At 38.8% G+C, this 72089-nt stretch overlaps 1 protein-coding gene across 1 annotated transcript; it reads right to left on the reverse strand.

Annotated features, from left to right (window-relative positions):
* Positions 1-11924: 11924 nt before the first annotated feature.
* On the reverse strand, positions 11925-59060 carry mtg2 (mitochondrial ribosome-associated GTPase 2). The gene is made up of 6 exons (XM_059540231.1): positions 58907-59060; positions 51251-51398; positions 28588-28703; positions 28267-28485; positions 12836-12974; positions 11925-12727 (listed from the first exon to the last, which is right to left on the reverse strand). Exons 1-6 carry the CDS (start codon positions 58988-58990, stop codon positions 12363-12365), a joined length of 1071 nt encoding a protein of 356 aa, XP_059396214.1. The 5' UTR covers positions 58991-59060; the 3' UTR covers positions 11925-12362.
* Positions 59061-72089: the final 13029 nt, after the last annotated feature.

Consider the following 72089-nt stretch of genomic DNA (forward strand, 5'->3'; position numbering starts at 1 on the left):
TGGCTCATGTTTATAACAGTAATCTTGGGGGGTGGACTCATTTAAAATAATGTAATCATCAGGTTTTAGCCAGGTTTATGTCAAACAGAGTACATCTATATTATGATCAGTGATCATATTATTTACAAAAAGTGTTTTCGTAGAAAGGGATCTGATATTCAATAAGCCAAGCTTTATCATTTGTTTATCCATATTGCTTCTGTTTTTTATTTGTTGAACCTCAAATAAATTGTTAATCTTAACTTGGTTTGGACGTTTTTTGTATTTTCTAGTTCGGGGAACAGACACAGTCTCTATAGTGTGATATCTAGGTGAAAAAGTCTCTATGTGCTGAGAATTAACTGACCTCTGTGACGGGAGGCAGCTAGCAGACGGTCGGTTTAGCCAGTCTGTCTGCTTCCTGACCTGGGCCCCAGTTAGTCAAGTATTCTCGTAGGCCACGACTTCCCCCATCTATGGTTATGATCTATGCATATATTGGAAAATATAAATATTAAATCCCATATATAAGATTATATTGCCTAATGTATTAAATTATATTTTCCAATATACTGCAATATATTTTTGTTTCATAAGGGTAAGCAGTAAATGTCACTGATAATATGTGTGCTGTGTGGTAATTGTGGGATTGGGTAAAAAAAAAAAAATTCTATAAATTACTACTAGTATCAGTGACCATCACAATAATATTAATAATGTAGTTTATTTGTGTAAACAGCATGCATGCTTTTTTATCTAAGATATGAGGATAACGCATAAGAACCTGTTGCAAAGCGAGCCACTGCAAATAACTAGCCCACTCAGGCCCACATGGAAAGAACCTATATGTGGATATATGGGCATATATGAAACCTATATGCAGTGTATATGCACATATATGCTGCAAATATGCGTATATATGCCACATATAGGCAAAATTGAAGTGCATATATGTGCATATACAGGAAATATAGGTCTCCCGTATTGCTTCTTCATATCCACATATAAGCCCTATACATACAAGATATGTCTTCTATATAGCTAATGGCAGGATCTGGTCATTTTGTAGCTCATATCTCATTTTTGACTGTCATACATGATGCCTAGCTCATATTTTTTGTTTTGTACTATTTGATTGATCTTGAGTAAAAAAATAATGTACATTTCTACATTTTGGACTTTTATTTATGTTGCCTAGCAGCTATGGATTTTATTTTTACTATTATAGGTGAACATATAGGTGCATATATACGTGCATATTTGTACCTAAATAGGTATATGTATGCACGTATATGTATACATATATGTACACATATGTGTAAATATATGTGTTAGGGTGACCACCTGCTAATAAGCCCAAGGGGGGACAAGGGGTATGTTTCTGAGGGACAATGTGGGACACTGCCTTGCGCGGCGGTGCCCCCACCCCATGGGCAGACTAACTGATAGTGGTTTACCCATTTCTAGCACATACCACCTTACATGGTATATTCATAATGCCCTATTCCCCTAAACATGTGTAATTACTGATGTATGCTCATGACAGAATTGACAGATGCACTTCCACTTACAATTTACTTTAGCTATTTAATTTATTTTTCATTACAATTTATTCACTTTAAATAAATTATAATATGAAATTATAGGATTAAAATGAATTGTAGTTGCTCAACACCACAGGAACAGTTTTAAAAAAAAAGTCTAAACTCACAACTCCAGAGGTTCACGGAACAGAAGGGGGAGAAAGGATGGTGAACTTGCATGTTAGTAAAGGCAGGCGCATGAAAATAAAAACAGTTTGAAACAGGACACACCTTCTCTTTTTAGTTGATGATGGTGGTGCCTCACTTTCTCCATTTTCCGAATTGGAAAGCATGCATCTAAAAGTTCCTCCCCAGTGTGTCTGGTATGCATGTGCGTGCGCTGTCATAACAACAACGAAAAAGTTGACAACAACCTAGTCAGCAGTTCAACTGAGGGGTGGGTATGGCAACAGTAGCGTGCTGAACTGTCAAGTAATGTTCGTTTGGCTGCCTGGGGTTTGAGGATATAGAGCGACCAACTTTTTTTGAGCAAGCATTGATTATGCGTGACACAGTCTAAATTTGTGGGACGCATGAATTGGGCTTCAAACGCTGTGCGTGCACGCGCTACGCGGGACGGGTGGTCACCCTAATATGTGTGCATATATGTACATATATGTGTACATATATATGTGTGCATATATGTACATATAATATAGGAAACCGGCCAATTTTATATATGTCACATATATTAAAAACCTATATCAAAACCTATATTGAAACATATATGTTTATATAGGTTTTTTCCATGTGGGGGAACCTGGAACAAAGCTAAGACCAAGCAAGGCACAGATTTCCCATGAGTCTCTTCAAAATGAATTTTTTTTATGTCCCTCAGAGCACATAAACAATATACACTTTGGAAATGCCAGGTATGTAACGTCTATTTATATATTTTTCAACATGACACAATACCAGTATAAAGCTCTTGAACAGTAAGATTTTAAATGTTTTTGTGAAGAATTATCTTCTGCTCACCAAGCCTGCATTTATTTGATCCAAAATACATAGTTGCATTTGCTAAAGCAGAAATATTGTGAAATATTTTTAACATTTAATATAACTGTTTTCTATTTATTCCTGTGATCCAAGCTAAATTTTCAGCATAATTTCTCCAGTCTTACTCCAAGTGTAACAATATACATTATACCATTCAAAAGCTTGGAGTCAGTATATATAGAAATTACAACTTTTAATTAACACACAAGTCAAGTCTGCTTTATTGCTAATTCTTCTACATGTACAGTACATACATACAGATAATTGAAATTGCATTAATCTCAGACCCTTGGTATATACAGATAACACTAACAGTAGAGCATACAAATACAGATATATACCGATTAAATATAAAATACAACTATAAATATAAGGGCATGTTAAAAAATAAAAAATACAGTTAAGCAGCACAAGGCACATGGCAGACGGAGTGCAAACCATTAAAGTAAACAAGCAAATAAAATGATTGTAGGGCAAAAGAGCTTATTCAGGCTGATTTAAAGTGACAAAAAGCTCAGAGAGCAGTTCTTTATTTAATCTGACTGAAGAGGAAGTTGAATGAGGTAGTGAGCAGACCAATAATGCACAAAGTGACTGGTGCAGGTCAGAGTTTGTTAGTGGGAGGGAGGAGTAGGAACTGGGGATGTGGGAGCTGGGGTCGGGGGACAAGTTCGGGAGCGAGTTCAGCTTCCTGACAGCCTGATGGATGAAGCTGTCCTTCAGTCTGCTGGTCCTGGCCTGGAGACTCCACTGTCTCCTCCCTGATGACAGAAGACTTAAGAAGCTGTGTGACAGGTGGGTGGGATCACCTGAGATGCAGAGGTCTTTACGGGAGAGCCTACATAGTTTCACTTCTGTCACGCGACAGAGTAGATACAGGAAAAACTGAGCCATATTGGGTCAGACTGTCCAGAGTTGTCGATTACTGACATTTTTTGTGATCAAGTTTCCAGGTAAGAGACAGCTAACTGCAGGCCCACAAATACACGACCGCTTGTGAAAGTAAACATTTGTCTTATTGTTTTGCATAACTTTAATAAAGTGCTAAAGACCTGGAGAAGAGCCTGTCATACTTTTTAATGGCATATTAAAAGTAATTTTAACATCGACAAACATAGGTAACATTTATCAATCAATCAATCTGAGTCCATATGACGATAGCAGAGTCTGTCGAAGAAGAATATACAAGTTTTGGGACAAAAGAAAATTGTGTTCCTGATGTCCTCGGATTGTGGAAAAGAGCATTAACTTCTTTTGTTAGTGATGCACCGAAATGAAAATTCTGCGCCGAAACCGAAAATTTAGGATGCACTTGGCCGAAAACCGAAACTGAAGCCGAAAATGGCTTCTTTTAAAAACGTATATATATATTGCTTGGATTTAATGGATCTGAATTGAAAAATCACAATATAATAATCAAACTTTTATTAACAGTTACATAACAAAACATAAAATATTTTTAACAATAAATGTAAATAATAATTATTCTTCAAGTTTTATGTTCCATCAAATAAAATAGTTTTTTAAAAATTGTGCAAAAAAAATCCACAATTTTGGAGATTTTGCAGAACAAATGTTACATATTGCAACTTTGGTGTCCTCTCGTATAGGGTCGTCACTTTTGTGAAAAAAAAATCCTGTTCGATTTTTGAGACATAGGCAAAGTGTTCAATGAATCGTTAGTAAATTGCCTATATTTGGCGTTGATCCGTTTTTCAACGACAAATATAGGCAAATCCACCGACAACTAAACAGGCATTAGGGCGAACGTAAAGAGGGCGCTTGAGACGCGCACAAGTCAGCAATGTGGACTGCCATAACATCAATGAAAAACATTACTGAAGGCTACATTGATATTATGCACTAATAGGCTGTGTGTGTGTGTGTGTGTGTGTGTGTGTGTGTGTGTGTGTGTGTCAGAACCTGCAGTTGCTGTGTGACGCGCGTTCGCTGCGAGCGTATAGTGACGAGCTGGACGCGCTCCGAGAGAAGGCCGTTAAAATCGATTCCCTGTTTTCGTTTTCGAAACTTGTGTTGGTTGGTCCGATCGATTGTGCAGCTTTTGTGACAAGCTTTTTTTGATTGTGACAGCCCTTTGACATGCTTAATCTTTGATAGGCAGACACGTGATAACAGCTCGACCGTGAGTGAAACCTAAGCGCTTGCTCACGGATGGGAGGGGCGGGTGACATTCATTTTCGGTTTACGTTTTCGGCTGTTTTTTTTATTTCGGCCCGAAACCGATAATGCCATTTCGGCCGAAATTTCGGTGCACCCCTATCTTTTGTTGAGGAAAAAGAGAAAGATAAAAGGAATATATATATACAGTACAGACCAAAGGTTTGGACACACCTTCTCAAAGAGTTTTCTTTATTTTCATGACTATGAAAATTGTAGAGTCACACTGAAGGCATCAAAGGCTATTTGAGCAAGAAGGAGAGTGATGGGATGCTGCGCCAGATGACCTGGCCTCCACAGTCACCGGACCTGAACCCAATCCAGATGGTTTAGGGGTGAGCTGGACCGCAGACAGAAGGCAAAAGGGCCAACAAGTGCTAAGCATCTCTCGGGGAACTCCTTCAAGACTGTTGGAAGACCATTTCAGGTGACTACCTCTTGAAGCTCATCAAGAGAAAGCCAAGAGTGTGCAAAGCAGTAATCAAAGCAAAAGGTGGCTACTTGAAGAACCTACAATATGACATATTTTCAGTTGTTTCACACTTTTTTGTTATGTATATAATTGCACATGTGTTAATTCATAGTTTTGATGCCTTCAGTGTGAATCTACAATTTTCATAGTCATGAAAATAAAGAAAACTCTTTGAATGAGAAGGTGTGTCCAAACTTTTGGTCTGTACCGTGTATATATATATATATATATATATATATATAGAGAGAGAGAGAGAGAGAGAGAGAGAGAGATAACACTGTTTAACAATTCAACATATAATTATGATAATTGGAAGAAAATTTATTTAGCAATTAAACAATGACATTTTTAAAAAATAGCAAAAATAGCTCATTCAAATGAAACTACTACATAAAAACGCAAAAACTGAGCTAAACAAAACATTTCTGAAAAGTGGTTTGACCATATAAAACAATAAAACAAGAACTTTGTGGAAAACTGAAATCCCTCAAATGTAAGAAATCCTGTGGCCCTGACAACATAAAAACACGAGACCCTTAAAAACTGCTCACCTCAATTTTAGATTGCATTACTCAAACTTTTTCATTTTCGAGTTCCTGAACACAGGACTCATCTTTTCTGTGTTTAAAAGAGGATACAAAACGGACCCTAATAACTAAATCTTTGTAACCAGTAATTTGGGAAAAGTATTTTGCTCTATAATCAACTCTCGGATTTTATCTTAAAGCAGCACAAGATCATCAGCAAATCTCAGATTGGCTTCCTCCCTAAACATCAAACCACTGACCATATTCAATTTAGAAAATCATTCAATGTGGCATGGGGGTAAAATATTTAACTTAATTAAAAACATGTGTAACCAAAATAAATGTGCAGTAAAATATTGGACAGCAAAGGACAGACTTTTTTTTCCTCAACAGTGAGGAGTGAGACAGGGCTGCTGTCTTTATTTAACATATATATATATATATATATACATATATACACACACATACATACACACACACACACACATATATATATATATATATATATATATATATATATATATATATATATATACACATACATACACACACACACACACACACACACACATATATATATATATATGTTAAATAAAGACAGCAGCCCTGTCTCACTCCTCACTGTTGAGGAAAAAAAAGTCTGTCCTTTGCTGTCCAATATTTTACTGCACATTTATTTAATCCTGCAGCTGCTGAACTCAACCAGAAGTCACTGGAACTAGCATGATCAATAAACTAACATGATGAAAGTTTGTTTGCATGCATCGTTAAACATTTAAATCCAAAAGCATCAATGTTTTACTGTAATAAGTGATACATTGATCATAATTAAATAATTTATCTGGATTGAAAATTAGTCACACAGAAATAAAGCGTTATGAACAGTCTGCTTATTCAGTCGAGTCTGTTTCTGTTTATTTGTAGTCACATACATCACATTTAAAAAGAATGATCATTTCTATATTTTTATAAAAGCTCCCTAACAAAATTTTTTTATTATATTAGGCTAAACAGACCTAAACTCTCGAGACGAGACTTATGACAGATAAAATATGTTACTAAATAAATACACGATTGTGATAGAGATTAAGAAGCCGACATCTGATTTCTCCAGCGGTTATATTTACCATGTTTACTGTGGTAATGTTAATGCCTAGCATGCATGGTCTTTTGCATTGCTTATAAATATTTCTGCCTTGTATGGTGATTATAATCTGGATCAAGTTATTTCAAACATTCGCTGCTGACTGAAAGTGAGTTTTGAGCTCAATGTTTTAAAAAAAAAATTATGCTGGTGTTATGGCTGTTAGCTTTATGAAATGATTCGCAGGGCTGACGCTCTCCAGATACGGAGAAACTCTGCCTTTGTTCATAATCACTCCTCTAGCCCCAGCTGGCCCGCTTTGGCCCAAGGTTTTCGTCGGGCCAAAAAACCTGGGCTGTTGGCCCCGAGGAAGCCCCAAAGAGGCATGATCAAGCACTGGAAGTGACAGTGGACAACACGACTGACCCTGGCCTCACTAGCATGCCCGCTTTTGACCGACAGTGGAAACGCGGCTAATATTGCCACCAATGGGCCCAGACCGCAAACCTGGACAAACCAGAGTCAGTGTTTCAGAAGAAGGCCAGGTCTCAGGGAAACAAAAAGCAGTTCACAGATAAAGGACTGGTTCTACGGCATAGGCCTCATGAAAAACTGTATCCAATCAACTGTCAAAGCCAAATGAATGTTTAATTTACTCCGTTTCTCTTAACTTGTATGTTTTGGTTGTAATAGATTACCCTGGATCACGACTGCAGACAAATTAATTTGATATTTTACCATTGAATGGCCTGACTTTAATGTTACAGGTGAATTTCCACCATAGCACATACATTGTTCTCTTCGAGCCAGGAAACCCTCAGCAGTACAGTCACTGAACTTATCGATCTGAACAGCTTTCACTTAACAGTCATTCCTCCTTTCTGTAAAAAGCGCTTGTGATGAACTTTTAAATACTCCTCCTAGGCGATTCATGTAATTATCCCCAAATGGTCAACATTATCAACATATCAAAGTCGATTTTTATGTTTGATCATACAACAGACTATGAAATAATCTTTCCACAAGGTGGCGATGGCACATAATGCACTGGGCAGCCATTGCTGCTTGCAGCTTTACAGTATTTCTTCTTTGGTACTAGTCACAAGAAAGCTTTGATCATTCCAGGAACTGGTAACGATTACTGAAATTTTTGTATAAGTCACACTATAAGCATGCTTTCATCACTTAACAACACATGCTCTCGAAGTCAAGCGCAGAAAAGCTAATGTTCTTACATGTATGTCATGTTGCTCAAGCATCCAGTCGCAAAGTCAACTGAAGAAAAGCATCCAGTTCCCCAGCAAACCAATCAAATTCTTTTATTATTATTATCATTATGCTTATTATGTTAGGGCTGCTTTCCAGCGACATGCAAATACAAATTAACTTCAGTGTGCCTCACTTCAACTTCTCTCTGCAAGACGTGCCAGGACAGACAGAACGTTTATATGATTTTAAGCTTGGAGGTTTAAAATCGAGGTTTGGATTGAGGAAATGGTGTTCTGTTCCGCTTCTACAGGCCATGTTCACACCCAGTTGAGAAGAGATTCATCTGGGCTTCAGGACAGATTGGAAACAGAAGTTTCATCAGTAACATCAGCTGCCGGCACAGTATCACAGGAGACTTGAGGTTAAATGAGGAACAAATCCATAACATCTCAACATTCAATTTACCAAAAGCCCTTAGTCAAAGGTCATTTAAGAGGAACCTAGATTAAATCAACACCATTTGACACCAGCACAGAGACAAAATATATAAACTTAGTTAAATGTATTGCCTTTAAACCAGAAAATCTGAAACTATATAAACTTGCTCTGGCTACTGTGTATAGACCACCAGGGCCGTATACAGAATTTCTAAAAGAATTGGCAGATTTCCTCTCTCAGACCTTCTGGTTACAGTTGATAAGGCGCTAATCATGGGAGATTTTAATATTCACGTTGATAATACAAATGATACATTAGGACTTGCATTTACTGACCTAATAAATTATATTGGAGTCAAGCAAAATGTCACCGGGCCCACTCATCGTTTTAATCATACATTAGATTTAATTATATCGCATGGAATCAATCTTACTGATATAGATATCATACCTCAAAGCGATGATGTTACAGACCATTTCCTTGTATCGTGCATGCTGCGTATAACTGATATTAACTATATCAGCGTTACTAGTTAATTATAGACCAATCTCGAATCTCCCTTTTCTGTCGAAGATACTAGAAAAGGTGGTATCCTCACAATTATATTCCTTCTTAGAGAAAAATGGTATATGTGAGGATTTCCAGTCAGGATTTAGACCGTATCATAGTACTGAGACTGCTCTCCTTAGAGTTACAAATGATCTGCTCTTATCATCTGATCGTGGGTGTATCTCTCTATTAGTTTTATTGGATCTTAGTGCTGCGTATAACACAATTGACCACAACATTCTTTTGCATACACTTGAACACTTTGTTGGCATCAGTGGAAGTGCATTAGCATGGTTTAAATCGTACTTATATGACCGCCATCAGTTCGTAGCAGTGAATGAAGATGTATCCTATCGATCACAAGTGCAGTATGGAGTACCTCAAGGCTCAGTACTAGGGCCGCTACTCTTCACGCTTTATATGTTACCCTTGGGAGATATCATCAGGAAACATGGTGTTAGCTTTCACTGTTATGCTGATGATACTCAACTCTATATTTCTTCGCAGCCCGGTGAAACACACCAATTTGAAAAACTAATGGATTGCTTAGTCGATATAAAAAACTGGATGACAAGTAATTTCTTACTGCTAAATTCTGAAAAAACAGAGGTGTTAATTATAGGACCTAAAAACTCTGCTTGTAATAACCTAGAACACTGTCTAAGACTTGATGGTTGCTCTGTCAATTCTTCGTCATCAGTTAGGAACCTAGGTGTGCTACTTGATCGCAATCTTTCCTTAGAAAGCCACGTTTCTAGCATTTGTAAAACTGCATTTTTCCATCTCAAAAATATATCTAAATTACGGCCTATGCTCTCAATGTCAAATGCAGAAATGTTAATCCATGCTTTTATGACCTCAAGGTTAGATTATTGTAATGCTTTATTGGGTGGTTGTTCTGCACGCTTAGTAAACAAACTACAGCTAGTCCAAAATGCAGCAGCAAGAGTTCTTACTAGAACCAGGAAGTATGACCATATTAGCCCGGTCCTGTCAACACTGCACTGGCTCCCTATCAAGCATCGTATAGATTTTAAAATATTGCTTATTACCTATAAAGCCCTGAATGGTTTAGCACCTCAGTATTTGAATGAGCTCCTTTTACATTATAATCCTCTACGTCTGCTACGTTCTCAAAACTCAGGCAATTTGATAATACCTAGAATATCAAAATCAACTGCGGGCGGCAGATCCTTTTCCTATTTGGCGCCTAAACTCTGGAATAACCTACCTAACATTGTTCGGGAGGCAGACACACTCTTGCAGCTTAAATCTAGATTAAAGACCCATCTCTTTAACCTGGCATACACATAACATACTAATATGCTTTTATTATCCAATTCCGTTAAAGGATTTTTAGGCTGCATTAATTAGGTAAACCGGAACCGGAAACACTTCCCATAACAACCTATGTACTTGCTACATCATTAGAAGAATGGCATCTACGCTAATATTTGTCTGTTTCTCTCTTGTTCCGAGGTCACCGTGGCCACCAGATCCAGTCTGTGTCCAGATCAGAGGGTCACTGCAGTCACCCGGATCCAGTACTGATCCAGACCAGATGGTGGATCAGCACCTAGAAAGGACCTCTACATCCCTGAAAGACAGCGGAGACCAGGACAACTAGAGCCCCAGATACAGATCCCCTGTAAAGACCTTGTCTCAAAGGAGCACCAGGACAAGACCACAGGAAACAGATGATTCTTCTGCACAATCTGACTTTGCTGCAGCCTGGAATTGAACTACTGGTTTCGTCTGGTCAGAGGAGAACTGGCCCCCCAACTGAGCCTGGTTTCCCCCAAGGTTTTTTTCTCCATTCTGTCACCGATGGAGTTTCGGTTCCTTGCCGCTGTCGCCTCTGGCTTGCTTAGTTGGGGACACTTCATCTACAGCGATATCATTGACTTGATTGCAAATAAATGCACAGACACTATTTAATTGAACAGAGATGACATAACTGAATTCAATAATGAACTGCCTTTAACTATCATTTTTTCATTATTGACACTGTTTTCCTAATGAATGTTGTTCAGTTGCTTTGACGCAATGTATTTTGTTTAAAGCGCTATATAAATAAAGGTGACTTTGACTACCATCTGGGCAGAACTATTGTTCCAGCCACCAAAGACAGAGTCGCAAATAACCTGGTGGTTTAGCTCCTGAGTACCTAACTAGCCTTCTACCACGCTACAACCCATCACGCACCCTAAGGTCACAAAACGCTGGACTTTTGCTAGTTCCTAGGATAGCAAAGTCCACTAAAGGAGGTAGAGCTTTCTCACATTTGGCTCCCAAACTCTGGAATAGCCTTCCTGATAATGTTCGGGGTTCAGACACACTCTCTCTGTTTAAATCTAGATTAAAAACACATCTCTTTCGCCAAGCATTCGAATAATGTATCTCTTAAATTGTGAGTGTAGTTGCATCTGATCAAATGCACATTCTTATTCATTAGCTTGGGTTAAACTAATTAATTTTACTTTGTTGGATCAGCAGCTATAATAATGATGTCTCTATTTTGTAACTAGGATTTACACAAGCTCCAGTCTGGATCCAGAACACCTGAGTAGAGATGATGCTGACCCTCAGAGGACCCCAGATGATCCTAACCTTGAATCAACAAACAGAACTAACAATTATTGCTACAAGTGTGACTGCATCATATAATAATTATTAATTATTAATAATATTACTAATGTTCATCGTCTGGCTGACTATGTCTTGTATGAATTTTTAAAAAAATCCTGTCAAACGTGCACAAACTACTAGCTACTACTAAATATTGTAGAGACATAATTTTCTCTAAAGTTGCTTTGTAACGATTTGTATTGTAAAAAGCACTATACAAATAAACTTGAATTTAATATATAAACTGAACAATGTGTAATGATTACTTTCAAATCATATAAGTTTTAATAATTTATTAAGAAAAACTCAAATGCATTAATATAGATACTTAAATCAGCTTACTTTTTTGCACACTAACTGAAGCAACTGCACTGCAGAATAAACCACTTCTGAGAGACAAAAGCCAGATATGCAGAAGATCAGGGTCTATTTTGCAGTAATGACTGGCTGACTACACAACTGTACATTACCTCTTACGTCCTCCCTTTATGGGACCTTTGTGTAAAGTGCAAAAAGTCACTGCTTATCAGCTTCATGTCATCATGACAACAGCTGAATTACTGGATGTAAAGTAACTTGACATGTGATCCAAATAATAGCCTCATATTAGTCTGCATGTTGATTCTGTTCCTGTTACGGCCACTTTTGTGCACCAACAGAAACCAATGGAAGGGCTCAACTACATCAGTGGAAATGGAGTTTAAAAGGCTGCATCCTCATCTAGGAGTAGGGTAGCTGTCGTACATCTCTCTGAGGTGCAGGATCAGCTGCGCGGTGTTGTGTCCGGTCAGGGCAGACACAGGGATGACCGTCTGATGGACGCGGCTCCTTAGAGCCTCCAGATTCTTTCTGGCCTCCGGCAGGTCCATTTTGTTGGCCACAATGGCATGAGGTCTGTGGGACAGCTGAGGATTGTACTGGTCCAGCTCGAAGCACAGCTGCTGGAGCTGCTCCCAGGGCTCAGCAGACGACATGTCCAACACAAACAGCAGAACCCGGCAGCGCTCTATGTGCCTGAGGAAAGAGATGCCAAGGCCACGGTTCAGATGAGCGCCGGGAATCAGCCCGGGAATATCAGCCACTGCCATGGAAATGGGGAGAGAAAAACAAGGGCTTTAAAGGCCTGAGAAGTTAGAGCCTAATCAGTTCTCTTAACAAGACCAAGCAATGAACACACACATACACACACCTGCCAGCTGCTCATGGTCTCTGTATCTCACGATGCCCACATGAGGCTTGAGCGTGGTGAAAGGGTACGCCGCCACAGCCGGCCGTGCATTAGAGATCGTACGCAACAGAGACGACTTGCCTGCATTTGGAAAGCCAACCTGTTCAGAAACCAAACAACTTCAGTCAAGTTACTTGCTCACAGTCAGTTTAGTTCATTTATTTCCAAAGTGCTATACAGACATTAATTTAAAAAAAATGTAGTAAGGGAAAGTTCTCATCATAAAACAACGACACAAAACCATAAAACTCAACCTTCCACACTCGCAAAGGCTATAGAGGAAGTGCATTTTAAAAAGTGACTTTTAAAAGCCTAATGTAGGAGCAAATCTGATATGAAGTGGTAGGTTGTTCCATAACTTAGGGGAGCTACAGCAAAGGCCCTTTCACCCCTTCTCTTAAATTTCGTCCTCGTGAACAAGCAAAGGCCCTTTGTCTGCTGACCTTAAACACGTAAGGGCTTATAGACCTGAAGGAGCTCAGACAGAGATGACGGAGCTAATCCATTTAGGCTCTTATAAACAAACATTTAAAGTTTAAAATCAACTCTGACTTGAATGGCTAACCAAAGGCCAAAATGGGAGGGATGTGATCATATTTGCGGGTCCCAGACAAAAGTCTTTTTTTGTACTATTTGCAGCCGACTCAAAGATGTTTGGGAGACGCCAATATAGAGAGACTTACAATAGTCAAGTTTTGAGAACACAAAAGCATGGATAAACATCTTCAGATCAGAGGGTCACTGCAGTCAACCGGATCCAGTGCGTATCCAGACCAGATCAGCACCTAGAGAAGACCTCTACAGCCCTCTACTAGGGATGGGCGTTTTCCGCAAATATCACATTAGAATATTTGAGCTAAAAAAACTAATATTCTAATATTCGTTTATTTAAATGAAGTTTAATGAGACAGACGTTATTTTGTAGCAGAGCTACTGAAAGCGATTTTTCGTGCTGCAAATCCATTTATCCTTTGCTGAATTTTCCGCGTCTTCATGGAGATAGCGCGTCATTGTTGAAAGTGAAAAAGTGAAAGTGACGTGACATTCAGCCAAGTATGGTGACCCATACTCAGAATTTGTGCTCTGCATTTAACCCATCCGAAATGCACACACACAGAGCAGTGAACACACACACACACACTGTGAGCACACACCCAGAGCAGTGGGCAGCCATTTATGCTGCGGCGCCCGGGGAGCAGTTGGGGGTTCGATGCCTTGCTCAAGGGCACCTAAGTCGTGGTATTGAAGGTGGAGAGAGAACTGTACATGCACTCCCCCCACCCACAATTCCTGCCGGCCCGGGACTCGAACTCACAACCTTTCGATTGGGAGTCCGTCTCTCTAACCATTAGGCCACGACTTCCCTGACTTCCCTGCCATTGCTATTGCTTAGCAATGGCAGACGCCTCAGGGGCGCAACTGCCTGAGCGCTTTGGAAAGAAGGAGAAAGCGGCGCGCCTAGCGTTTTCCACGCGTTTTCAGGCTCGATATGTGAACGGCCCCTTATTCATTAATTATTTTTAGCTTGCATACATCTTCAAATATGCCGCGGAGAATCACAGAAAGTGACTCAATTAAGTTTTATTGAGAACTTTTTTCTTTTTGCGAAATTCAAATAACATTTTTATTTATCGAATAATTAGAGCAGAACGAATATCCGAATGTTCGACTATCCGTGCACACCCCTACCCTCTACATCTGCATTTTTTCATTTAAGACTTCTGGCCAAGGTGAAACCATTTTTTAACCCATCCAAATTTTATGCTGCAGCACCTGGGGAGCAGTTGGGGGTTTGGTGCCTTGCTCAAGGGCACCTCAGTCGTGGTATTGAGGGTTTAGAGTTAGTGTTTAACTGTTATGCTGATGATACTCAGGTCTACATTTCTTCGCGGCCCAGAGAAACATACCAATTTGAAAAATTTACGGAATATGTAGTCGATATAAAAACCTGGATGAGGATTAATTTCTTACTGCTAAATTCTGCGGCAGATCCTTTCCCTACTTGGCTCCCAAACTCTGGAATAACCTAACAATAATCTAACATTGTTCGGGAGGCAGAAACACTCTGTCCGTTTAAATCTAGATTAAAGACATCTCTTTAACCTGCCTTACACAACACGCTAACACATTTCTAATATTCAAATCTTTTAAAGGATTTTTAGGCTGCATTAATTAGGAAAACTGGAACCGGGAACACTTCCCATAACACCCGATGTACTTGCTACATTGTTAGAAGAATGGCATCTACGCTAATATTAGTCGGTTTCTCTCTTATTTCGAGGACACCGTAGCCACGACTTTCATTTGCTTGTGGATGTTTGTGTCGCAAGTGATATTGCATTGTACTTGCACTACTGCTTTATCTTAATACCGCGTAGCATTTTATGCAAGTAACTTCGTTGTCCTTTCTGTTGAAATGGGCCTACTTTTTGCTCGCTTCATTTGGCTTGCTCAGCTAAATATGTCTGTAGGCATGTGGTTGCGTGTGTCAACGCACCCAGTGAGTTCACACACACACGTCTGTAGGCATGTGGTTGCGTGTGTCAACAAGGGGGTGGTGGGGGTGATGCTAGCGCAGTGGATAAGACACATGTCTTTGGTGTGAGAGACCCGGGTTCGAATCCACTGTGAGACACCAATGTGTCCCTGAGCAAGACACTTAACCCCTAGTTGCTCCAGAGGTGTGCGACCTCTGACATATGTGGCAATTGTAAAATAAAAAGCATCATGCTTTTGTGATCTCTGATAAAAGCATCAGCTAAGTGAATAAATGTAATGTAAACAAGGAAATTTCAGTAATGGATTTCCAACACCGAAAAACCCTTGCTGTAACTGCTACAAGATTTATTTTCGAAGAAAAGTAAAATAACTCTGCAGTGTTTGGGTGCATCACATTTTTCAAAAACAACGGGAAATTTCACCCCGAAGGAAGCTGATTGAGTTGAGGTTCTTGTCACATGACCTGGTGCGCTTGCGTCATTCTGAAAACTTGAGATGTTTTTAAATAGATTTGGTGCAGACGGGCCTGGAAAAATCACGACCATTATGAGCGCGCATACCGCATTTGAAATAACGAACTTGAGCACAAAAAAAGACGTGATATGTGAACGACCCCTTCATCGGTTAAAATGTTTACTTTCGGTTAATGGTTAAACGGTCAATATGAGCATCCCTAACTGGCATATAAACATAACATACAAAATTAATTTTAAGTCACACAAAGTCAACATGTTGGTATTTCTTGCTCTGAATTTGCCATAAAATAAAAGTTTACTGATCTTTGAAAAGGTGTACCTGCGTTATTATCCCATTATCATTATATTAGTTGAAACTGGTCTTAGAACAACAATATTATCATTTATCGCGATAAATTCTTGGACAATTTATCGTCCAGCAAAATTTGTTATCGTGACAGGCCTAGTAATAACAGTTATAATTGATTTTTGTTTTTTTATTTTAATTTACAAATGACCTCAAACACGATACACAGCATTTCCTCTAGACTGGCAGGGTTTGTGAGCCCAGGAAAATACAGTATGCATTCAGCAAATTAATTTTGTGTTGGGTGATGGACCTTGTTGGGAAACCAAATACTACATTGCTGATCTGGAGCCATCTACATTCATGTCATCCATCTGCATTTGTACAAATGTCTTCAAGTTCCAGTGAGCGCAATCACCTGTTGGTCAGGTTTGGTGAGGCTTTCTCCAAACTAGCCAAACACAAACAAGACAACGATAAATGAAATATGTTAACAAGAAATGTGGGAACGATTCCTATTTCAAAGAGATTGCGTGCAGACGAGGAGTTCATGCACTTCATCTACAGCGATATCATTGACTTGATTGCAAATAAATGCACAGACACTATTTAAACTGAACAGAGATGACATCACTGAATTCAATGATGAACTGCCTTTAACTATCATTTTGCATTATTGACACTGTTTTCCTAATGAATGTTGATCAGTTGCTTTGACGCAATGTATTTTGTTTAAAGTGCTATATAAATAAAGGTGACTTGACTTGCTTAAAGTGGGATTTATACTTTCACCTGGCTCTGATTTGTGAGCCTCCACTGACTGCGCGTGCAGCTTCCCTAAACAGACAAGGCCTTCTTAAGTGAACCATCCCAACGGGTTTGTGTAGCATCTTCACAGGACATTTAAACTCTGTCAGTACTTCATAAATAGGACGAGGCAGTTTACTGTCAGTGATTTGTCATGTTGTGCAGCATCCAGTGTAGCATCACTGATTGATTATAATGAGTCTGCTTGCGTCCTGTCGAAAGGGTGTATTTAACATTTTTATTTAGGCTACTTTCTTGTTTAAATTTATTATTTCTTTGATTATTTAAGTGTTTTACAGGCTGTGTTTTCACTGACGAAAGTGCTAAAATAAACATGTTTGTTAATAGATGACTGAGCCTCATTTATTATTATTTGTGTTTCAAATATTACATTATACACACACACACACACACACACACACACACATATATATCAATGTCAAATATATATCATATATATATCAACATGTCAATGTCACCTTTATTTATATAGCGCTTTAAACAAAATACATTGCGTCAAAGCAACTGAACAACATTCATTAGGAAAACAGTGTCAATAATGCAAAAATGATAGTTAAAGGCAGTTCATCATTGGATTCAGTGATGTCATCTCTGTTCAGTTAAATAGTGTCTGTGCATTTATTTGCAATCAAGTCAACGATATCGCTGTAGATGAAGTGTCCCCAACTAAGCAAGCCAGAGGCGACAGCGGCAAGGAACCGAAACTCCATCGGTGACAGAATGGAGAAAAAAACCTTGGGAGAAACCAGGCTCAGTTGGGGGGCCAGTTCTCCTCTGACCAGACGAAACCAGTAGTTCAATTCCAGGCTGCAGCACAGTCAGATTGTGCAGAAGAATCATCTGTTTCCTGTGGTCTTGTCCTGGTGGTCCTCTGAGACAAGGTCTTTACACGGGATCTGTATCTGGGACTCTAGTTGTCCTGGTCTCCGCTGTCTTTCAGGGATGTAGAGGTCCTTTCTAGGTGCTGATCCACCATCTGGTCTGGATACGTACTGGATCCGGGTGACTGCAGTGACCCTCTGATCTGGACACAGACTGGATCTGGTGGCCACGGTGACCTCGGAACAAGAGAGAAACAGACAAATATTAGCGTAGATGCCATTCTTCTAATGATGTAGCAAGTACATAGGGTGTTATGGGAAGTGTTTCCGGTTCCGGTTTACCTAATTAATGCAGCCTAAAAATCCTTTAACGGATTTGGATAATAAAAGCATATTAGTATGTTAAGTGTATGCCAGGTTAAAGAGATGGGTCTTTAATCTAGATTTAAACTGCAAGAGTGTGTCTGCCTCCCGAACAATGTTAGGTAGGTTATTCCAGAGTTTGGGCGCCAAATAGGAAAAGGATCTGCCGCCTGCAGTTGATTTTGATATTCTAGGTATTATCAAATTGCCTGAGTTTTGAGAACGTAGCGGACGTAGAGGATTATAATGTAAAAGGAGCTCATTCAAATACTGAGGTGCTAAACCATTCAGGGCTTTATAAGTAATAAGCAATATTTTAAAATCTATGCGATGCTTGATAGGGAGCCAGTGCAGTGTTGACAGGACCGGGCTAATATGGTCATACTTCCTGGTTCTAGTAAGAACTCTTGCTGCTGCATTTTGGACTAGCTGTAGTTTGTTTACTAAGCGTGCAGAACAACCACCCAATAAAGCATTACAATAATCTAACCTTGAGGTCATAAATGCATGGATTAACATTTCTGCATTTGACATTGAAAGCATAGGCCGTAATTTAGATATATTTTTGAGATGGAAAAATGCAGTTTTACAAATGCTAGAAACGTGGCTTTCTAAGGAAAGATTGCGATCAAGTAGCACACCTAGGTTCCTAACTGATGACGAAGAATTGACAGAGCAACCATCAAGTCTTAGACAGTGTTCTAGGTTATTACAAGCAGAGTTTTTAGGTCCTATAATTAACACCTCTGTTTTTTCAGAATTTAGCAGTAAGAAATTACTCGTCATCCAGTTTTTTATATCGACTATGCAATCCATTAGTTTTTCAAATTGGTGTGTTTCACCGGGCTGCGAAGAAATATAGAGCTGAGTATCATCAGCATAACAGTGAAAGCTAACACCATGTTTCCTGATGTCTCCCAAGGGTAACATATAAAGCGTGAAGAGTAGTGGCCCTAGTACTGAGCCTTGAGGTACTCCATACTGCACTTGTGATCGATAGGATACATCTTCATTCACTGCTACGAACTGATGGCGGTCATATAAGTACGATTTAAACCATGCTAATGCACTTCCACTGATGCCAACAAAGTATTCAAGTCTATGCAAAAGAATGTTGTGGTCAATTGTGTCAAACGCAGCACTAAGATCCAATAAAACTAATAGAGAGATACACCCACGATCAGATGATAAGAGCAGATCATTTGTAACTCTAAGAAGAGCAGTCTCAGTACTATGATACGGTCTAAATCCTGACTGGAAATCCTCACATATACCATTTTTCTCTAAGAAGGAATATAATTGTGTGGATACCACCTTTTCTAGTATCTTGGACAGAAAAGGGAGATTCGAGATTGGTCTATAATTAACTAGTTCTTTGGGGTCAAGTTGTGGTTTTTTGATGAGAGGCTTAATAACAGCCAGTTTGAAGGTTTTGGGGACATGTCCTAATGACAATGAGGAATTAATAATAGTCAGAAGAGGATCTATGACTTCTGGAAGCACCTCTTTCAGGAGCTTAGATGGTATAGGGTCTAACATACATGTTTTTTGTGTTAGAAGTGATGGTTCTTCCATACTTGTAACAAGAAGTAGAATTTACAATTTTGGCTATATGAATTTTGCAAAGAACTAAATAATGATCTGAGATATCATCACTTGGCTGAATAATTTCAACACTATCAACATCAATTCCATGTGACAGTATTAAATCTAGAGTATGATTTCGACAATGAGTAGGTCTTGAAACGTGTTGTCTAACACCAATAGAGTTCAGAATGTCTATAAATGCTGATCCCAATGCATCGTTTTCATTATCAACATGGATATTAAAATCACCAACTATTAAAACTTTATCTGCAGCCAGAACTAACTCAGATGTAAAATCACCAAACTCTTTAATAAAGTCTGTATGGTGCCCTGGTGGCCTGTATACAGTAGCCAGTACAAAAAGGCCAGGGGATTTATCATTAACATTTGTTTCTTTGGATAATGTTATATGAAGTACCATTACTTCAAACGAGTTATACTTGTAGCCTGCCCTCTGAGAAATCCTGAAAACGTTGTTATAAATTGAAGCAACACCTCCACCTTTGCCTTTTAGACGTGGCTCATGTTTATAACAGTAATCTTGGGGGGTGGACTCATTTAAAATAATGTAATCATCAGGTTTTAGCCAGGTTTCTGTCAAACAGAGTACATCTATATTATGATCAGTGATCATATTATTTACAAAAAGTGTTTTCGTAGAAAGGGATCTGATATTCAATAAGCCAAGCTTTATCATTTGTTTATCCATATTGCTTCTGTTTTTTATTTGTTGAACCTCAATTAAATTGTTAATCTTAACTTGGTTTGGACGTTTTTTGTTTTTTCTAGTTCGGGGAACAGACACAGTCTCTATAGTGTGATATCTAGGTGAAAGAGTCTCTATGTGCTGAGAATTAACTGACCTCTGTGACGGGAGGCAGCTAGCAGACGGTCGGTTTAGCCAGTCTGTCTGCTTTTCCTGACCTTGGCCCCAGTTAGTCAAGTATAAACACTAAGACTATTTGCCATATTTCTAGAGAGAAGAGAGGCGCCACCCCAGGAGGGATGAAGACCATCTCTTTTCAACAGGTCAGGTCTGCCCCAAAAGCTCGTCCAATTGTCTATGAAACCTATGTTATTCTGTGGGCACCACTTAGACATCCAGCCATTGAGTGATGACAATCTGCTATGCATCTCATCACCACGGTAAGCAGGGAGGGGACCAGAGCATATTACAGTGTCTGACATCGTGCTTGCAAGTTCACACATCTCTTTAATGTTATTTTTAGTGATCTCCGACTGGCGAAGTCGAACATCATTAGCGCCGGCATGAATAACAATCTTACTGTATTTACGTTTAGCATTAGCCAGCACTTTTAAATTTGCCAAGATGTCAGGCGCTCTGGCTCCCGGTAAACATTTGACTATGGTGGCTGGTGTCTCTATATTCACGTTCCGTACAATAGAATCACCAATAACTAGAGCACTTTCATCAGGTTTCTCAGTGGGTGCATCACTGAGTGGGGAGAACCTGTTTAATGTTTTGATCGGAACAGAAGAGCGGTGTTTTGACCCACGACTACGCTGCCTCACCGTCACCCAGTTGCCCTGCTGCTGGGGCTCTGTTTCCGGAACCGAACAATGTACAGGAATCCCTGAGCTAGACGCATCCAAAGCCGTATCTAGAGCCCTAACATTCTTACTGTCCTCAATTAAAGTTTGGATGCGTGTCTCTAATTCTGAAATCTTCTCTGTCAGCCTAACTATTTCCCTACATTTATCACATGTGAATCCCTCATCAGCGACAGAGATAGATAAACTGTACATGTGGCAAGAGGTGCAAGAAACAATGATAGGAGAAGCCATTACTCACCGTGCTTGATGAAAATTCTTACTGCGGTTGTTTGATGAACTTGTGAAAAACTGGAGCGAGGGAGAGGAGAAAAGAAAACAGCGATAGGTTCGAATGAAAACGCTAATGACAAGCTAACGAGTGCTAACGCTTTGCAGGTGTACTGCACTCACGGAAATAAAATAAAAGTGAACGATCAAAGTTAATCTGATAAGATTGATCGATAATATCAGAAATATGGTGTGAATTAAGTTATATTTTACCACTTTAAAAAACAGAGAGTGATAGTAAGTAAGATCAAATAAAACAAGCAATGAGATGCAGCATATATATATATACATATATATATATATATATACACACACACACATACATATATATATATATATATATATGCATATACAGAATCGATATATAGAATCAACGTCATTTAAAAAAAAAAAAAAACTATTAAATCGAAAAAAACTTTTTTGCCCAGCCCTAAAAGGGACCGTTGAAAATCATTTGAAATTTGTGTCAGTACGTTATAAATAGAACACAGCAGTCTGTCTGGGATTTGTCTTCCAGTATAGACAGCATAATGGGTTCTATTGTATTTTTCATGCTGCGCTGCTCGTGTCCAGTGTAGACACTGTGTTAGAGAGAAGAATTTGTTCAGCCCCTTCCCTCATGAAGCTTCAAATATTCAGTTTTGATTTCTACAGAAGCTTCGAAGCCCAAAAAAAATGTATTTGGACCTGCCCTAAAACATTCCAGGAATATTCTCCTTATAGTCAACAGCTAGGTACTTCCGCCTACGTCATATCTAAACATGATCCAGAAGCGCAGGCATTTTCTCTGGGCCAAGGCTCATTTAAAATGGACTGTGGCAAAGTTGAAAACTGTTCTGTGGTCAGACTAATCAAATTTTGAAGTTCTTTTTGGAAAACTGGGACGCCATGTCATCCGGACTAAAGAGGACAAGGACAACCCAAGCTGTTATCAGCGCTCAGTTCAGAAGTCTGCATCTCTGATGGTATGGTGTTGCATGAGTGCGTGTGGCTTGGGCAGCTTACACATCTGGAAAGGCACCATCAATGCTGAAAGGTATATCCAAGTTCTAGAACAACATATGCTCTCATCCAGACGTCGTCTCTTTCAGGGAAGACCTTGCATTTCCCAACATGACAGTGCCAGACCACACACTGCATCAATTACAACATCATGGCTGTGTAGAAGAAGGATCCGGGTACTGAAATGGCCAGCCTGCAGTCCAGATCTTTCACCCATAGAAAACATTTGGCGCATCATAAAGAGGAAGATGCGACAAAGAAGACCTAAGACAGTTGAGCAAGTTAGACAAGAATGGGACAACATTCCTATTCCTAAACTTGAGCAACTTGTCTCCTCAGTCCTCAGACGTTTGCAGACTGTTATAAAAAGAAGAGGGGTTGCCACACAGTGGTAAGCATGGCCTTGTCCCAACTTTTTTGAGATTTGTTGATGCCATGAAATTCAAAATCAACTTATTTTTCCCTTAAAATTATACATTTTCTCAGTTTAAACATTTGATATGTCATTATGTTGTACTCTGAATAAAATATTGAAATTTGAAACTTCCACATCATTGCATTGTTTTTATTCACAATTTGTACAATGTCCCAACTTTTTTGGAATCGGGTTTGTACTTAAATAATGAAATATGTTTTTTACCTATAGCTAGGGCTGGGCGATAAATCGATTTTATCGATTAACTCGTCTGTGTAGTTTACATCGATTTGTTTTAATGAAAATTGGTTTTCTTTTTAACATCCACCGACGCTCCACTCAGGGCTCCCGTACTTACGAATGGGCTCAACCCTCCCTCACGCGTTTGCCATAGAGACTGCTGAGTGAGAAAGATGTTTTGCCCTACAAAATGAAAAAGACCGTGGCAGCAAAATCACACCCGCCAAAAAAACTACCTACAGCAGTGTTACTCGTTGCGCAACTGGCCAAGCTCGCATGACAGTAAATAATAAGATGATATGAAGTCAATACAGATATTTCATAAAAAACATCAAAAACAAGCATGGCTATAACATAACCCATTAATAAACTCACACCATGTCTACACCGAACACGACTGGCAAGATTCAACAGAAGACAATAGAACCCAGTGATGTTGTCTACACTAGTTGCGGTTGTGATGCGACACGATCCCCATCAGTAAACTGATGCCTCATTCTATTTATGACGAAATGTACTGACACTACATTCAGATGATTTGCAACTGTATTGTGGTGTCATCAAGTTAGATTGACTTTTAGCACAGCGGGGCGCGGCACAACAATGTCATTTTATTTATATAGCACTATTAAACACAACCATGGGTTTACCAATGTGCTGAACAACAACAACAATAAAAACATTTCAATGAGTCAATACAAAATAATATTACAAAACAGTACAGTAGAAAATTCTCAGTTTAAAATACCACATCAAAAAGGTAATAGAATGGGTTTAACTTTCGCTAGTAGTCGAAGCAGAAAGAAACAGGATTTAAACTCTGAATTTATCTGTTTGTCAAATTCTAGACCATCAAAGATAACACCCAGATTTTTACCCAAGGCTTCACAGATAAAGTTTTATCGCCTAGGGTTATTTTAGGGTTATTTTAGGTACACTAAAAGAATTTGATGGACCGAACACAATTATTTAAGTTTTACTCCCATTAAAATGTAAACAAATTAAAGACAACCAGGATTTCACATCAGACAGGCAAGACATAAGTGCTTCCAAACCATTTGATCTCTGTTTTAAGGGCAGATAGATTTGAGTATTGTCTGCATAGCAATGGAATGACAGACCATGCTTTCTAAAAATAGAACCCAAAGGGAACATATAGAGTGAAAAAAGAATAGGAGCTAAAATGGAGCCCTGGGGAACACCACACGACAAAGAAGCTACCTCAGAAGAGTGTTCACCAATGTTAACTCTGAAACTTCGATTTGAAAGATAAGAGTAACAGTAGGTTGACAAACAAAATGGGTAATACCGCCGCGTGTACTAAGTCAGTCATGTTATGCTACAAACCTGCATTTAAATGCGGCTACAATTTATTTTACTTAAATTACATGAAAGCAAGTAGCGAAGACTCCATTTAAAATCACTGAAGTTGTCAATTAATGAAGCTCCTTTTTACATCGTGTGCATTTTGTAGATTAAAATGAGAGAACTTGAGTTTATACGTGAAGACGTTTTATTAATCAGTCCATTCTTAAGAGTTTCAATGATTTAGTTAAATCGTGCAGGTTTAATTTATTTGTTTCTTGTTTTAATTAGGCCTAAGTAATGGAAGCGAAATTATACAGTGCCTCACGTTTTACTAAAATAAAGAAAATACATTTATAATACACGCAAGCCTAGCTTACTAAAATAGGCTACCACTTTTAATGCTCCGATGCAAAGAAAACCCCAATTTCTTTTGAATAATATAACACATAATTCATATTATATAAATAATACTGCACACCTATTAAATGTGTCAGATCTAAAATATGGTGTAAAGAAAATATAAGCACAGGCTCATAGGCTTGATATGTATCCTGCTTTAATTCGTTCTAAGAAATGCACATAACTTCATAAGGACTTAACTTTCATCTGTGAATATTAAATATTTTCTTTCATTTTCTCCGACTGCAGCCCTCAAATGTAACAAATCAGTGAGGCAAAGCTGCACGTCTATTTACAAAAATGTGCTTTGATGCAATTGTTTGAAAACTTGTGATTAAAGCACTTTGCAGACGCCGCGGCGGTAGAACCAACGTTTTGGATGGCCACCTACTGTAAACCATTCAAGAGCACTTCCTTTTATGCCTACACAGTCTTCCAAAGGAGCAAGCAGGATTGCATGGCCCACAGTGTCAAAACCAGTACTCAAGTCTAGGAGCACTAGCACAGCATGACCCTCAGAGTCACCAGTTAATAAAATATCATTTAAAACCTTCAGAAGTGCGGCCTCAGTCGAGTGGTGTTTTCTAAAACCTGATTGAAAACTTCAAAAGATCTTATTTTTATTCAGAAAGCTTTGTAGTTTTTGCAGAACTATTTTTTCTAAGATCTTTGAAATGGGTCTATAGTTGGCAAAAACAGAAGGGTCCAAGTTCGGCCTCTTAAGCAAGGGATAAATGCATCAGGTACAATACTACTTCCCAAACATTGATTTATCATGGTCACAAAATAAGGACCCAAAGCGTCAAAAACTTGTTTGAAGAAATATGGTGGAATAGCATCAATAGAGGAGCTAGACGGCTTTAACTGACACACTATTTCTTGAAGATATATAAAGGAGATGTCATAAACTGGCTCATGTTCCCGTCTTGTGTTCGGACTTGTTACTTCCTGTCTAGAGTGTCATTTGTAGTCAACTAGTCCTATTGTTTCACTGGTAGTCTTGATTGCTTTTACAGGTGTTTCTTGTTACCTTGTCATCCCTGTTAGCTTCCCTTTGTATAAATAGCCCAGTGTTTGAGTTAATCGGCTGTCAGTCATTGTCTTTAATAAGTTGTGTCTGTTTCCTGGTTCTCTCTGTGTTTGATTCTATGTTTCGGGATTTGGTTTACCTTTTGTGATATTAAATGTTCCACTGGTTGCATTTGGATCCTACCTTGGCTCTTCCTTTTAATATATATAATATATTATATATATAATTATATATATATTATATATATATATAATTATATAATATATATACAGTACAGACCAAAAGTGTGGAAACATTACTATTTTTAATGTTTTTGAAAGAAGTTTCTTCTGCTCATCAAGCCTGCATTTATTTGATCAAAAATACAGAAAAAAACAGTAATATTGTGAAATATTATAACAACTTAAAATAATAGTTTTCTATTTGAATATACTTTAAAAAAAATAATTTATTCCTGTGATGCAAAGCTGAATTTTCAGCATCATTCCTCCAGCTTCAGTGTCACATGTAACATCAGTCTATCACATGATCATTTAGAAATCATTCTAATATTCTGATTCATTATGAGTGTTGAAACAGTTCTGCTGTCTCATATATTTGATGAATAAAAGGTTAAAAAAACTGCATTTATTCAAAATAAAAAAAAATTCTAATAATATATATTCTAAGAATCACTTTTTATCAATTTAAAGGAGAACTCCGGGCAATTTTTAAGTTAATCTTGATTGTTAAACCTTTGTGAGTACTGTCTATAGAAAAAAAAAAAACCAACCGGATCGGAGCTTGCAACACGGAGATATTACAGCTAATGCCCAGAGCTCCCACTCAGCTAAAACGGCAGTTATGGGGGCATATACGATAAAGAGTGTATTTGTGCCTCTTAACAGACACAAAATGCAATTAAAATGTCTGTCCAACATGAACAGGGCCCTTACATGACAACAAGATGCATTTAGCAACCTAGCCATTGTTTAAATTCACCTAAATAGTGTTTTAAGACGGCTAGCTGTAGTCTCGCGCTGAAGTCCCGTGGGAACTCACTTGTAGCTGGAAAAAGGTAAATAGCAGCGCGCAGGTGGGAGGAGCATAGTGTGTGACGAGTGATGATCGGTGTTGCTCACAAGTGAAGAAGAAATGGTTCGCGTTTGTGCCGTTCCGAATTGTGGCAACAGAATGCGAAAATACAAGAACTTACAAGAACTTCGTTTTTTTTTCTATAGACAGTACTCACAAAGGTTTAACGATCAAGATTAACTTAAAAATTGCCCGGAGTTCTCCTTTAACACATCCTTGCTGAATAAAAGTGTTGATTTTATTTAAAAAGAAGAAAAAAAAAATTACTGACCCCAAATTACTGACTAGTGGTGTATATTGTTATTACAAAATATTTATATTTTAAAAACATCTTATTTTTTTTTATTTATTTATTTTTTTTTTTTTTACTTTTTATTCATCAAAGTATCCTAAAAAAGTATCACATGTTCTGAAAAAATATTAATCAGCAGAACTGTTTCCAACTTTGATCATGAATCATCATATTAGCATGATTTCTAAAGGATCATGTGATAATTATCCTAAAAATTCAGCTTTGCATCACAGAAATAAATGATAATTTAAAGTATAATAAATTTAAAAACAATTATTTTAAATTGTAATAATATCTCACCATTTTTTTCTGTATTTTTGATCAAATAAATGCAGGCTTGATGAGCAGAAGAAACTTCTTTCAAAAACATTAAAAATAGTAATGTTTCCAAACTTTTGGTCTGTACTGTATGTATGTATGTATGTGTATATATGTATATATATATATATATATATACACACACATACATATATAGGGGATATATGAGGGATTTTTTTCAGGCCATATCGCCCAGCCTTACCTGTAGTATATGAAAACATCCGTTATATGAAATATTTTGCAGATGGTTGGTGTTTTAAGGTCATGTCAGCTTCCTTTCCAATTTTACTTGTTCCATTGTTAGAATAATAGTTAGATGTTACATTAAAAGAACATTTATCATACCACAGGATTTCTCAACTCCACAAAGGGATAGTCCACTCAAAAATGAAAAATTCTTCATGCAAAACGTTTCTTTTTTTGTGCAACATTGAGGATACTTTGAGTATTAGTTTTTTGCTTTATTTTTATCCGATGTCAGTGTGCTCCAAATGTTGGTCCATACATTTGTTAAAAAAAATCTTCCTGTGTGTTCCACAGAGACATTAAATGCATCCAGGTTTGGAAGGACATGAAAGTGAGTGATTTTGGACTGCTGGGATCAGTACTGACCAGTGCAGCGTGGGCCATGGTGTGCAGCTCCAGCTGAACCACACGCTCCTGGCCCTTCTCTCCCGGCGTGGCTGTCAGGGGCGCTCTGTTCTCATTGGACAGGAAGAAGCGGTTCCCCTTCCCCCCGGAACCCCCGAATGCAACCGCATACAGCTGGCCGTGCTGCGCAAGGTCTGCCAGCGTCCTGCCCTCCTCTTTGACAAGCGTGCCGACAGGAACCTGCAATCAAAGCATGACACGGTACAAGTGACTTCATAACCCAGCTGCTATTCAGCCAGGACTGTGTTTTCAAGGACAGTGTTGACTGTAAAGGGAACTCACTGAGATGTAGGTGGGGCTGGCATTGCGTCCAAAGCAGTTTTTGCTGCTTCCTGCTCCTCCATCTTTTCCACGATACACCGCTGACACAGAGGACAGTGATTTTACCTGCCGGTCCACTGCAGAGAAGAAATCTTAACATTTAGAAATATTCAATGCATTATTTATTTGATAACTAATTTAATCTGTATTTAACTATATAGGAATTTAAATAATTGTCTGGCCTTATTTATTTAAACAAGTTAAGACAAGTTACTTTGTTACTTCCTGCACTTGCTATTCTTCAGTACGATAAAGTACTACATTTGTTATAATATGTTTCAATAAATCAAAAAGACGTGAAAAAAAAAAAGAAAACTGAAAAGGCAGCTGTGGCCAATGACTAATCCTCTGCTCCCATCTCATGGTTATAACTGTAATTTCAATTTCTTCTTAAAAGGTCTTTATTTTTTGCTAAGAGACATTTTTTACATTCATGTCGTCTTCATGGATTAGAAAGTGAACCTTTAATAAATGTAATTTTTACTGCACAATGTTGAGAAATAAAAAATGCTTTAAAAAAATAAATAGTATATATATATATATATATATATATATAATATTTTAAAAATGTGTTCATGAAGGTAAGAGATTGATTATGGAGAATACCATTACGATGTTGTTTAAGAGACCAGACTTACTGTCATAACGGTTAGGATAGTGTTATAAAATTATATGTTCTTTAATAACATGAAACATATGTCTGACTTGAACCATCTCTCGAATCTTTTTGTGCACTGCACGGTATTAAAATAAAAAAATTATCCAAAGTTATCCAAACAAATCAATAAACTGACCAAGTATAATGACAGGTAATATATATATATATATATTTTTTTTTTTTTTCATTTATAAGTCAATCATTTACATAAAAGTTTGAGCATTTATCAAGCAGAATTTTTCAAGTTTGTTGGAACATAAATGTAAACTTAAATATACATTTAAATAAAATGAATACAATTTTATAAATAAAAATCAATTAAACTGAAAAAGTAAAATATACTAAAAAAACTAAAAAATAAAATATATAAAAAAATAAATAATAGTAGTGCTGCAAACACACTAGCAACCAGCAACATTTGTGTTTGGTATAAATGACACCAAACATCTGAAGTGCATTCTAATTACAAACTTTCATCGCAGTCTGTTCATTATTAAAATCATGTACAGTCCAACAAACATATACTAGGTTCCACTGGTCAGTTTAAATAGACCGTAGTATACCGGTCCACTCTGCTGTTATGCCAAGGACTTTTTTGCTCATGTGAAGAGGATGATCTTTTCAGTCTAGTTTACATAAAAAAAATTTTTTTTTATAGTTTAACATTCAGATACATTGCGAATATGGAAACATTTGGATATGTGCAGAACGAGACGTGAGCAATAACCTCCAAATACATCTGGCTAAACCAGCGCTCGCTCGTCCTCGTATGCAGGCACGCATGCACTGTCACGATCTAATGCACTGTAACTGCCGGATTCTTTAAAACAAATAGGCCTAGCGGAACGCAAAAATTCTAAATCGAATTTCAAGTACTGGTCATAATACTTGCATAAAATGTTTGATGTGAAAAAAGTGGTTCACTGACTGCGCAGTACAGCCACAAGCGCCACGGTTACGTTTGAGATCATTTTATTTTTAATACTATAGTGTCATTTGAAAACATTGCAATTGCGTTTTAAAATACAACAATGAGCACCACGAAACCATTTAAAGAGGCGCATTTAGCGGTCTCCTTCACGGTAAACAGTCAACAAAGTAAAATGATCTCAAACGTATGGGGCTCTCTCTTCATTTTATCAAATGATCATAATCAGTAATCAGATCTATTCATTTTACAGTCCTGCTACTAGCATTTTATTCAGACTAAAACCCCTTAAATTCAGGTGAGAAAGCTTTTTTTCCAAGTGGCTTTTGCACATAATAATAATTCTGCTGCAGACGCATTTTGCAGCATTAAGGTTATTCAGTGTTTCCTCTATGTTGATTAGTTAATGGCGGCCCGCCACGGCAAAATTTTTGCCGCCACGGTAACGTTAGGGCTCTACAGTGCGACCATTTCACTCGCATTTGCGCCTAAAATATGTCTGTGTGCGACCATGAAAAGATATTTAGGCGCACTTGTGCGACTGACCCGATCGAAGATTTTTTTTGGCGGCCGCCAAAGCGAATTTTTGTCCCGCCAAAGTCTTATTTGACCGGTGTGTAATGTAGATAAACTGCTGCGCTTGTGACAGCTGGGCGCATGTTTAAAAGAACAAGAGAGAGCGAGCGCGAGCACTCTCTTTGCGAAGCAAGGTTCCACTCGACGGGAGAGAAAGAGAGAAAAAAAGAGACTGCAGCGTTCTGGAGAATAAATAACTTGAGATCGGTGTACACGTCCTTGAGAACGGTAGACGTATAACTTATGTTGTTCATTTAAGCCTGTTATTGTATTAGTCATAGTTCTTGCTAATTTGAATTAAGTCAGGGCTGCCAACTTACACAATTGACACTTTTCACATGCTATCATGCCACACATCCATTTTCTCATGCACAGAAAAATCGCGAAGCAAAGTGAAGACCGACAGACAATACAGAGCAGGTTACTTATGATATATAAACAAAGTCTCAACTCTCAGAATCAGTCAATTTTATTACAAAATTCAAACAATAAATACAGTTTTGGTGTAAATGTGACGTGTCACGTGACAGATCCCTAGCCTCAGTGAACCGATCATCTCGCTGCCAACTTGTACTTAAGGTTTTGGTTGTTTAAGGTTACAGTTCAATCGCAACTGAAAATCTGCCTCAACATGTGTGAATAAATATACTTGTTTGTGTTGCAGCGAGGGGGGGGGGCTGTTGGGGGTTGGACAGACCTGCCCCCACTGCTAAAAAAAATCCTAAAGGAAACACTGTTATTAATTGATCGTTAATTTAGACGACGATCAATCATGGAAATTATCAAATACTGACATCCCTAAATACAAATGAGTTGGATGGAAACCTGGCTATTGTCTGCATCAAACCATGCTTTAGAGCTGAAGATCTTTGCCAGAGCCCGATGGGACCCGACAGGTTCAGGCGTAATTTATATAATTTTATGCGGGCTCGGGCTTGCGCTCCGGTTTGAGAGGTAAAAGAGCGGTCATGTGATGAGTTTCAATTAGCGTGAGAAAGATGCGAAAATGGATGTAGGATGGAGTAGGTGTAACGGAGGTTAGCCTCTGGCAATTACGTTTTGGTTGCACCAGCAACTAAAGCAAAGTCTGAGGTGTGGAAAAGTTTTGACCATGTTTATAATGAGTGAATAATCAGTGAGCGCAGGAACATGCTGAAGCCATCTACAGTGGATTCAATCATTTTCCTCCACAAAAACATGTAGACCTAGCCTAATCTCTGTGAGTAAAGGTTTTTCAAATGTTAACTAAATCATTGACTCTTAAATGCATAATGTGGACAGAGTATTTACGATAATGTTGACATTTTTCTTTTATTATTAAATGTCAGCTTGCAAAGCAAAAATCCGGCAGAGCCTTTATCTTAATTTCGTTATTGCCAAATACCCATCAAAAGCGATTCTTTTTTGATTAGCTAATGAATCCTTTGGATAACTTTACAAAAGATATAAGTACGATTTCTAATATAATATTTCAACCTTTATTCATTTTCAACCAATGTGGTTGAAGTTTTTACAGTATACAAAAATAAAGAGGCAAAGAAAATTATTTTACTATGGTAAATATATTTACGATAGCGCTTATAATTAAACCACAGTAGTCATAAATGTACAGTTGTCTGAGACGTCATGAAATGTTCTTTAGTATCACAAACCATAAAATGAAGTCAGGGTTCTGCTATGGTTTAGCATGGTTTCCAGAGATCTGGAGCTGATTCAGGGTAGCTCGGTGGTCTGTGACTGTTGTCTTGCGCCGCGCTGTCTTTTAAGGGGCCGTTCACATATCGCGTCTTTTGCGCGCTCAAGTTAGTTATTTCCAATGTAGGCGCGCGGTATGCGCGCTCATAATGGAAGCGACGCGCACACAAAAACAGGTGCGTCCGCACCGCATCGAGATAAAAACATCTCAACTTTTCTGAATGCCGCAAGCGCACCGCGGGTCATGTGTCAAGAACTAACCAAATAGGTTCATCCTTTCCCGTAACAACGTTGAAAGATCAGCTATGATGAAGGAACTGCTGATCATAGCTGTATATGGATTGCCATTTTGAAATACATTTAGTAACAGAGCTACTGCAAGCGATTTTTTGTGCTGCAAATTTATCCTTTGCTGAAATTTCCGCGTCTTCATGGAGAGAGCATGTCATGGTTGCTTAGCAACGGCAGACGCCCCAGGGGCGCAACTGCCCGAGCAGTTAACTAGCGTTTTCCAAACTAGCGTTTTCCACACGTTTTTAGGCGCAATATGTGAACGAACCCTAACGCGTGTTCGAAACCTGCGCCAACACAGACTTTATTTTTTATTTCATCTTTACTTCAGCCGCTACGGGTGATCATACCAATAACTTGTAATCTTTACAAGAATATCAGAATCATGCAATGAGCAAGTCTGCGTTTATTAGACACTTAATAATATCACATCAGTTTGTGCTTTTAGAATCACAGAATCTTCTGTGTTAAACCAGTTAAACCGTAACACCGGAGAGCTCCAGGATGTTTTCCTCTGAGGTGCTCGTGCATCGCAGTTGTGCTGCCGTGGTACACCATATCGGTTTTTCAAAAGGAACAAATGGCCATTTTATTTGGCCTCTGTTTGAAGTATTCCCATACTTTTGATAACAATGGTCTCTGTTTTTGTGATAGAATGCAACTTTCTCCATTCCCAGTATGCCATTACGCGAGATGTAAACCGTGTGACGCATCGACGCATTTCAAGCACGTCGACATATTTTTGTAGTCGACGTAATCGATGACGTCAACGAGTCGTTACAGCACTAATCTAAATTGAATTGAAATCGCGATTTGAGAAGTTGCGATTTGCTAATTGCAAAAGCCTGCGTTGTAGACTTGATATTACTCTGTTCCAGAGCATATGCATGACTGCCAGTCTTGAGTGGAAGCCTTACTAACCAAAAGAATGAGCGCACCTCCATTATCCCCAATCATCTCTGCTCTAGCCAAAAAAAAAAAAAGGGAAAAAAGGAAAGAGAGAGTGTGATTATGGCGTCTACAGGGTCAGATCAATAGTTAGGCAAATTAAACCTAAAGAAAAATGTTATGTAACTTAAGCTTCGTAAAGACAGACAACAAAAAAAAGATAATTTGCAAGAGCTGCGTCACAATGCATATCAAGAGCATCCCTTATTGCATGTTCACCATTCCCAGTTCAGAAGACCGCACACACAGCCTGCTTCTCAATACTCTCTGCCCTACACGGAGCGAATACCGCGTCACGGACGAGCAGTTCACACTTGTTAATTAAGTTAAATGTTACAGACATATCATGGAACTGTTCAGTCTATTATTGATTTTTATTTCCACTTCACTTTTAACCAAGGAGGCAGAACTAATTGGTATGGGTCACGATTTTCGAATATTCGTTTAGTCGATTTAATGACTGATTATCGATTAGGCTGTGCGATTATTTTCTAAGGATGTGAACCGTGCCCGAGCGCGTCTTACCCCCAAAGCCCGGTTCGGTTGACTGTGATCGCTTCGTGCCGCACTCGGAAGCGGTTGATTGGAAGAGCTGGGCCAGAGCATGGTTCAGTTTAATTAGGGTGCAGTGTGAGCTCTAACTGTTCTGGAGCAGGAACTACTGACACGCAGCATGATTACATGAACATTTCTGAGCGGCAAACGCAATAGATTTATGAAGTAATATGTTGTGAGAGGATTTGCTGTGTCACCTCGTCCCAAACGACTCAAAATAATGAACCACAAAGTTAACAGAACCATGCACTCCACTGTGCTGAGCGAGAAACTTCCTGTTTCCCAGGTAAGTCATGATTACGAGCTAGCTGCATTAAAATTATTTGTTATTTGTTGAATATATTCTAATATATTAAACAGTTTGTTATCATACAGATTGAAAGCATGAATAGTGGGTGCATGCGCGGGGGAGGGGGGCGATTATCAACTACTAATCGAATAATACCCAGCGATTATCAATTATTACTTTTGCTTGAAATGCACATCCCTACTAGTTATCAATATTCAATATTCATACAATACTATAACCTAGAAATAATTTAAAGGGGTCACTTGCAAGTTGCAGGAGCACGAATTATGTGCCCAGCAACATCTGATTCAAATATTATGTTAATTAACAGTGAGTGGTGGTTTCAGGCATTACAGTGTGTCGCACTCATACTGACTCTTATTCTGCCTGAAAGAATGAAAGGGCCATACTGAAGGCGGAGCAATTCGACCTAGGGCTGGGCGATATATCGAATATTAGCGATAATATCGGAATAATTTTGATGACGATGTACAATTTGAATATATCGGGAATATCGAATATTTCAAATTCAAGCATACTTTCCCAAAAGAACGCGCCGAATGTCCAAAAAAGGAACCTGTAACTGCTGGCTGCTCTACGCCCCTCTACTACGAGAGCTGTAATGATAGCGGTTGCCAGATAACAAAAGTTTAAATCTCCGAATCAGAGCTCCACTGTTACAAGGATACATTTTCTTCCCGGTGTTTGCTTATTTTAAACAATCTGGCAACCATGCGCACGTGCTCACTCCTCATTGCGGAAGAGCCGCTGACGATAATCTGAAAACACGAACAAGCTGGAATTGAGCGATCTAATGAAAGCGTCGTTCAGCCGGTCTGTGTTCTGTCGTGAGATCTCAACTGTATTATTTGCATTTGTGATCGCAAAATAAATGCACTTACTCGACCGCTGATGTTTGAATAGAGAAACATAGGCTATGGCCATTTGGAATTACTATTGGGGAATTTCACTGATATGTTTACCAGTTTCCATAATATAGACAGAGAGAATGCAAAAGTCTTTGGTATTCATTTATATATATTTATATATAAGAAATAGCTATGTGCTTCAGCAACTAGCTCCCCATCTAAGAGGGTTTTTAGTGTCAGTAGGAACATAGTTTCATGCCACAGAGCTTCTCTAAAAAAACCACAGACAGTTGACAGACTTGTGTTCTTAGCTTAAAAACTTGTTAAAAAATTAAAATAAAATACTTATCCCAGTTGCATAGTTTAAATTGTGAATTGCATGCACTAAAAAGTTGACAGAATGCACTTTCTGTAACTGTTACTTAATTTGCACTGCTTCAGTTACAAATAGGCCTACATGTATTCATTTAATAAAAAGCAGTAAGTGATCTCTTGGTCTAGATTTTTTAACTGCTTAAATTAGCTGTTTCATCTAAATAGTTTTTTTTTAATGGGCAAAAGAAAATCATGTTTTATTTTTTATTATTTAAATGCAAATGCAAACATATCGAGATATATATCGAATATCGTACAAATTTTGACAATATCGAGATATAATTTTTTTTTTGTATATCGCCCAGCCCTGATTTGACCAATCAGATGAAAGGAGCGTTTCAGCACCAACCACTAGTGCCTATGAAATATTGAACCCATAAACCGATTTGTAAACCTCAAAATCTCATTTTCTATTTGTTAAACTAAATGGAAAATATGAATAAACTAGCCATTTTTGTACACGACCAGAACCCCTCCCAAAACACAATTGAAAATCGAATGGATTTCAGGCTTATAATGGGAACTGTATTGGTTTTAATGTAAACTATAAGGGTGTCTATTTGATGGATTATATTGTTGAGATGTAATATATGATAGATAGCAACAAACAGAACAACAGTAATTCCTATTGGAATAATGCCAAAAACAAAAAAGAATTGTAATGGTTTAATGGAAACTAAGAATTTCTGCTTTTTTTTTCTTTTCTTTTTTAGCAGGGTAATGATAGTTGTACTGTGCCGCACATTATTGATGACATTTGACAATTTGAGCTCTAGCTTGACTTTGCAAATTTTAAACCACAAATCAAATCGCAATAGCAATATCTGTCAAAAAAATAAATAAAAATATACATTTCCCCATATCGCACAGCCCTAGAGGAGCTCCATGAAACACTAAAAAGCCTTCAGAAGGGCAAATCACCAGGCCTAGATGACCTTCCTCCTGAATTAGATTTAGAAATATGGGATGTGGTAGGGACTCTCATGCTTGATTCATTTAATTTCACAATTGAGCATGGTACATTTCATAGAGACCAAAAAACATCTTTGATATCACTGCTTCTTAAAAATGGTAAAGATCCTTTAGATTGCTCTAACTACAGACCAGTATCACTCATCCCATGCAATCTAAAAGTTTATGCTAAAACTCTTGCCTCTCGCATAGAGAAAGTAATTCATAGCTTAGTCAAAGTGGACCAAACCGGTTTTATAAAAGGGGTGTCACGCATCAAATAATATGCGTTGACGGTTTCATGTACTTGATTTTGCAGACTCCTCCGAGCCCTTCTGTGGTCTTTTCACTTGACACAGAAAAAGCCTTTGACAGGCTAGAGTGGAATTATATGTGGGTAGTGTGCAATGTTTTGGTTTTGGTGAACATAACATTTCTATGATTAAGACACTCTACCACTTAAAGGAATCTAATCTCACCATGATGACTGCACTGATACACTGAAACAAAAATAAACAGAACATTAATGACTGATAGAGCTCATGGTTTATCTGTCAATTAGATGTGCTCCCGGCCACTGATCTATGCTCGTGACATGTTCTTTTATAAATATCATTGGCTGATACAAATGTTTTATAAATTTTATTTTAGATGGTAATAAGAACAAGAACCTCAATTATGTCATTATCTATTCTGTCATGCAGCGCTCAAAATTGTGGACAAGCCAGTTCCACCATAAAATAATTTTTAATTGAAAATATTTTCTCACAACTGTTGTAATTATGGCTTTGGTAAATTGTGCTTCTGAAACGGAAGGCTACATCCTAAAATTCTTCTTTCTGTTTATTTTCGTGAATTTAAATGTGTGCAGCCTTTGTCGGATGTAGCCTTCCGTTTGAGAGACTCCCATAGACAAGCTTTGTTGAACTGAAAAAGACTCAGAATGAGGAGTCTATTCCCCTTCATGGAATCTTTGGAATCGACTATCGATTCCCAACACCTCGGAATCGATTCTTTTTGGAATCGATTCCCAGACCTAGTCTTAACTGGTAATATTATCTCCCCTCGTTCCCTTTACAGTGTGAAACGAGGCAGAGATGTCCACTCTCCACTTTATTTTGTTCATTCCTTGAACCACTAGCACAAGCAATTAGGAAATCTGACATTCCACCGATTAAGATTCATGACCATAACCATATTGTTTCGTTGTACGCTGATGACATTATTTTATATTTAGATACTTTAGATATGTCAATAACCAATATAATCAAGGAATTTGACCTTAGTTTATCGGGGTACAGGAAGAACTGGACCAAATCTGCTATAAAGTCAATTTACAGTTTTAAAATTAACTCTCCTATCCCCTCATTCATTCTTATTAAATATTCTTTCATCTAGTTGGGTATTACCATATATAAAGACATTCATAAAATTGCCAGAAACTATTTAAATAATATGTTAGTCAAAATCAAGAGTGATACTCAAAGATCTCCGCCAATTTGTTACCTTGACTTAAAGCTAAACTTTCCAGGTTACTTTAAGGAGATCAGTTCCACAATTTCCCAGTTTATCTGGAATGGTAAATGACCCAAAATAAAACTTGTCACTGCAGCATCCTATACTTTCAGGAGGATTGGCTGTTCCAAATTTTTTATTATATTATTGGTGATTCCAATCTAAAGTTTCTTGGAGAGTAATCAAAGCTGACAAGGTTAAACCACATAGGCTCCAAGATATTTTATTTGGTGGAACAGAAAAAAAAAAGATAAATATAAATTTGGCCCGGTTATGACCAATTCTATTAGGATCTGGAAACACCTTTCAAATTTTGTAACACCACACCCTCATGGTAAAACTTAATTTTTTATGTGGAAATTGACCATTTCTCCAGCCCTCTTAGTTTACATTGGGCATAAACCCTTGTGGAGACTTCTATATTAACCAAGGACTGATGGGGCCCTGACTTCTGTCAGCTTAGCTGATAGAGATGGGCTCAAACTCTGATGGTTTTTCCTGTTTGTCCGCGTGGCATGCGTGCAAGTGCATGCCGGCAGACGCATCAGTGTCGATTGAGAACGTTGCGGTTGCAATTGGCAGAGAAATAGGTGCACAAAAAAAAATCATATCTGCTTCTAGAATGAATAAAGCAATGGTTGTTTTTCTGAAATTTTTCTGCATTGTGCTTACCCTCATATTTAACAGTACACTTGTTTGAAAATGAATTCTAATAAGGTCTCTGCTGCGAGACTGGATCATTTTTATGTTGAAAAGTGTAGTAAAGGAAGATTTTTTTGGCAGTTGATTTCACCAACATTTATGTCAGATCACCATTTTATTTCTATGTCTGTTCTGTCATCTAAACCAGACACACTGGCACTTTAATAGCAGATTACTGCATGATCACATCTTTGTGCACTCTTTTGATATCTTGGAGGGAAGAGAGATTTAGTTATACATCTTTAAATCAGTGGTGGGACCTCGGAAAGGTGCAGATAAAAAAACCTTTGTCAACAATACACTGCAAATAATACAGAAAATTTGAAAATGAAGATTTTGGAGCAAGAAATTCTTCAGCAAAGCTACATTAACGAAGGAGGCAGATTATTGTCAGCTGACATCATTAAAGCAAATAAAAGCCTTTTGAAGGAGCTATTGGATGAACAGAAGGAAACTCTTGTGAGAACAAGATATTTAAAGCAAAATGAAATGTATGCTACAACTGCCTTTTTTTGGACCAGAGAGAAAGCCAAAAGAGCGGAAATTTTTCCATAAGCTGAAACTTTCTAATGGCAGTGAAACTACTGACCAGTGAGAAATTATAGCTTCTGCTATTTCTTTTTATGAGAATCTCTATCAGTGAACACTGTGAGGAAGCAGCAGTTGAAGAACTTCTTCAAGGTCTTTCACAGTTGTCAACGACTGAGGAGGAGGAGCTGGAGGGATTTCTAACTTTTTCTGAGCTGTCAAGTGCTGTGCTGGAGCTGAACAGTGGCAAATCACCTGGACTGGATGGTCTGTCTGCGAGTTCGATAAAGGTTTTTGCAATGTGCTTGGACAAGACTTGTATCATGTTTTTCTGGAGTCCTTTAACCAAGGTGTTCTACCCTTGAGCTGTCGAAGAGTGGTGCTGACTTTAATACCCAAAAAAGGAGATCTTGGATACTTGAAGAATTGGCATCCTGTTTCATTACTGTGTACTGATTTTAAAATACTCTCAAAAGCCATAACCAATAGGTTGAAGAAATGTATGGCAACTATAATTCATGAGGATCAGTCATACTGTATCCCCAAAAGAACAATTTTCGACAACCTATTCCTGTTAAGAGACATTATTACAGTTGCCAAAACACATCAAGTTGATATTGGACTCTTATCTCTTGATCAAGAGAAAGCTTTTGACAGAGTGGATCATTTAGATTTACTAAAGATGTTGAAGGCTTTTGGCTTTGGTCCAACATTTATCTCCTGTGTTAAATTATTATATAGTGAAACACAGGGGTGGTTCTAGGGTGAGTGGAGATCCGGGGCTTAGCCCAGAAAAATCCATGTATGTGACTTTTTATTTTAATAAATCAGAAAGATTTACCTTGTTTAAAATATACAAAAACAATAAAAACAAAAAACAAATGTAAAACATTTTATCTAAAGTTTATCCCTTGTATCCTGACACATATGCTGATGTTGTGTCTATCTCACTTTTTTTTTGTCTCGGTCTCGGTTTTCTTTTCTTTTCCAGTCAAGCCTTACTGGCTACACTCGTCCTGGTAGAACAGGGATAAGAAGCAAACATTAAGCAGTGCACTGACATACTCTTACTCTACAAAGATATACCGGTCAGAGGACTTTATCTCTGTGTTTATGTGCACTTAAAGCCTAGTATAATTATAAACGCAGGGCTCTATACACTTATATTTTTGAAAGAGCACTTACACAGCACTTACAAATTGCATAATTAATCTTATGAGGCAAATGTATCAATTATTAAATTTGGAATACAGAAATATGAAATTATAAAAAAAATTAGAATGGTACTTTGCCACTAGGTGGCGGCCTGCCACTGCCTTAATGAGTGAGTCGGTCAGTCATTTAATCAATCGATTCATTTGAAACGGATGATTTATTCAGAAAAAAAGTACGCTAAAAGTTACTCAAGCAAACTTATTCAGTAAACACAGCTGTGTGTTGCTGCAGAGCACAACAACATGCTTTGTTTGGAACCATTTCCTTTGCGAAATATGTCTTTTTTTTATTATCTTGTTTATTGAATTGTTGCCCTGACAGAAAAGTCTGCCACAGACCGTGCTAAGCAAACATTATAACCGCTCTGTGTGTCGTAAAGACTGTGCTGCGCAACCGTTAACTGTTAGATGTTCAAAAAGTAACGTTAAATCAGACACAATTTTAAACCGAGAAAAATATATAATACTATGATTAAAAGTTACAGATACCTGAAGCTGTTGTATCTTGGCGTTCAAGTGTTGGCTGGGGGTGTTTTACTTCCTTTTTTTTTTTTTCTTTTTTTTTAAATATCCATTTTAATTTTCAAATAAATTGATCTAGTAAAATAGGCTACTACACGCCAACAAACCTCCTGGCTCCAAAAGATCTCATTTCATTGGCTGGATTGTACAAACGCTCATCGATGGTTGGCTAGTTTCCATGTCAGTCAGAAGCACTAGACTCAGTGGGCGGTTTTCGTCGGGTGTGAATGACAACGCGTAAATTGACAGACACTGTAGACGTGAGAGTCGAGAGATATTTATTTATTTAAATTCTAATATAAATTACTTTATTGGGCATGAAAACTCATTGATGGCATGGTGGTAATAAAAACATTCGGGGCTTTACTGAAAACATTGGGGGCTCCAGCCCCCTTAGCCCACCCCTAACGCCGCCCCTGGTGAAACATCTAGTATGCTGAGAATTAATGGGTGCCTGACTAGACCTTTTGCAGTAACTAGAGGTATACGGCAAGGATGCCCTCTTTCCGGACTTTTGTACTCAATTTCTATTGAACCTTTTCTCTTTCAATTTTAAGGAAACGATTGCATGTGCTTGTTGTTCCTAGGTTTCCAGAAATTCCACCTGTAAAACTCACAGCATATGCAGACGATGTAACTATGTATCAGAAACACCGATGCTATATCTGCTTTGATTTCTAGCCTGGAAATATTTCAAAAAGCAACATCTGCTAAAATTAACTGGTTAAGTGTACATCTCTGCTACTAGGAGAATGGAAAATATAGACCCTCCTCAGCTTCCACAACAATGTAAATGGATTAAGGATGGTTTTAAGGTTCTTGGGGTATATCTGGGAACTGACCTTTACATGAAAAAGAATTGGGAAGGTCTAGCTGATAAAGTTACAGGTAGAGTACAAAAGTGGATCCTTCCAAAGTTATCTTATAGAGGGAGATGTTTAATTGTCAATAACTTGGCAGCCTCAATGTTGTGGCACCGGTTTACAGTTTTGGATCCTCCTGAAGAGCTACTTGTTACAATTCAAAAAAGTTGTCAATTTTTTCTGGGATGGTTTTCATATGCTTCCTCCTGGGGTTTTATATCTCCCAGTGACTGAAGGAGGACAAGGACTCATAGATTTAAACGCAAGAGTTAAAACAATGAGACTTCAAACATTATAGAAATTGCTATACTGCTCAGATAAGATTCCATGGATTGCATATAGCTTGTCTATTCTACAAGATATAGGAGGAATCGGAATAGATAAGCAGTTGTTCTTAATTGAAAAATCTTTTGTCTCAAGAGTAAGATGTTGTCTTTTAAAGTTTTATGAGTCTGTGTTTAGAGCTTGGCAATTGTTGAAGGAGGTCAGAAAGGAGAGTGAAAATGATGGTGTTTTGGAACCATTATTCTTTAATTCTCTTTTTAAAATAAACTCATCGATTTCAAGTACAGTAGTTAATATGTTTTTAACCGGTTAGCCTGCACCCCGACGCAGGCGTCCTGAACGCCCCTAAACTCGCACGTGTCAGTGTTTACGAATAGATTAAATGAAACGGGACAAATTTAATCTTGACAAACTATGTATCATTATAAAGATCTAAGCCTCAAGCATCGATGACAGATTGCTGTTTTTCAATGGAAAGCTTATAAAGACTGTATTTGCTACAGTTGTACACATACAAATATGAACAATGGAAATGCTGTACATACCAGATTTTTTTCTGATTGTTTTAGATTAATTCCTTTGTTTGAACGGTTGGGAAAAATATTCACTGGAATTTTTTTACAAAAAATCTGTTTATTTTGGGCTTGAAATACAAGAAGGAATGGAAAGCACAGTGCACTGTGGCTAACTTTCTATTAGGGCAGGCAAAAGTTGGCAATGAAATCCTACACATGTAAAAATGAGGGGGAAAATATTTATCTGGTTGGAATTTTTAAATCATTAGTAAAGTACAGGGTTGCTGTAGAATATGCCAATTGTAAATTAACAAATAATATGGATTTTTTGATGCAAGGTGGAGTGTGAAAAATGCTCTTGTGGTGAGAGATGTTTTTGGAGAGTTATGGTTTAATTGGTAAAATTGTGAATTATTATCATTATTACTATTTAATTTATTTATTTATTTTGTGTGGTGCAAATATTGTATTTAAACTAGTTGTTTGATTAAAAGATTTTTAAAAGTCAAAAGTCCCCCTGCTGCACGCTCTCTTTCTCTCGCTCTCTTTCTCACTCCATCTATCTATGTTTAATGTGTGTATGTTTGTGTTTAGTCAGATGTTCTATGTTCCCCTGTAGTGTAGTTTAATAAACATCCATATGTATTCACACTTGGTTGTCCGTGTTCGCTGCTCACAGGACGAGGTCACTTTAACGTTCCGGTTTCGTTACATGCTCTGGGAGCAATGTATTAGTAGTAAAATAATTTTTCGTGGCCAAAGAAATAATTTTACTTAGTCAATAAACGATTAACACTGTCCGCCCTGCGGAAATAAATTGTTTTATGTACTATTAATGATAAAATGCTACAAGTAATTCCTGAAGATGAATGTAGTTAATAATAATAATAATAATAAGCAGAGTCTAGTCGTAGACTACTTAAATGAATTAGATCACTGGGCCTTATTGCTTTGCTTACTCCATATTACTATGAAGGAAAAGTATATTGCTGACTGACAGCGGTCCCAGATTTCTGCGTCTTTCTTCCAAGATCCGCCCATACACACTGCGCACTAGATGCGGGAATGCTCAAAATAAAACGTGTGAATTGAGAGGACAAAAAATAAAAAATAAAAATAAATAAATAAAAATCGCTCTTTCCCATTTTTTCCGGTGACAAATGAGAATTGTTTACAGATGTCTGACTTGACTTGCTCTGCCTGTCAAGTTAACAGCAGCTTTAATTTTATTCTCAACTTCTTGTGTTGACTCCATTTCTACTACACACCACCTTTCCCCGCAGGTATCCCGCAAAATGTTCTGACCGCCCACTCCCGCCCGCAGCAAAGGTAAAACCGCCCGCTCCCACAAGATTTGCGTCCCGCCCTGCCTCTTTAAATACTAAGCACATTGATTCCAATGACACGCATTGCACCTTATACATATGCATTAAAAGCTAAATGTTTTAATTTCGGTTCATTCTTGGTTATAAAAAAAAAAAAAAAAAACATCAGGTTCCATTTGCAGAGCGAAATGAGTATGGTCCAGCATTTACATAATTCTTATTACTCTTTTATTATTCTTGATTTTTCAAACTGCTAACACAGTTTTGAATAATGCCTTTACTGTGTGACCAAAAATTGTGAATGTGACTTTGATCATGCTGGGTCCTCACGCGCACATATTCATTGGAAACAGCAGCCATTCACCAAGCCATTTGGCGCAACAGCGGTCCACTATGGCATATTTTTGCTCATTCTGATTTTTTTTTTCAGCGATACTAAAGCACGTGTGAAATACAAAGCCTATTTTACTTTATGTTTGCAGTCAAAAAAGTTATCAGATTTATTTTGATTCATCTATTTGTGTAGGCTACAATTATTCTTAAAATAAAATGTCATTAAAAAAATGCCATCGGCCTGAATACATTTTACCATTATAGAATTTGGGGTAGTAATTTAGGAGGTGAAAATACCGTGAAATTACAAATGGCAATGGTATTTTAAAACATAACAACTGAAGGTCTTTCAAACATTTCTGTGATGCATTTTTTTAAACAATGGGACAATGGAACTACAATATTTCAACCATATAGCCTGTGAATAAATAAAATGCATACTTTTCAATTAAAGAACACTTAGAGGGTGTAGGCTGCTTCTGGTGTTTGGATTTGTACTTCAATATAATGAGATCCAAGTTTAAGAATAGCCTACACCAAGGTTTTTTATTTTATTTATTTATTTGACTCTCTATTTACAGCATAAGCTCAATGAAATACGTCTTCCTTCAAGAAGACTGAATGTTTTCCTGCCTTGCTAGAATTTTTATTTCAATTTTCGTTTTTGTGTTTCAGAGGGATAAAACAATGTTTAGGCATCTCTCCATTACAGACTGTTCTGAAAGAAGAATTTATGCAAACACATATAAAATGCTTTAAAAATTTTAACAGAGATGTCTAGAGAGGGTATTTAATAGATCTGCCTCCCAGGTAAGATTTTTCTACTTACTAGTCGTTCATTTGTCTTTATTCGTTGCATTATTCAATTAATCGCAGGTTTATATTAAATTTACATCTATAATGAGCCTTAATATATTCCACACTCAAGCACATGCATTAAGTTTGCCACAAAGCACAGGCAGAAGTATCCTAATAATTGTGAAAAAGGAGACATTTTATTTATTTAATTATTTATTAATAAACAAATGTTTTCTTGTCTGCTGCAAGATGAAATTCACAGTGCTGACTCTCTCCACATTAACTCTCTCCGCCTTTAAAGAGAAATGCAACCTTAACAGATTACATAATGCTTTTGTTTTGAATTGATTCATTTAAAAGACATTTCAGGCTTTCTGTATATATATTTTTCATGTATGTGAGACACCCCAATTTTCAGTTATTTAATTTTCAGGGAAAAATTCAGTTGATGCATGTTCTGTCTTGCATGCGCATTATTAATTTTCGCACAAACACTTGAATATGAATAATAATTCACACTTTGCATATGCATTATAATTTTTTTTTTTACATGCAATTATCCAAAATAAAACCAAACAGGATTTGTAATAAAGATAAAATATGTAGACAAATAAGAATAAAATGCAGCATCATGCCCGCCGCAAATCTTGCACTGATATTTAGGAATATTATACACACCTGCATTTAAATGCGGCTGCAATTTATTTATTTGGTGGCGATACGCGCGGCGGTACAACCATCATTTTTGTATGGCCACCTACTGAATGTTGCATTTTCACATTTGCAACCTGTTAATTAAGTTGACAGTAAGTAATAAACAGTATCGAGCATTGAGTAGTTGAATATTGTACATTTTTCCTTACATTTTCATTTACAGGTACATTTTTCCTTGCTTTACAAATATAGGACAGGAAGAGCTAAATAAACTTATCACTGTATCTAAACCAACAACATGTTTATTAGATCCTGTACCCACTAAATTACTAAAAGAGCTGTTACCTGTAGCCGAAGAACTGCTTCTCAATATCATTAACTCGTCGTTATCTTTAGGTCACGTCCCAAAACCATTCAAGCTGGCGGTTATCAAGCCTCTTATTAAGAAACCAAAACTAGATCCTAGTGTACTGGCAAATTATAGGCCTATTTCAAATCTTCCATTTATGTCTAAAATTTTAGAAAAAGTTGTGTCTGCTCAATTGAGCACCTTCCTGCATAAAAATGATCTGTATGAAGAATTTCAGTCAGGTTTCAGGCCCCACCATAGCACAGAAACTGCACTTGTTAAAATTACAAATGACCTACTTCTTGCGTCAGATCAAGGCTGCATCTCATTTCTAGTCTTACTTGATCTTAGTGCTGCGTTCGACACCATAGATCATGACATACTCATAGATCGATTACAAAATTATACAGGTATTCAAGGGCAGGCTCTAAGATGGTTTAGATCCTACCTGTCCGATCGCTACCATTTTGTTTACTTAAATGGGGTGTCATCTCATTTATCATCAGTAAAATATGGAGTGCCACAAGGATCCGTCCTAGGTCCCCTTCTATTTTCAATATACATGTTGCCCCTTGGTAATATTATTAGAAAATACGGAATTAGCTTCCACTGTTATGCTGATGATACTCAGCTATATATCTCAACGAGACCAGATGAAACTTCCCAATTATCTAAGCTAACAGAGTGTGTTAAAAATGTAAAAGATTGGATGACAAATAATTTTCTCCAATTAAATTCGGATAAGACAGATTCTGATATTACTTATTGGACCAAAAAACACCACACAGAATCTTGTAGATTACAATCTGCAACTAGACGGATGTACTGTTACTTCTTCTACAGTCAGAAATCTGGGTGTTATATTAGACCGCAATTTGTCTTTTGAAAATCATATTTCCAATGTTACAAAAACTGCATTCTTCCATCTTAGAAACATTGCCAAGCTACGAAACATGTTATCTGTTTCTGATGCAGAAAAGCTAGTTCATGCTTTCATGACCTCTAGACTGGACTATTGTAATGCACTTCTAGGTGGTTGTCCTGCTTCATCAATAAACAAGCTACAGGTCGTCCAAAATGCAGCAGCTAGAGTCCTTACCAGGTCAAGAAAATATGATCATATTACCCCAATTTTACAGTCTCTGCACTGGCTACCTATTAAGTTCCGTATCAGTTACAAATTATCATTACTTACCTATAAGGCCCTAAATGGTTTAGCTCCTGCGCACCTAACTAGCCTTCTACCACGCTACAACCCATCATGCACCCTAAGGTCACAAAACGCTGGACTTTTGGTAGTTCCTAGGATAGCAAAGTCCACTAAAGGAGGTAGAGCTTTCTCACATTTGGCTCCCAAACTCTGGAATAGCCTTCCTGATAATGTTCGGGGTTCAGACACACTCTCTCTGTTTAAATCTAGATTAAAAACAAATCTCTTTCGCCAAGCATACGAATAATGTATCTTTTAAATTGTGAGTGTAGTTGCATCTGATCAAATGTGCATTTTTATTCTTTAGCTTGGGTTAAACTAATTTTACTTTGTTGGATCAGCAGCTATGCTAATGATGTCTCTATTTTGTTTCTATGTTTTGCCACGCCCGTGGTAACTAGGATTTACACAAGCTCCAGTCTGGATCCAGAACACCTGAGAAGAGATGATGCTGACCCTCAGAGGACACCAGATGATGCTAACCTTGAATCAACAAACAGAACTAACAATTATTGCTACATGTGTGACTGCATCATATAATAACTATTAATTAATAATGTTGATAGTTCATTGTCTAGCTGACTACGTCCTGTATTATTATTATTATTTGTTATTTTTTCTAAAATCCTGTTAAACGTGCACAAACTACTAGCTACTACTAAATATTGTAGAAACATAATTTTCTGTAAAGTTGCTTTGTAACGATTTGTATTGTAAAAAGCGCTATACAAATAAACTTGAATTGAATTGCCACTATTTTTTAATAGTTCTTTAATGATTTTAATGGAACCGGAATCTAAAAATTTCTAACGATTCCCAACACTAGTCATAAGGTACTTTTCTCCACATTTAACAAATCAATTATTCATTAGATCAACAAATGTCAGAGACCCCCCTCAGCAAATAAACATACTAGGTGCCAGGATGTTTGCAAATAACTACAGACCCCTGGTTACCATGGCAACCACAACACCTCAGCCAGACCATATCACGTTTACAGCCTAAAAGAATGTGGAAAGGATCTTCCTCCTAAGTTCTCTCTGAAACATACTGCTATAAAAATGGACTCTTTAATTTATTCATAGAAAAATCTTTCTTTGAATGAACACATATATACTTCAGGTCATTGTGTATGTTGTTACTGTTCTTGTATATTGTCTTTTTGTCTTGTATCCAGTTTTATGCAGCCTTGTGAAAGAACTACTCATTCATGTAATTTACCCATATGTAATCTTTCCATGTTTAATATCTATGAATTCATCTTCTGATGAACTAAGTGTACATTATATGTTGATACCTATGCAACATATTAGTGTTCTAAGAATTCTTAGTTTGTATATCAACTTCTGATCCAGTTACATATGCAAATTACCAGGCTTTCAAGTCAAGTCAGTCAAGTCACCTTTATTTATATAGCGCTTAAAACAAAGTACATTTCGTCAAAGCAACTGAACAACATTCATTAGGAAAACAGTGTCAATAATGCAAAATGACAGTTAACCTGTTAACCTGACCCAACAAAACATTAACATCTAAACCTGTTAATTCTCTTTTATATGACAGATATAAGGGCAAACTGGTTTCACTGTATCTGTTCTCAAAAACAGAATATCAATATTAAAATAATAATAATGAAATCATACAAGATTCATGGCAGTTGTTTTGTTTTGAGTTTATTTCCCGACCACTAGATGTCTTCATCTCTGAACAAATCCTGAGTGACAGGAAATACTATCATTAGAGCACGCCACTAATGTTAGTGTTAATGTAATTCGCTGCTAGTAATGGAGGGTGAAATAAATGTCCCAGTTCATGTTTCGGTGTACAAACCTGATGTGTGCCATCATTTGGGCTTTTATGGTAACGTCCACCGGGCGTCCACTGTGGCGCTGCCGCCGGCTCTGTTCCGTAGCCATAGCCAGAGGGGGTTCTTAATGACAGCTTTCCTTACAATATATACTATCCTTAAAATAATAAATATCCCAATATATAGGCGCTATATAAATGTAAGGAATTATTATTATTATTATTAATATATCACCTTGCTTACAGTATTGCAATGTATTGCAACATATTGTACCGCAACCCCTATATCGTGATACTTATCGTATTGCCAGATTCTTCGCAATACACAGCCCTAGTAATTAGTGAAGATGCTGAGATCTAGAGATCAGTGTGAAACACACACTGTCCCAGCTATCCAATCGCAACACATTTCGCATTTCAGAAGGCGGCCTTCATTTAATGCAGGACCTATTTGAGCAGTTCATGCCAGACTGAAGAGAGGTGTTGTAATAAATGTAAAATAAACAAAACAAAAACGATTTTAAAACAAATAGATTTTCAGTTTATTATGAATTTGTGGCCGTTCACATATCGCGTCTAAAAATGCTTTCTCCTTTTCACAAGTGCTTGCGCTCCCGTAGCATCTGTCGTTGCTATGCAACCATGAACTGCGCTCTCCACAATTACGAGTAAGTATCAGCAAAACGATTTTTAGCCCTTTACTACTACATTATGTTAAAAACATATATTTATGGAGACGAGAAATAAAATCCCGCCCTCTCCTGCTATGATCAGCTGTTCGGCCAAGCTTTGGATGTTATCATGGAAAGGTCAGTTGTTTTTTGTCACATGACCTGCGTTGGCTTGCAGCATTCTGAAAAGTTGAGCTGTTTTCATCTCACCACGCCACGGCATAAGCGCTGGACAAACGAGCGCGCTGCAACGCATGCGCGTCGCTTCTTTTATGAGCACGTGTCCAAACCTCAGTCAGGTGGTCACTGAATAAAACTCCTACAAATACCACAGAATCACAGAACAACGTCAGCCACTCTGCATTATTTAATCCTATGACCAGTGTTCGTAACAGCTGCCGTATGCATACGGATAGCCTACAACTTAGCTATTTGCAGCTACCTAAATACAATGTCAAGCAGTTTTATAGACAGGCATTCGGCATTCGTGTTTTCCATTTTGACCCACATACTTTCTTAACTGTATAGTTGCACGCACATATAGAGCAACGTGTTTCCACAATATTTCAGCTAAGTCAAACAGTTAAACGATGCTTTGAAAGTTTAAAACTTACCAGAGCAGGCTTCCAGCACTCTGTGGGGGAGGGGCAGTGTGAACTGCAGCATCTCCAGCAACACAGAGCTGCCTGTGGACGCCTGTCTGTAAATAATACCGGGAAAAAACTATCGGCGAACGCAGCAGCCACGTCTTGGCCGATGCCGATACACGTAAAAACCTCAAAAATTGGCCCGATATATCGGCTGGCCGATATATCAGTCGATCCCTACAACCTAGTGTGAGAGCCTGTTATAAAACAAAATCAAGACCTTGTAAAAGAGCATAATAGGGCCCTTTAAATTGTGGCATATTTTGCATTTGAGCCCATTCGGTAGTGAAAAATAGAAATTTTTACATAAGATTTATAGTTTATTTTGATTAATATCAAAAATGTAAAAGCTTTGCATTATAGTTGACTCCTAAATGAAAAATTTACACTTGCTTTTTATGACTGCAAGTGATTCTCCTCAAATGAAGTTGGAAAACAGTATAGAAATATCGCATGTAACTTTAGAGACTGTCCCTAAATTTGCGAATATCGAATGTCCAATGTCAAGCTAACTTCATGCCTTTATTTAAGATCCATGGTGTAATGCATTACCTTTGATGATGATGTCTCCTCCAGCACCACCGTCTCCCCCGTCTGGACCACCCCACTCTTTCCGGGGCTCGCTGTGGAAGCTGGAGGCCCCGCTGCCCCCCGATCCCGCCACGACCTTCACCCTGCGATGATCCACGAAACAGCGGCTCTGTGGAGACAGACAGGCCGCGTCAAACGGGCATTCACTAAATTCCAGGGTTTCATTAACACGACGTAAAATGGCCGTTTCTGAAGGTCTTGGTAAAACGTCCTCTTTCGAGAGAAAAAAAAAGAAAGAGAAAAAGGTCACCGATTATGCGCATAATGCATTTTTTTTTTTTCTCGCAGGCATTTCCAATCCCAGGAACAACTCAAATGGATATTGAAGGAAAAATAAAAGCATACCTACGATGGATAATGAAGGAGAAAACAGTCAAATAGGTAGATATTATATTTGATATCTATTATGTTTTATTATCTTAGTTAAGCTATTGTCGAAAACAAATAAACAACCAAGCAATGTAAAACGTGCCGTAACGTTAGTACTCTACTTGTTTTACTACAAACCAAGCATGGTTATTGACTTCCATGGTAATCACAAAACAATCATGGGTTGATAAGCCACTCACATTCAGACAGGTACAACAGTGCTCCTGTTAACACCTTTTAATCCTCAAACATTTTATTATGCTCTTGATTCATCTAAGTTATCTCTTTCTCTGTAGTGTGACAGTCCACTCTTCAAAAAAAAAAAGATATAGTTTGGGAGATATGAATGATGATCAGAAGATCCTGTAAGCCCTGAAGAAACCAGTCCTTCAAACATTATCAAAAATCTTATGTTCTTTCTGTGTAAATTCAATTTAGGATAGAATTATGAATAATTACATGGGTTTTCTTTACAAGCGGTGGTCTTTGGAAAAGTACTGAGATCAATAAAATCTGAGGTTTAACTGCAGACTTGTCTTGTGTGATAGAAATCATGATAGAATGGATGTGAAATCAGTATGCTTACTGAAGTGAAATGGGTGTACCATAACTGAATAGTATATTGTGAACATGAAACGATCAGGACAGGGATCTGAAGTTACAACTGTATTAATATAATTTGACATGAAACACCTGAGATCAGGACAGGGATCAGAAATCATAACTGTATTAATATAATTTGACATGAAACACCTGAGATCAGGACAGGGATCTGAAATCATAACTGTATTAATGTAATTTGAGATGAAACACCTGAGATCAGGACAGGGATCTGAAATCATAACTGTATTAATCTAATTTGACATGAAACACTTGAGATCAGGACAGGGATCTGAAATCATAACTGTATTAATATAATTTGACATGAAACATGAGATCAGGACAGGGATCTGAAATCATAACTGTATTAATATAATTTGACATGAAACATGAGATCAGGACAGGGATCTGAAATCATAACTGTATTAATATAATTTGCATGAAACACCTGAGATCAGGACAGGGATCTGAAATCATAACTGTATTAATGTAATTTGAGATGAAACACCTGAGATCAGGACAGGGATCTGAAATCATAACTGTATTAATATAATTTGACATGAAACATGAGATCAGGACAGGGATCTGAAATCATAACTGTATTAATATAATTTGACATGAAACATGAGATCAGGACAGGGATCTGAAATCATAACTGTATTAATATAATTTGCATGAAACACCTGAGATCAGGACAGGGATCTGAAATCATAACTGTATTAATGTAATTTGAGATGAAACACCTGAGATCAGGACAGGGATCTGAAATCATAACTGTATTAATATAATTTGACATGAAACATGAGATCAGGACAGGGATCTGAAATCATAACTGAATTAATATAATTTGACATGAAACACCTGAGATCAGGACAGGGTTCTGAAATCATAACTGTATTAATATAATTTGCATGAAACAACTGAGATCAGGACAGGGATCTGAAATCATAACTGTATTAATATAATTAGACATGAAACACCTGAGATCAGGACAGGGATCTGAAATCATAACTGTAATAATATAATTTGACATGAAACACCTGAGATCAGGACAGGGATCTGAAATCATAACTGTATTAATGTAATTTGACATGAAACACCTGAGATCAGGACAGGGATCTGAAATCATAACTGTATTAATCTAATTTGACATGAAACACTTGAGATCAGGACAGGGATCTGAAATCATAACTGTATTAATATAATTTGACATGAAACATGAGATCAGGACAGGGATCTGAAATCATAACTGTATTAATATAATTTGACATGAAACATGAGATCAGGACAGGGATCTGAAATCATAACTGTATTAATATAATTTGCATGAAACACCTGAGATCAGGACAGGGATCTGAAATCATAACTGTATTAATGTAATTTGAGATGAAACACCTGAGATCAGGACAGGGATCTGAAATCATAACTGTATTAATATAATTTGACATGAAACATGAGATCAGGACAGGGATCTGAAATCATAACTGTATTAATATAATTTGACATGAAACATGAGATCAGGACAGGGATCTGAAATCATAACTGTATTAATATAATTTGCATGAAACACCTGAGATCAGGACAGGGATCTGAAATCATAACTGTATTAATGTAATTTGAGATGAAACACCTGAGATCAGGACAGGGATCTGAAATCATAACTGTATTAATATAATTTGACATGAAACATGAGATCAGGACAGGGATCTGAAATCATAACTGAATTAATTTAATTTGACATGAAACACCTGAGATCAGGACAGGGTTCTGAAATCATAACTGTATTAATATAATTAGACATGAAACACCTGAGATCAGGACAGGGATCTGAAATCATAACTGAATTAATTTAATTTGACATGAAACAACTGAGATCAGGACAGGGATCTGAAATCATAACTGTATTAATATAATTAGACATGAAACACCTGAGATCAGGACAGGGATCTGAAATCATAACTGTAATAATATAATTTGACATGAAACACCTGAGATCAGGACAGGGATCTGAAATCATAACTGTATTAATATAATTTGCATGAAACACCTGAGATCAGGACAGGGATCTGAAATCATAACTGTATTAATGTAATTTGAGATGAAACACCTGAGATCAGGACAGGGATCTGAAATCATAACTGTATTAATATAATTTGACATGAAACATGAGATCAGGACAGGGATCTGAAATCATAACTGAATTAATATAATTTGACATGAAACACCTGAGATCAGGACAGGGTTCTGAAATCATAACTGTATTAATATAATTTGCATGAAACAACTGAGATCAGGACAGGGATCTGAAATCATAACTGTATTAATATAATTAGACATGAAACACCTGAGATCAGGACAGGGATCTGAAATCATAACTGTAATAATATAATTTGACATGAAACACCTGAGATCAGGACAGGGATCTGAAATCATAACTGTATTAATGTAATTTGACATGAAACACCTGAGATCAGGACAGGGATCTGAAATCATAACTGTATTAATCTAATTTGACATGAAACACTTGAGATCAGGACAGGGATCTGAAATCATAACTGTATTAATATAATTTGACATGAAACATGAGATCAGGACAGGGATCTGAAATCATAACTGTATTAATATAATTTGACATGAAACATGAGATCAGGACAGGGATCTGAAATCATAACTGTATTAATATAATTTGCATGAAACACCTGAGATCAGGACAGGGATCTGAAATCATAACTGTATTAATGTAATTTGAGATGAAACACCTGAGATCAGGACAGGGATCTGAAATCATAACTGTATTAATATAATTTGACATGAAACATGAGATCAGGACAGGGATCTGAAATCATAACTGTATTAATATAATTTGACATGAAACATGAGATCAGGACAGGGATCTGAAATCATAACTGTATTAATATAATTTGCATGAAACACCTGAGATCAGGACAGGGATCTGAAATCATAACTGTATTAATGTAATTTGAGATGAAACACCTGAGATCAGGACAGGGATCTGAAATCATAACTGTATTAATATAATTTGACATGAAACATGAGATCAGGACAGGGATCTGAAATCATAACTGAATTAATTTAATTTGACATGAAACACCTGAGATCAGGACAGGGTTCTGAAATCATAACTGTATTAATATAATTAGACATGAAACACCTGAGATCAGGACAGGGATCTGAAATCATAACTGAATTAATTTAATTTGACATGAAACAACTGAGATCAGGACAGGGATCTGAAATCATAACTGTATTAATATAATTAGACATGAAACACCTGAGATCAGGACAGGGATCTGAAATCATAACTGTAATAATATAATTTGACATGAAACACCTGAGATCAGGACAGGGATCTGAAATCATAACTGTATTAATATAATTTGCATGAAACACCTGAGATCAGGACAGGGATCTGAAATCATAACTGTATTAATATAATTTGACATGAAACATGAGATCAGGACAGGGATCTGAAATCATAACTGAATTAATATAATTTGACATGAAACACCTGAGATCAGGACAGGGTTCTGAAATCATAACTGTATTAATATAATTTGCATGAAACAACTGAGATCAGGACAGGGATCTGAAATCATAACTGTATTAATATAATTAGACATGAAACACCTGAGATCAGGACAGGGATCTGAAATCATAACTGTAATAATATAATTTGACATGAAACACCTGAGATCAGGACAGGGATCTGAAATCATAACTGTATTCATATAATTTGCATGAAACACCTGAGATCAGGACAGGGATCTGAAATCATAACTGTATTAATATAATTTGACATGAAACATGAGATCAGGACAGGGATCTGAAATCATAACTGTATTAATATAATTTGAGATGAAACACCAGAGATCAGGACAGGGATCTGAAATCATAACTGTATTAATATAATTTGACATGAAACACCTGAGATCAGGACAGGGATCTGAAATCATAACTGTATTAATATAATTTGACATGAAACACCTGAGATCAGGACAGGGATCTGAAATCATAACTGTATTAATATAATTTGCATGAAACACCTGAGATCAGGACAGGGATCTGAAATCATAACTGTATTAATGTAATTTGACATGAAACACCTGAGATCAGGACAGGGATCTGAAATCATAACTGTATTAATATAATTTGCATGAAATACCTGAGATCAGAACAGGGATCTGAAATCATAACTGTATTAATATAATTTGACATGAAACACCTGAGGTCAGGACAGGGATCTGAAATCATAACTGTATTAATCTAATTTGACATGAAACACTTGAGATCAGGACAGGGATCTGAAATCATAACTGTATTAATGTAATTTGAGATGAAACACCTGAGATCAGGACAGGGATCTGAAATCATAACTGTATTAATATAATTTGACATGAAACACCTGAGATCAGGACAGGGATCTGAAATCATAACTGTATTAATGTAATTTGACATGAAACACCTGAGATCAGGACAGGGATCTGAAATCATAACTGTATTAATGTAATTTGACATGAAACACCTGAGATCAGGACAGGGATCTGAAATCATAACTGTATTAATATAATTTGACATGAAACACCTGAGATCAGGACAGGGATCTGAAATCATAACTGTATTAATGTAATTTGACATGAAACACCTGAGATCAGGACAGGGATCTGAAATCATAACTGTATTAATATAATTTGACATGAAACACCTGAGATCAGGACAGGGATCTGAAATCATAACTGTATTAATATAATTTGACATGAAACATGAGATCAGGACAGGGATCTGAAATCATAACTGTATTAATATAATTTGACATGAAACATGAGATCAGGACAGGGATCTGAAATCATAACTGTATTAAGTGAAGTGACATTCAGCCAAGTATGGTGACCCATACTCAGAATTTGTGCTCTGCATTTAACCCATCCGAAGTCCACACACACAGTGCAGTGAACACACACACACACTGTGAGCACACACCCAGAGCAGTGGGCAGCCATTTATGCTGCGGCGCCCGGGGAGCAGTTGGGGGTTCGATGCCTTGCTCAAGGGCACCTAAGTCGTGGTATTGAAGGTGGAGAGAGAACTGTACATGCACTCCCCCCACCCACAATTCCTGCCAGCCCAGGACTCGAACTCACAACCTTTCGATTGGGAGTCCGACTCTCTAACCATTAGGCCACGACTTTAATATAATTTGACATGAAACACCTGAGATCAGGACAGGGATCTGAAATCATAACTGTATTAATCTAATTTGACATGAAACACCTGAGATCAGGACAGGGATCTGAAATCATAACTGTATTAATGTAATTTGACATGAAACACCTGAGATCAGGACAGGGATCTGAAATCATAACTGTATTAATGTAATTTGACATGAAACACCTGAGATCAGGACAGGGATCTGAAATCATAACTGTATTAATCTAATTTGACATGAAACACCTGAGATCAGGACAGGGATCTGAAATCATAACTGTATTAATATAATTTGACATGAAACACCTGAGATCAGGACAGGTATCTGAAATCATATCTGTATTAATATAATTTGAGATGAAACACCTGAGATCAGGACAGGGATCTGAAATCATAACTGTATTAATATAATTTGACATGAAACACCTGAGATCAGGACAGGGATCTGAAATCATAACTGTATTAATATAATTTGACATGAAACACCTGAGATCAGGACAGGGATCTGAAATCATAACTGTATTAATATAATTTGCATGAAACACCTGAGATCAGGACAGGGATCTGAAATCATAACTGTATTAATGTAATTTGACATGAAACACCTGAGATCAGGACAGGGATCTGAAATCATAACTGTATTAATATAATTTGCATGAAATACCTGAGATCAGGACAGGGATCTGAAATCATAACTGTATTAATATAATTTGACATGAAACACCTGAGATCAGGACAGGGATCTGAAATCATAACTGTATTAATCTAATTTGACATGAAACACTTGAGATCAGGACAGGGATCTGAAATCATAACTGTATTAATCCAATTTGACATGAAACACCTGAGATCAGGACAGGGATCTGAAATCATAACTGTATTAATATAATTTGACATGAAACACCTGAGATCAGGACAGGGATCTGAAATCATAACTGTATTAATGTAATTTGACATGAAACACCTGATATCAGGACAGGGATCTGAAATCATAACTGTATTAATCTAATTTGACATGAAACACCTGAGATCAGGACAGGGATCTGAAATCATAACTGTATTAATATAATTTGACATGAAACACCTGAGATCAGGACAGGGATCTGAAATCATAACTGTATTAATATAATTTGACATGAAACATGAGATCAGGACAGGGATCTGAAATCATAACTGTATTAATATAATTTGACATGAAACATGAGATCAGGACAGGGATCTGAAATCATAACTGTATTAAGTGAAGTGACATTCAGCCAAGTATGGTGACCCATACTCAGAATTTGTGCTCTGCATTTAACCCATCCGAAGTGCACACACACAGTGCAGTGAACACACACACACACTGTGAGCACACACCCAGAGCAGTGGGCAGCCATTTAGAATTTCGCTCGCTCGCGTGTCGCTGAGGACGCATATACGCACCAGCTTCTTCTCGGAGAGCCGCGCCGCTCTGTGTTTGTGCGCTCGCTGGATCAGCAGCAGCCCGTGCACCCGCAGCAGCTTCATGCTCCTCTCAAACAGCAGCTCGGTCTGTCAAATATCCACTGGAACTGCACGTTTCTTCTTCTTCTTCTTCTTCTTCTTCTTCTTCGATGCATATTGCTTTTGGCGCATTACTGCCACCCAATGATCTGGAGTGGGAAGCGTAGATGAGAGAAGAAAAAAAATCACCAGAAGATAGTCTAATGATAGCGTGTGATGATCCATTTCCCTTGAGCAAGGCATCGAACCCCACAATTGTTCCCTGGGCGCTGGAGCAAATAGCTGCCCACTGCTCCGGATGTGTGTTCACTCGGATGGGTTATGCAGTTCTGAGTATGTCACGATTTTTACTTTATTGCACTTTTTGATTCTATGTAATTTGGTAACCCCATATGTCCTCTGCGAAGTCTAGAATTAGAGTTTTAATGGTTTACATCTGGATTGTGGAGTTATTTCATGGACTTTCCATTCCAGTATTTTTACACCTCTTGGATCATCACTCTCTTTGGACTGTATACCAGCAAACACAGAACGTTGCGAGGACGTCGTGGTAAAGTTCCAAAAATTCATCAAGCATGTTAAAGATGGCGTTATTCTATATATATATATATATATATATATATATATATATATATATATATATATTATTTGCCATCAATTTAAGAACAAAACAAATAAACAATTTACTTAGCAAATGGTGATAATGTTTGTTAATGAAAGAGATTTATTGAAAGAGACAACGGGACAAATTAACATTTTTAACACATTCTGAGTTTAGTGCGCGCCTTGCGCGTGCCCGTCGTTTTGTAACGATCAACTTCCAGCAGACAGACACGAGGAAAAGGTGAGCACTATAAATCTACTTTAATTTATAGTTTTTAACTGATATAACATTAAATGTCATCAGAGAGGAGTAATGTTTTGTATTTTTGTAGGTTTTCTAATCCAATTTAATAGATAAATGCTAATTAGCTCAAGCAGTCTCAGGTGGTCTAAGGTAATGTAAACTGTTAAAGTCTGATATACCTGTTTTAAATTATTTGAAATTTAACACGATAAACTATACAGTTCACTTTTCTTAGTCTTTAAACTTTAACTGTAATAACGTTAATTAGTTTGTTTGAAAGACTGCCGCTCGGAGGATGCCCATATTGTGAACTTGAATATAAACCGATGTATAAAGTTTAACCTTAAAGAGTAACTAAACCCTAAACCAACTTTTTTTAGTTAATGATCTGTAAGAATGGGGCTTTATTAGTGCTGTTCATTGATTCGAGTAACTTTTTTGACATTTGAGTATAAAGTGTTTTAATTCTACAATATATGGTGTAAAAACGTGTGAGTGCTGCCCTCTTCAGGTTGAACGGTGGCTACTGCAGTTGGTTTTTCCTATTGGATGTTGCGGTGGCAAGTGACGTAAGTGGTGGCAGGTGACGTAAGCAGTTTCCAGCTCACCACGCCCCTTAGTACGAGCTACCACGCCCTTGGCAGTATAAAACCATCAAAATCACTGTAGTGAGTCAGGACTCAGGAGCTGGAATTGCGAGTATTGGTAACGACCAGGATAGACTATTATAGCATCTATTCATGCACTTGGCCTGGAAGACCGTGAGTTCCCGCCTAGAGCTCGAGTGTGCAAACTGCGTTTTACACGGGATTGCTTCTCCAACGCAATGGAGGTGGAAATGGGATTCTCCACACAGCTCGCGCTGAAAAGCGACGGGGTGTGGGAGTTAAGAGCGCAGTTTGAGCCAGCGGCTGGAATTAATATGAACGGACACCTCGATACCCTCCACTTCAGGTGAAAGTGGGGGAGAAAAGTCCTCTACTTCAAATGATCGCTCTGTTGCAAAGCTACTTGCGTCATTACAGTCACTCTCCATTTTAGCGTCTCTGACAGCAGCTGTCAATCAATCCGTCACTGCGAGTCTCAGGATCACGCCGCACTCGCTCAGCCCCGCCCTCGGTTCGTCCCCTCTATCTCCGCTGTGATCTGCCCACTTTTCAGCATTTTTCAAATATTGTCAGTGGGTGGAGTCAGGCTCTGAGCAGAGGTTTAGTTACACTTTAATTAGACAGAGGCAGCCGAAATCATGTTCAGTGTATTTGGGATTAATAATTTCCCCTTTTCTCCCTCAAGTGGCAGGCCTGTAAATTCTGTTATCTGCTCATTATTGGTGTTTGGTGAATGGTTCACATGCATACTTTTTAATGCTAGTTTAAGGGTGTACTCACACTAGCCAGTTTGAACCGTGCCCAAGTGCGTTTGACCACCAAAGCGCGGTTCGTTTGACTAGTGTGAGTGCTCCGAACCGTGCCCGGGCGCAGCTCGATTAGCCGGCCCTGGCTCGCTTGGAAGAGGTGGGCCAGAGCACGGTTCAGTTGGACTCGGGCGGTTCGCATGCAGTGTGAGCACTAACCGTGCTGGAGCACGGAACAGGATGCGTGACGTCATGGTTTTGCGACGCTCCAAAACCAACATGGCGGGGAAAGCGTCGCTTTGGTCTACGGCAGAGGTGCAATGCTTGTTGGAAATTTGGGCAGATGAGAGCATACAAGAACAGCTGGACAAAACGCATAAAAACTCAGATATATTTAGAAAAATCCGTGACTATCTTCTTCGTCATGGATATCAAAGAACTACCGAGCAGTGTAGAGACAAGGTTAAAAAAACTGCGAGCACAGTATTTAAGGGTACGGGATGCACTCTGTAAATCGGGCAGCTCTGCAGAAGAAAAGGAAAAATTTCAATGGTATGACGCTGTCAACAGTATAATTGGCAGCAAACCGTCTAGCCAACCGAATGTGCTGGAGTCCCATCCACGAAGATCGCTGGATTCTACGTCATCTGATACGGAGAACACAGGACTGGAGAGATCACAGAACTGTGAGTAACGTTAACATACGTACCAGTTCCATTTGATAGCTATTCTGTTAAATCAGTATGTGCATGTCCCTAAAGTAAATTACGCAAGGTTTTACTACGAATCCAACCAAGAAACCATGGTTACTGTAGTAAAATCTTGGTTTCCACAAATTGACCATGGGTATGCTGTTAGAACTGGGTTTTACTACAAAAAGAAAAAAATTAGTTTACATAAGGGATGTTTGTTTAATGTTATTATTAAAATGATTACCTTTTGTGTTTATTTTGCTTTTATTTCTGTAGTTACATCGGTCAATTCAGACTCAACAATCGCTTCAAACACTGGTGATGAGACACAGGACACATCAGATAACACTGAGACAATACCTTCAGAACAAGGCAAAAAGAGAAAGAGAAAGGTGGAAGTGAGTGACACGATGACTGCCTTTCTAGATATGCAGAAAAAACAGCATGAAAAATTCATGCAAGGGTAGCACTTGCGTTACCACCAAGAAAAAGAAATGCTTGATAACTGGATGAAAGCTGGATGAAGTACAGATGGAGGAGCGTCGACTGCAACAGCAGAGGGAGGAACGCCAAGAAACAAACATGATGTTCCTGCAAACCATGATCAGACTGTTTGATGCCATGATTCCCTCACACTCTCCTCACCATCCCTCTCCTCATGCTCCTCCTCCTACACCTCCTCCTGCTGCTACTCCTCCTCCTACTCTTCCTCCTCATCTGCAGTATCTCTACCATGCTGAGACATCATCATCCTACTCTGAGCTTGATAACTCTACACATATTTATCGCAACCTGTAAAGGCACAGTTGTTTACGTCCATGTTTTTATGTTGTTTTTGTATTTGGACGTTGCCTTTCATTATAAGGGTTATTTAAGTTTTATCTTGTTTTTTTTAATTAATAACATGTTTGTAATAGGTAAATATGACAAAAAGTTGTTTAATTTCCTGTAGCATATATTTACTATGCACTTTAACCTATCACTATGCACTACCTCAAACCTCTACACTTTATAATTCTACCTCGAACCTCTACAATATATACCACACACTTCCATAAATTATTCACCACACACACTAGGTAGCCTATAGTTCTCTCAAACCTTTCCATATACACTCACTGGACTTCACACAAACTTTTTGAATTTCATGTTTATATACCTTCTTCTATGCTGTATTGAATAATGACACTCAGGTATGTCTGCAAATTGAAGTAAGGTATACAGCAAGCAAATTTTCATTTTTGAGAAAACTTCTTTTCCAGCAGTGCCTTGATACATAGCACTTTGTATTTGATTTATTTTCTTATTTTGTTTCACCACTGCACATGGTCGTGTTCTGTGAAGTACTGTTTTTTTTTTCCTGTCAGAAGTGCTCCTTAGTTTATGATTAAAACTTTTTTCGGCATCATCTTATGTTTTGTGTGTTATTCGCAAATAACTCCTGCACTGTTCTTGAAATGAACAATATGACTTTATTGACAACAGCACAAAAATAAGTCATAGTAAACCAATAAGTACAATAAATATACATGCACTGAATGTAGTAGCGGCATGACACAGAAGTATGTAATGAAAACCATCCTCCTGAAATATACACTATCTCTCTACAAATTTGAGAAATATGAACACAATGCATCCCTGGTGGCATTTGAACTAGTGGCTGTATTATGAGGATTCCATTCACTGTTCACATTTTCCTCTTCTGTGGCAATCTCCTCACATTCCTCACCATTTACTTGACAAAAATTGTGCAGAAAGCAACATGCGCTGATAATAGTGTTTATGTTGTCTATGCGGCAATCACACCTCTTCATTAAGCATCTCCACCTTCCTTTCAGGAGGCCAAATGCCCTTTCCACAGTCATCCGTGCCTTGCTGAGGCGGTTGTTGAAGGTGGCCTGTGCAGGGGTTGTTTGTTGATTTTCTGGATATGGTTTCATCAACCATGGCAGTAATGGATAAGCAGCATCCCCCAAAATCACCACTGGCACATCTACTCCTTCAAACCTCTCTGTTATCCGAGGGAACAGTGTATTACTCTGACCCCTCTCAAACAAGGATGAATTGGCAAAAACTCTTGCATCATGAACCTTGCTCGGCCATCCCACATTAATGTCCCAGAACATAAGTCGGTTGTCAACCACACCTTGCAGAATAACAGAGTAGAAACCTTTCCGGTTGTAGTAGTCTGCAGAGCTAACAGGTGAAGCCAAAATCCCAATGTGAGTGCCATCAATAGCTCCTCCACATTGTGGGAAGCCCCACCTGTCTCTGAATCCCTGAATTATGCTTTCAAATTCCTGTTCAGATGGTGTTCTGATGAAAAGGGAAAGCAAATTTTTCACAATTGCAGAGGCTACATGGTTGGTAATGCTAACAGCAGTTGACTGACCAATCCCAAATAAATGGGAGATGGTTCTGAACTCTACATTTGTGGCCAGTCTCCATATGCATATTGCAACACGTTGGTCCACGGGCACTGGTTTTCTGAATGAAGTGGTCTGTCTTTGAAGGTGCGGCTGCAGGCTGTTTCACAACTGCAAGAATGATGTCCTTCTCATTATGAAATTAGCCTTCCACTCACAGTCTGTCCAGCTGCTGAGAACATGCTGCCACCACACACCAGATCTCTGCCGAATCCATATGGTCCTGCAGCAGAATGGAGAAATATTGTTAACTGTATATAGTTTATGCATACACAATTACCTTACAGCACTCTGAAGTGTAATTTAATAAACAACAAACTACTACTCCAGTGCATACATAACAGTTATGTGTCCCGTTGAATACAGGTGTCTTAATACAAGAATGTAGCTAATATTAACCAGCAAATGATATTAAAGTTACATGATTATTAGCTTTAGAACGCTACTGTCATAATTACAAAAAAAACATTATACACATATTGTATTTAAAATTTCACAATACACTTTTCAATTGTATTCAATGACATTTCAGTATATTAATTCTTACCTGGTCGATGTACGGGAACTGTAGTCCATAATCAAAGCTGCAAAGTCCTTGCTGCACTTCAGCTGTTACCTTGCAAACCTCCTCATACGAGCAGCACGATTACGTGAAAATTTTCGTGCCACTAAGGCGACACATCTGTTTAACAACAGGCTGTGAGAGGGCTGTGGACCACCGTGGACCAAACGACACAAAATTATCCACAAAGAAAACAGAGCGATGGACTCCATTGTGTTCAGAGAGCGCCGCTCTTCCTGTTTATCCCGAAACCGTCGCACCATAATGACGTAAGCGTGCGCCGGCACGAATGCTGAAACCCTATGTGAGTGCAGGCCAGAGGGGGAGTGGGGAGAGGGGACAATCGTACTTGGGCCCGGTTCATGGCAACCGTGCCTAGTGTGAGTACACCCTAATTCTCAAATAGATCTGTTTCTTTAGTTAAAAAAAAAAAGTAAACAAAGGGTTAACTTTTTTTAGGTCCTGACTGCCACCAGTGGAGTCAAGGATTCAATGAGTTGCGTCTAAGAAAATATATTAATTTGTTACCACCTATTTGTTTAAATGTATTATTTATTGATTTAAAATTAACACATATATTTAACATCAGGTGAAGAGACAGTCTGGGCAGCAGCAACAAGACAACTATTACAAGTAGAGATGGGTTTAAAGAACTAGTACTAAATGGGTTCCTGACTGGTTCGGTACTGAAAACATTTAGAAGCGACAGGATCAATAGTGCTGCTATCAGTATTCTTGTAACATTGATTGATGACCCTTTAGACACAACCACATATCGTCCAAATCATCTCCAAGTGGATGGCAGCTAGTGTCGTTCTTGAACGATTCGTTCATTTTGAAGACCCAGCCGGCATTTCAACGTTGATTCAACGTTGAAACAACGTCAGGTACCAGGGTTGAATCAACGTTGAATTACCTTTCGATTTTGCAAATTGGATCAACTTTGAAATCACGACGTTGATTCACCGTTGAAATCGCGACACTGTTTCACCGTCTTACCTTCATTACGGGTGAATTACAGTCGTTCTGGAGACCTTAGATTAACGTTGAATGAGGTGTTGATTTTAAAAAGTGAATCGATGTTCATAACACTACGTTTCATCGTCGTACCATGCACCATGTACTGTATAAATACACAATTGTAGGTTCAATTAGATCCTAGTTTCCATTTACATATATTCACTTAGCAGACGCTTTTATCCAAAGCGACTTACAGATGAGGACAGTGGAAGCAATCGAAAACAACAAAAAGCAATGATATATAAGTGCTAACAAGTCTCAGTTAGGTTAACACAGTACACGTAGCATAGGATTTTAAATAATATAATAAATAAAAAGAAAACAGATATAAGAATAAAAGAATAAAAAAGATCCAAATTAAATCTAAATTAAAGATCCATCTCTTTAACCTGGCTTACACATAACATACTAATATGCTTTTAATATCCAAATCCGTTAAAGGATTTTTAGGCTGCATTAATTAGGTAAACCGGAATCGGGAACACTTCCCATAACACCCGATGTACTTGCTACATCATTAGAAGAATGGCATCTACGCTAATATTTGTCTGTTTCTCTCTTATTCCGAGGTCACCGTAGCCACCAGATCTAGTCTGTATCCAGATCAGAGGGTCACTGCAGTCACCCGGATCCAGTACGTATCCAGACCAGATGCTGGATCAGCACCTAGAAAGGACCTCTACATCCCTGAAAGACAGCGGAGACCAGGACAACTAGAGTCCCAGATACAGATCCCCTGTAAAGACCTTGTCTCAGAGGACCATCAGGACAAGACCACAGGAAACAGATGATTCTTCTGCACAATCTGACTTTGCTGCAGCCTGGAATTGAACTGCTGATTTCGTCCGGTCAGAGGAGAACTGGCCCCCCAACTGAGCCTGGTTTCTCCCAAGGTTTTTTTCTCCATTCTGTCACCAATGGAGTTTCGGTTCCTTGCCGCTGTTGCCTCTGGCTTGCTTAGTTGGGGACACTTCATCTACAGCGATATCGTTGACTTGATTGCAAATAAATGCACAGACACTATTTAAACTGAACAGAGATGACATCACTGAATTCAATGATGAACTGCCTTTAAATGTCATTTTGCTAATGAATGTTGTTGTTAAGGAAGCAGACGGACAACCAGGTAAACAATAGTGAAGGTGGTTTATTATGAGCAGCTGAGTGGCAGAATGAATGGACGTGCAGGAATGGGTAAGTGTCAGAGTTCTGGTGTGTGGAATCCTTGAGTTCGACCCGTGAATGGATGACAGTACTTTCCGTAGTAGGAACAGCGAGAGGCGCTTGCCAGGAAGGGTTTGGATTGGGGTTGTGGAGGATGACAGACCAATGGCACACACACACACGCACCACAGACTGGACTGACTGGATTTAGGCTCGCACACTCCTGGAGGCAGGATCTTGACAGACGGGGATCGCCAACGGATACTGGTAAGTAAACACAAGAAGATTTGATTAGTGACACTCGCAGAGAGAAGAACTATGAGTCCGCTTCGAACAAACGAGCCCGGACAATGAGAGGTGCGTGGTGTGTGCTTATGAAGCAGAGTGGCTAATGGAGTGCAGGTGTGAATTGTCAGAACTCAGGTGACTGTGAATCCGTAACATTACCCCCCTCCCCAGGGCCCGCTCCTGAGGGCCGAGGTCTCCGGCGTCATGGTGGTCTCCCTCATCCACGAGGTGCAGGGTACTGAGGATGGTTGGCATAGAACTCCTCCATGAGTGTGGGATCTAGGATGTCGACTCTCGGGATCCATGATCTCTCCTCTGGTCCATATCCTTCCCAATCGACAAGATATTCCAGTTGACCACCGCGACGACGGGACTGCTCGATTTCTCGAACGGACCCTTCCTCCAGCATCAAGGGGGGAGGGGGTTCCTCTTCGGGGCCAGGTTCTGTGGAGGGAATGAGAGGTTCGTGAAAGGGTTTGAGCAACAAGACGTGAAATGTGGGGTGAATTCTGTGTTGCGGTGGTAGCTGGAGTTTAAAGGTGACGGGATTGACCTGTTCCAGGATGGTAAAGGGGCCAACAAAACTGGGACTGAGTTTTTTAGAGGGGAGTCGCAGACGAATGTCGCGAGTGGAGAGCCAAACCTTATCTCCCGGAACATAGACTGGACCAGAAATCCTCCTCTGGTCAGTGACTGTCTTGGATCTGCGAATTGCCCTCTGCAGATGGTGGTGAGCTTCGTCCCAGACTCTCTCACTCTCCAGGAACCAGTAATCCACTGCGGGGACCTCCGATGGTTCACCATCCAAGGGGAAATAGAGGGGGTTGGAATCCAAGGATACGCTGGAATGGTGTGAGGCCTGTCGTGGATTGCCGCAGTGAATTTTGGGCATACTCCACCCAACCCAGAAACTGGTTCCAGGAGTTCTGGTGACCACTGCAGAAGGTCCTGAGGAACCGTCCCACTTCCTGGATTTTCCTCTCTGTCTGGCCGTTGGTCTGAGGGTGATAGCCAGAGGAGAGGCTGACTGTCACACCTAGGAGTTTAAAAAACAATTTCCATACCCGGGATATGAATTGGGGTCCTCTGTCTGATACAATATCCTCTGGGATCCCATAATAGCGAAAGACGTGATTTAAGAGAAGTTCGGCGGTCTCCAGGGCAGTGGGGAGACCTTTCAGTGGTAATAGTCTGCAGAACTTAGAGAATCGACCTACTATGACTATTTCCATCCGACGAAGGTAAGTCCGTCATGAAGTCCACTCCTAGGTTTGACCAGGGACGGTTAGGGATTGGCAAGGGATGGAGCTTTCCTGCAGGTAGGTGTCGGGGACTATTGGACATAGCACACTCCTTGCAGCCTAGGACATACCTCCTCACATCCCTTGCCATGTCCGGCCACCAGAAGCGTTCAGATAGCAGCGAGAGAGTGTTGTTGACCCCGAGGTGCCCAGTGCCCAGAGAGGTATGAACGGTGTGAATGAGATCTACCCGTTGTGTCCTGGGAATGAACTGGTGGTTCGGAGGGCAGCCCGACGGAGGTCGGGAATCAGGAGTGGCGACGGCTGGAGGAGCGGACCATTCGATGGGACTGACGATGATCTCTTCGGGTATTATGGTGGTCGTGGTCTCGGGTGTTTCTGGAGAATCATGTAATCTGGATAAGGCATCAGCACGGACATTCTTAGGGCCAGGGCGGTAAGTAATGGAGAAGTGGAACCTTGAGAAAAACAATGACCACCTGGCCTGACGGGGACAGAGTCGTTTGGCGTCACGGAGATACTGGAGGTTTTTATGGTCAGTAATCACCTGAAATGGATGGATGGCCCCTTCCAACCAATGTCGCCACTCCTCCAGGGCGAGCTTGATGGCCAGTAGTTCTCGATTTCCGATATCATAATTCCTCACCGCCGGGCTAAGCTTCCGTGAGAAGTAGGCACATGGATGGAGTAATTTGGGTGTCCCATGATGTTGAGAGAGGACGGCTCCAACTCCAGAAGTTGAGGCATCCACCTCCACGACGAAGGGGAGTTCTGGGTCTGGATGCGTCAGGAGTGGAGCTCGTGTGAAGGCGGATTTGAGGGATTGTAAGGCTGCGGCCGCTTCAGGAGTCCAGAGAAGATTCTTCAGTTTACCTTTGAGTAAGTTGGAGAGTGGAGTGGTGATGATACTGTAGCCTCGTATGAAACATCTGTAAAAGTTGGCGAACCCAAGGAATCTCTGGAGTTCCTTTACCGTGGTGGGTTCTGGCCAGGTAGTGACTGCAGCCACCTTCCTCTCATCCATGCGGACCCCCTGTCGATCAATGACGTAACCCAAGAACTGGACTGATGGGAGATGGAATGAACACTTCTCGGCCTTCAGGAAGAGGTGATGTGCTCTTTGTGTGTGGAGGACCTCCGTAACGTGGTGACGATGCTCAACTTCATTCCGGGAATAGATGAGGATGTCATCTATATAGACGACCACGAAGCGATGCAGAAACTCCCGGAGGACCTCGTGTATGAATTTTTGGAAAACTGAAGGGGCGTTGACTAAACCATAGGGCATAACCAGATATTCATAGTGGCCAGTAGGGGTCACAAAAGCGGTCTTCCATTCATCCCCTTCATGTATTCTCACCAGATTGTAGGCGCTGCGGAGGTCCAACTTAGTGAAGATGGTAGCGGATCTAAGTTGTTCGAGGGCCGCAGGGAAGAGAGGAAGGGGATATTTGAACTTGATGGTGCTTTGGTTAAGGGTCCGGTAATCAATGCATGGCAGTAGCCCTCCATCCTTTTTGGCCACAAAAAAGAAACTGGATGCTGCAGGAGATGTAGAATGCCGAATATAGCCTTGACTGAGAGCCTCCTGAATATAGTCCTCCATGGCCTTGGTCTCTGGAAGTGACAACGGGTAGATCTTTCCTCTGGGCAACGGGGCATTTGGAATCAGGTCAATGGCGCAGTCCCATGGCCGATGAGGTGGTAGCTGGGAAGCTCTCTTGGGGCAGAAGATGTCTTGAAAGGATGAGTAGATGTCAGGAATCTTTGTGGACTGTTTATCGAGTGGACTTTCGACTGACGTGACATAGACTGGAACAGGATTCGGAATCGGTCGGGGAAGAATCGGGAAACATCTTGGTGAGCATTCCTTGCCCCATTTTATCACCTCCCCGGAGCCCCAAGAGATGATGGGATCGTGGTTCACCAGCCACGGCCGCCCAAGGATGACATCCACGTTGGCTCCCTCCAGGACCAGCAGCTGAATATCTTCCTGGTGTAAGGCTCCGATCTGAAGTGTAATGGACTCACTTTTCCGGTGAATACGTGGACGTGCTGTGATGAACTTGGTTATGGGTTGGACCTGGTAAATACAGGACGAGGCTTCGGTACGGAGCTGGAGCTGGCGACAGAGGGTCCCCGATATGAAATTTCCTGCTGACCCGGAGTCGAGGAGGGCGTGAACTGAAACAGAGGATGTGTGGGTGGTTAACTGGAAACAGTGAGGGGATGCATTTTTTCATCATCAGTATGGAAAACACTCACCGATGTTGTGGATGTATGGGACGATGTATGGGACGGATTGGACAGTTCAACCGAACATGTCCACAGGCTCCGCAATACATGCATAGACCCCGGGTCAGCCTCCTCTGTCGCTCAGCGGCGGTAATTTTGCCAGATTCAATGATCATGGGTTCTGGTTCTGGAGGGCTGGCGGCTTCAGATGAGCGGAGGAGTGCATTAACGGTAGAATGGGACTGATAAGATTGTGTACGGTCTGAACATCTGATAGATTGCTGAATGAATTTTTAAGCCCCATATTGTCATTCAACGCGGCCAGCTGTAGACGGAGTTGAGGTGCAAGACCCAACCGGTAGGTGGTTAGTAAGGATCGCTCGTTCCATCCGCTAGCTGCCACTAGAGTGCGGAAACAAAGGGCGTATTCATGAGTAGACATCGTACCTTGAGAGAAATGATAAGAGTTGCTCACCGGCTGATATCTCTCCATCCGTTCAGCCGAATACTTCCCTGAAGTGGGAGACAAATGCTTGTAAAGAACTGATGGCTGGGCCGGCTTGCTTCCAGATCGTTTCGGCCCATTGGAGAGCTGGACCGGAAAGGAGAGAAGTGATGAAAGCTATTTTGGACTGGTCGGTAGGATATAGAGTTGGTTGCATCGTGAATATTAGGGAGCATTGTAGCAAAAATCCGTTGCACTCCTCCGCCAGAGTAGGGCGCCGGTCGGGCCATGGGACTGGAAGATGCGGTGGTCGAAGAAGAGCTCGGTGGTGGTGGTGCCGGTGGTGCAGGAGGAGTGATGGTAGGAGAGGATGTTAATACCCTCTTCAAGGAATCCACCAGCTCTTGGAAGGGATCTGGAACACTCATGCTGTCTTGCTGTCGTTTTTGGTCCGGGCTTCTGTTAAGGAAGCAGACGGACAACCAGGTAAACAATAGTGAAGGTGGTTTATTATGAGCAGCTGAGTGGCAGAATGAATGGACGTGCAGGAATGGGTAAGTGTCAGAGTTGTGGTGTGTGGAATCCTTGAGTTCGACCCGTGAATGGATGACAGTACTTTCCGTAGTAGGAACAGCGAAAGGCGCTTACCAGGAAGGGTTTGGATTGGGGTTGTGGAGGATGACAGACTGATGGCACACACACACGCACCACAGACTGGACTGACTGGATTTAGGCTCGCACACTCCTGGAGACAGGATCTTGACAGACAGGGATCGCCAACGGATACTGGTAAGTAAACACAAGAAGATTTGATTAGTGACACTCGCA

The sequence above is a fragment of the Carassius carassius genome, chromosome 46 (assembly GCF_963082965.1).
Source record: "Carassius carassius chromosome 46, fCarCar2.1, whole genome shotgun sequence".
In the NCBI taxonomy this organism is placed as follows: Eukaryota; Metazoa; Chordata; class Actinopteri; order Cypriniformes; family Cyprinidae; genus Carassius; species Carassius carassius.

Coding starts and splice junctions, on each gene's coding strand:
- mtg2 (XM_059540231.1), bottom strand. CDS start 58,990: ATGAAGCTGCTGCGGGTGCACGGGCTGCTGCTGATCCAGCGAGCGCAC. Junction 28,486..28,587: donor CCAGCCCCACCTACATCTCA/GTGAGTTCCCTT, acceptor CTTTGATTGCAG/GTTCCTGTCGGCACGCTTGT. Junction 12,975..28,266: donor CCATGGCCCACGCTGCACTG/GTCAGTACTGAT, acceptor GTTTCTGAACAG/GTTGGCTTTCCAAATGCAGG.